Genomic DNA, 72,089 nt, shown 5'->3' with positions numbered 1-72,089 from the left:
TGACTAGGCCGTGCCGAGAGCACCAGGGCGGTGGACGACGGCGAGGCCTAGGAAGGGAATGACACGGAGGTAGGGAAGACTCAGCAGTTGTTTCCCACGCGGAAGGGAGTACGACTGTACGAGGGTTTACTGGTTCGTCTGTCGTCGCTGGAGAATAACAGCAGGTGTGGGTGAGTAGAGGGATGGCTAGGCCAGCGATGGGAGTACGGTGGGGCCGCGAGGCCTGCATAGCAGCATAGCCGGCCACGGGAGGAGGGAGCAGGCAGTCCCGCTGGCGCTTGTTTGAGCAGCTGGAGCATGAAGAGCAGAGATTGAAGAAGCACAACAGCCATTGGATGGACATCCAACAGTCACTGCTCTCGTGTGTTGACTAAGTTGACAGGGCGTTGCATGTGCGTCAACCTTTTTTTATGAAAGCATACGCGTCAACCTGTAGTAGGCGCACAAGTCAGCCTCAAATCTGTGGAAAACAGCATACAACCCATCTGCCATTATTTCTAATAATGTACAGCCCATTTGCTAATTCTTAAGAATTTTTTTGGAGCCCATCTTCTTTTTGTTAGCATTACACCCCATATTGTGGCCACGGTTAAAAAATATACGCAATTTTGCATATTTCGGTGTGGTCAAGTGTTTTTAATCCAGAAATATTGATTCACATTCAAACTATTTTGAAAAATAATTTATATAAATATAAAATCCAAATAATTGTCCACGCATAAAAATCAATGGAATTTAAAATCTTGTAATGAAAAAAAATTGAAACTAATTCCTGGTTTGATGTGTTTTAAAAATGTACAGCCCATTTCTGGGCAAATCGAATGAAACTCTCCTCGTCTTGAAAGATTTGCAGCCCAGCAGGGCCGATAAAGCAAGTAGGCCTTCTTTGGGTATTTCTTTAAAAAAATTAGAACTGGGCTAGCCATTTTCAACAAGAAAAAAACACAACTGGGCTCATGATGTGGTAAACATAAATAAAACCCTGGCTAGATGGGCCACAGCCCCCGCACAGCCCCGTTGTTACCCAGATCCATCGCTAAAACTAGTATAAATAATAACTGCTTGTTCCTAAAAAACGCGCGACCTGTTGGGTCCCTGGTGTCAGCCGCTCATAGTGTAATTCTCTCGTTTATTGACTACGTTGACAATGGCGTGAGCCCCAGATGTCCAACCATTAGGAGTAACCATATTTTTGGGCTTGTAATATAGAGGCACTTGCTTGTGTACTGCCATGACACTGGTGGGTCCCTACTGTCATCCTCTCCACGTACAATCATCTCCTTGTTTCTCTCGGTTGTTGACGACGTTGACAATGCAAGAGGGTGGCGCTCCATGCATGGCAAGCGAACCAAAGCCGCAAGGCGGAGGACGAGGTGAGGCGTCGGACGGAACGGACAGGAGCCATGGAAGATGCGTCGGTCCAGTCGCAGGCAGAGGGGAGTACGAGAGTTGACTGGTTCGGGCGCGGGTGCATGTTGGGGCTGACATCGCCGGAGAATAATAGGACGTGTGGGGGAATAGAGGGAGGGACTGGCCAATGTTGGAGGGTACGTACGGTAGGGCGGTGGAGACGCAACCAGCCATGGGAGGCGGGAGCAGGCGGAGCCGACGGGGTGGTTTGGTTTGGGTGGCTGGAGGAAGAAGAAGACAAGAGATAGAAGATACACGACAGATGTTGGATGTCAATCCAACGACTGGTAGGCAGAATCGTTTGTTGACTGGCTAGTAAGTCGACACCACCTTGGATATGCTATTTCCTCGCGGGTCCCAAATGTCAGAGTCCAAATCTGTCACGATCATGCAGCCTTTCCAATGAAAATTTATCGCCCATTTGATGTGCTAGTTCAAAATAAGTTTGTGGGTGCTGGTGGGGGCTAATCACTTGGCTTTTGTAATGCAATGTGAGCTCAAGCAGCCGGCGAGAGTGATGTTATTTCCCTTGGTTGGGATTTGTTACAATATTTCACTCTAAATTAAACGAATGTCAAGCCATTTGCCTTGTTTCAAAGAAAATATGACAGTCACAACCGAGTTGAAAAGGGCAGGAACATCTAACTCCAGCTTACAAACTGTACAAAAGCACGAGGGTTAATTGTTCATCAGGTTTACAAAAAACAGATTGAAAAGGGCAACAACATCTAACTCCAGCATTGTTTTTGGCAGTCATAGTCAAATGGATCGGTCAGGTCCATAGAATGAACATCCTGGGTCGTAAAATTTACTGGATTATGACCACAATATGTTGTAAATAGAAGCCTGACACGTTCAGAAGCTCTTTTGCCCACCTGAAACTCCTTTTTTTGCTCTTCGACATACCCATCCATCAAAACCATGCTGCTGATAAACTTAAGCCTGATGGACAATAGTAACCTCGCATTCAGCAGGAAGAATGTGATAAATCTAGTGTTTGCACGGTTGGCTACATATCATTCTAGCGTTATTGTCTTTAATCGAATCTCATGAGAAGTGAGAAAATCCCGATGCTTACGAATCCACCGATTGGTTATAACTTTCTTACCCCATCCTGTTGCCTAAATAGACATGAAGATTGAAAACAGTTAAGGTCTAAAAGAAGAGTGTCGAAAGAGCAACAGCTGAATGGTTAATTCTAGTACACTATATGCGGGCTTCCAATGTGCGTGAAATTATCACCTTTATATACAACTTCTCCAGACATGGAAAGCATTGCAGCAAGCCAATAATATTGTTCAGATCAAAACTATTCATTTGGATATATAAGATCTTGACAGAATCCAGCACCATTGATAGGCCATCCATGGAGAAACTCTTTATTGAGCATAGAACATAATATTAGTACAAAATGTGTACTCCAAGATGATATATAACTTATGCACAGAAAATTAAAATGCAGCTTATGGTTACAAGTGTAGATGATAATATAAAGTACCTGAAGAACTGTGGAGTCAAACACCATATTGAAATGAGCACAGAGATCATGTATTACACCCAAGGTCTCCAGTTTAGGCGCAGAGAGGACGGTTATTTGCAACGGTGAATAACTAGAATCAAGGATCAACCTTTGAAGTGAAGAGGCATCTTGGATGATGAGATGCCTTCTGTCAAAAGAAATTCCAATTCTTACAAGGTAAGGAGACTTTATTTGGAGGCAACCGATTCTAACTGTGAAAACAAGCACCAAGCACTCCAGCGCAGGGCAATTGGAGTGGATGATGCTGTGCAATGAGGCCTCTGATATACGAACCCGCACAAGTGAAAGTTTCTTGAGAAATGGGAGTCGAAGGTTTAATACCAGATTGTCTGGTAGGTAGCACAGCACAAAGGTGGCGGTGTGGAGAGAGGAGGAAAACCGCGAGATGGACATCGGTGCTGAGGGCACAATTTCATGGCGTTCGGTATGTGGTATGTGATTTCCAGGGGAATGGTAGAACTCAAGCAGTTGTAGTTCTGTGAATTCAGGGGATTTCAGCCAGGCGTCCACCGTGCAGGACATGGTATGCTTGCTCAGGTAGCATGACGAGATGCAGATGCTTTGAACGGAGCCCTGGTGGGAGGAGATGATGGCTCTGGGGATTTCAAAATCATTGAAGAGAGATAGCTAACAACAGTCGAGATTAAGGGGCACGACGCGCCATGCGCCACCGAATTGAGAGGACTTGGGTGCGGCAGCAATCCTTGGTGGGGAGAAGCGAGATGATCTCTCCAAGGACAGCGTCCAGGAGATCGCTGATGCAGTCCACCCGAGATTCTACGGGTTCCTGGGATCCGGTGGGGGTGGGGTCGCCGCTTCTCCTTGCGCTGCCGGGTGCGGGATCTACAACAGGCGTCGCCGCTGGCGGGAGTCTCATCTTCTTGGCGCTGGGGTCAGCCGTCTCCATTTTTCTCGAGGGTGTCGCGTCGCACTCACGGATTTGAGCAGAGTAATGAATGACGAGCCTAGTTGTAGTGCGAGCGAAGAAGAAGGGGAGCTGGGGGTTTTCTGTAGGAGTGAGGAAGAAGGGGAGCTGGGGCCTGTAGGAGTGAGATGAGGAAATTGGGGGTACGAGTGGAGCGAGCTGACGTGAGGTGGGTGGGAGCGAGGAGGAAGAAGAGCACCCAGGTTTTTTGGGAGGGGCGGTGTGCTGGGTGTGGGTAGCGCCTCTCATTCCGTAAATATATGGGCTTTTGAATTGATTTTACTATTTACTACTACCTCCGTCCGGGTTTATTGGTCCCCATTGTATTTCATGCTAAATTTTGACCATAGATTAAACTAACAAAATGTTCACGCATGTCACCAAACATTATATTTTTGAAAACTATGTTCAAATACGAATCCAATGAGATAATTTTTCTTGACATGCATTAACATTTTGTTAGTTAAATCTTTAGTCAAAATTTGGCACAAACTACAAAGGGGACCTATAAACCAGGACGGAGGTAGTAGTGTGGATGGGCTGTTTTGTCTTGGGCCCAGAGAAACAATTACTACTAGTACAGTGGAGACACTCTACATCTACCTAGAAAAACAATTACTACTAGTACAGTGGAGACACTCTACCGCTTCTGGATCCTCCTAGGTCATTGAAACGTCTCCCTCTACATGCCATTATACTTTTTTTCACCAACATGCGGGCCATGCAGCGCGGGGGCCCAAATGCCATCCACCAAATTAGAAGGTAGTATGCAGGCGGAGAGTCGCCCCGGTCGTAGAGCGGCAGTAACGAGCCGTCGTATCACAAAACCCCACCTCCCCGCAGTCTAAGTTTGACGGACGAAGCAACCATCATTTCACTATTCGCTGAATCCCCTTCTCCCTCACCGTCTTCAAGAAAGGCAACACTCACATCTGCCACTGTTCTTCTCTCCCAATGAAGGGAAGGTAAGCGGATCCATGATGTTGGTATATTTTCGTTCAGAGAAAAAAAGAACTTTTGCAAAGCAGTAACCGGTCCTCACTCTCTTTTTTGTTTCATTGTCATTGTGATTGTGTTTTCCTTTCAGTGGTCTCCTAGTATTCGTCAGTTTCATGATGGACCAAGGAGACCCAGGCAAAGATCTGCCGATATTGGAGCAGACGCGGGAGGCTGATCCCCACGAGACAGAGAGCTCCAAGAAGATGGAGGCAGCCACCGAGCCGACCCCAGATACGCTCACGGCCACTACTGAGATGGTCAATGCCCTATTTGAGGTTACAGCCCCCGTGGCACTGTAGGAGCAGTTTTCCCCCTTCGAGGATGTGCCCCCCCCCTGCTGAGCTGCCCAAGGTGATTTTCTTCTTTGCCGATCTTGATTGTGGTTTTTCATGTAAGTATGTGGTGATTAATAATGCAAAATTTTATTAGCTTCCATGCCATGCTATACATAGTGGTTTAAATAACTTGTGTTTCTTATACTGAAAAGTAATTCAGAATTTGTTTCTGTTTCAGTTAGAGCCCTGATGCAGACAAGGATTGTGTGGTTGTACATGTCACTCGCTATGAGGCGGATGACCTGAATATACTCACTGGGAAAACAAAGTTCTTAGGCTGTTGGATCCTGGAAGCCATTTGCGGTTATACCAATGAAGAGTTGTATTCCAGCCTCACTGTTGTCAGGCATGTTGTCCAGGGTGTACTGAAGCACAAGAAGTTCAAAGCTACTCCTTCGTTTGTGAGGCATATTGTTCTTGTCAAGCTTACGCAGGAAGATGACGTGTCATGCCTCCACAAACATGTTTATCAGTGGCAAGGCCACAAGGTTGTCTTCATGAAGGTTCACAGGATTGAGCTGCTGCGGGACGTCCTCGATGATGTTCATGGCAAGGTCCGTCTTGTGTCCAGCCCAAATTAGATCGAGGCATGAAATAGTTGCCCCAGCTAGTGTTTAATAGTAGTTTGGATTGTGTCTAATTATCCACACCTTGCCTGTTATCGACCCCTCTGGGGCTAGTACTCTGTTTGAATCTTTCTATGGGAACTGCTGCTACTTTTGTGTGCTCGTGAATCATGTGAGAACCATCGTAATTGTTGCCGAAACAGATGCGTCCTCACTAGTTTTTTCATGAATATGGCATGGTAAGACATAAGTTGTCACGGTTTATCATACGAGCAGTGTGTGTTCTGACGAAATAGAGCACTCGTTCGAGAACTGTGCACTGACGTATACATAAGTACTTGTAAACATTGTTGGTGCTACCCAACTTGTAAGCAATTGTGCCAAACATGGCACATTGGCTCAGCTCGCTTCAACACTAGGCTATCGACGAGCTAACAATCAACAATCTGCTGTCTGACATATAAGCAACTATGTATCTTGTTACAGTGGTTCATGTAGTTAACTGAGGCCACAATGTAATAAATTCCAAACGTTCACACGCTAGTCCAGCGCTCATGTGGAATACTCACATTAAACTCGTCTTCATAAAAAAACTTGAAAAGCATAAGTTTAGCAATTTTATACATCTCAATGATTCATAGAACATAACAAACATATACTAGTTCACAGCAAAAGACAAAGTTGTGAGAAGGTTTACAAATCAGGAAAAAACAAGCAAGGCTTCTCTGAGCAAAGGGCCTCCCAGCAGGCTTAAATTTCCTGGCTCTGGTTTTTTCTTGTTGCCACCATCCAGGGCTAGGTTCTCTCATTCCAGAATAACCAATTATAATTATGGTCTCAGCTGGAATGCTGAACTGAACCATGCAGTATATTGACCAGGTGAAATTCTTGTGCATTCCACTAAATTTAAGCACCGCTATTTGCAGAAATAAGCAGACCACAATGCCTCTTCTCCGCACACGTGTCCAAAAAACCGCCGTGCAGCCATGCCAGCTAGTCCTTGGTCCATGGATGAACTGGTAGAAAGTGCATTCCGGACTAGGATGCAGTTGTTTTAGCTCGTCCCTGTACTGCAATCAGGAAGTAAAACGTACGAATCAGCTTCTTTTAGATTGCGTTGGTCATTCTACCTTAGTTACTACCAATGTAGGAATACCTTGAAGACGGGAGGTTAGACGATGGCTACGAGGTATAGCCATCTCATTTTGCGCAGTTGTACTAAAACTGAGGTGTGTGCTTTTGATTGCGCGATAGAAACGATACGAAGACAGACATCCCTGTTTGCGCAAATACGAAATACGGTTATTTAAACAGTGACAGATATTTGCAGTGGCGTATGATTAACAGCAACATCTATTGTGTTATAATTGGCACTAGATTGACAGTATGAAGAGTCCTTAAGTAAGTAGCATCACATCACATCAACAATGCCACTAGATTAACATGCAGAACAATAGCATTAGTATTACTGTCATGAGAGTAGCACATGGTCAGTAAACGTGCAATCAAATTTGTGCAGTTCCACTGGGATGAAGCAATGTTAGCGGTGTGAGATTTAAGTGTAACGGCAAAAACACAATTCATGGGAAATAAAGCAAGACAGAAGCACTTCATAAAATGATGGTGGCATTGCTTCAATTTATCGACGGCACTAGAGCATTACTTATAGTGACATTAGGTGGCATTGCTTAATGCTTCATGTGATTTTACATTAATGGTAGCGATATGGGCGTAGGGACAGTAGGGGCATAAAGTGGTGAGGCGGATGTGGCGGCCGAGAGTGGCAAACACTCAGGAAGCATGTCTGCATTTGTCCCATTTTTTATCTCCTCGGTGACATTTTCCTATGTGAGCACAGGAAATCTAGACCTGCTCATTCTCATTTGCGTTGTCCCCCAACACCCGTCATTTTCTATCCTTTTTCAACCAAGAGATAGGTCCACTTCCCCCCACCCTTCGCCATCCACCATGCTTTCTTTGTCTTTTCAACCAAGAGACCGGTTGGGTGGCCAGTATCTACTACTTTCCCCCGTTTCCTCTTAGAACCAAGTCCTAGATTCATGCTATAGCTTTCCCACTTTCTTCCCTGTTTGAACCAATGCTTAGAGTCGACTGTATGAACTAGCTTTACCTCTAATAATAGTAAAAGTCTAGGTGGCTTTGGAACAATGGACAAAAGTAGAAAAAGATCCACACAAAGGGAGCTGGGGCAGTAGAGCAAGGCAGGTGTTACGTTTCAAAGGAATATATACCTGAGGGTTGACGGCATGTGGCAAAGACGGCGTCGGGAGGCTGCATCTTGGCCACAATACCACAGGGAGGAAGAAGGGGTCGGAGGCCCTCCCGAGCCGGTGCTCTCTCAGAGAGAACGGCACGGCCGTCGATCGGGACGCGCGGGCAGCCGTTGGTCTCCTCCCTCGCCGCCGACGACAGCGTGAACGATGCACCTACACCCCTGCCCCGGTCGAGGGTGTCCGGACGGATTTGTGACCAGCCATGAGCTGAGAGAGAGTGTGGCCACCTATGTCTTACTTAGATCTGAAGAGCATGAGAGAGTGAAGGAGAGGAACCCTAGTAAAGCAAGCGCTAAGGCTCCTGCTTATATATATAGTGGAGTGATTTTGTTGTACCAGCTTCAAAAAAATGCGCTCCTACGTGTACCCGCGAGTGGGTGTGAGAGAACTAATGCGTGCATGCACCACTTCTCTTCGTGAGAGTACAATATACTATGCCCAAAGAATGTTCGCCGCAAGAGTAATAGTATAAGTGTGTGACGTGTGAGCTAAAATAAAATGTGCGCGACGTCTTTTGTTTTTTAGAAGTTCTAAGGGGAGGTGTGAAGAGCACATATGTGCATGACGTCTACCTGCAGATAGACGATGGGTGCGACGTGCGAGTCTGTGAGAGGACTCGGTAGAGTCGTGACTCATGAGGGTGCGTGTGCGTGAGAGAGAGGGGGGCACGTATCAATGCAATGCATGTGTCCGTAAATCATTATCCGACAAATGTTCACCACAAGCCTTTTCCTGACAAACGCCATAAGAGCCGTTAGATCGGCATCCGACAGTGTCTGTTTTGTCATGTCATTTAACAGGACAACCACTCCTCCTACACACAAATCTTCCACGTGAGTTTTAGCAACTGCCGTATGCTCCCTCCGTTCTGAAATCCAGTGCATATAGCTTTATTGAAAATTAGAACCTCGCAAACTTTTACCGAGTTTTCGTGTACCAAATTGCACATGCAGAATACCCTGTATATATCATTTCATTTATCTTCGAGAGGTAACTATAAAGATGGGTGAGGAGTCTACAAAGAAAGACCATCATATCACTCGCAGCAATTTCAACCATCCTTTAGTGTCGAGGAATATCATAGGAACTTTATATGATATGATTTTTATAGGAGTTTTTCCTTTAGAGCCAATTGGTTCATAGGAATAGATTCATATACTCCACATTTCAAAGGAAATAAACATGATATCATTTCGTGTCAAGGAATATTATAGGAACACTATATGATATGATTTTTATAGGATTTTTTCCTTTAGAGCCAATTGGTTCATAGGAATAGATTCATATACTCCACATTTTAAAGGAAATAAACATGATATCATTTCTATAGCTTTAGAGCCACTTGGTTCATATGAATGGATTCCTATACCCCCTTAATTTCAAAGGAAAATAAAAATTAGCGTATATTCAATAGAAAAGTTCCTATGATATGAACCAAATTACATCTCTTTTCTAATCCCTCCTCATAGGAATTCAGATACATGTCATCTCTAGATTCAATAGAAAAGTTCCTATGATGTGAACCAAATGACATCTCTTTTCCAATACCTACTCATAGGAATTGAGATGCTCCATGTCATCTCTTTCCCTACAACTTCCATGTATACATCTTATATTCCTAAATAGATAGTACAACCCACTAGTAGTTTTTTTCCAAAACATGCAACTATGGCACAAGAACTATATAGTGTGCCAATAACTTTGAAAGATGGTCGTTGGATGAAGCTAATCCGACAGTGCAGAGATAGGAAAATCCGAGCACTACTGGCCGTTGGATATCATCAACATTCCACCAGATCTGCCACATGTACAATTTAGAAGACTCCATGGTTGAACTTAAGCATAATGCACAAACCTCAAAACACAAGCACTTCTCCTTTGTTCTAGAATCTTCTGTATCATAATTGATTATTTTTCTAAATCAATTGCCATTATTTGTTTTTTACTTTATGATTTACAATGCACAACCCCATGAATCTTAACATTTTTATAAAACTAATTGATTTTGAATGAGATGAACTATAAGAACTAAACGAACATCTACATCATGCATATATGACTCAAAGCTTTACATGCTATAGTGTCTATTTATTCATAATTTGGTTTCGAAATCTCATGCGTTCAATACATGTGTACCTTACTAGTTTTGAGTAGAGTAGCAAATTTCACGCGGCCCTGGGTATATCAAAATGCAGGGCCCATGCATCATTGCCTTTCGGTCGAACCTACGTCCATAATTTTTTGTACGTACTATATCTCCACTGGTCCCCGAACCCAAAATGATGCCTCGTTCCCGTAAAACCAAGCGGCCCACACATATTTAAGGCGTCGACTCGAACCCGTTTACTATGACGTGACCCCGCATGCTGTAGTACTCCTAAAAACCCTACCGCCACACTCATCATCGGTTTTCTTCAAGAGGACGAGGGAGAAGCCGATTTGTAGTGGAGGCGCTTTTAAAAAAAGGATCTGTAGTGGAGACCCCTACCCTAGGGTGCCCTAGGTAGCTGCCGCACGCATCATTGTTTTCTCTTTTCTTTATGCTCTTGCGCCCTAGAGTGACCTCACAATGCAAAATCAATAAAGCTGAAGGAAATTGGCAAGGCATTGGATGATGGTGGTCCTTCCGAGCAACTGAAACGGAGGTTCTCTATAGATTCTACTCCGCCATCCTCCCAACAAGATTAACAAGACAACGCAAGGCTAGACAGTCAACGTAGCTCTGTAGATGATGAGCACATCTCCCCTACTCCACCATCACAGGTGCTTGCTCTAACTTGGCACTATTATATGTGGTTTCATGTTGCGTATGGTGTCTAGCTTGTATTGCTTCTAACTTTGTTCAATTGCATCTGCTTACTTTACACATAATGCCTGTGAATATGACATGTGTTCCTGTTTCTACATCATACTACTATTCTTGCATATCCCGCATCAGTCACTTATGATAAGGCACCTTTAAGTCGCCACTGTGATATTGGTTGTGTCTTGCATATGATTTCTAGCATGTACTGCTTCTAATTTGTTGAAACGCCATACAGTTTGAACTTGGCAGAGTGATATTGGTTGCATCTTTCATATGGTGTCTGGCTTGCAGTGCTTCTAATTTGTTGAAATGCCTTCTGCTTAGTTACCACATCATAGGTGTGAATATGTCACACCATCCTGTTTTTAATACATATTCCATCCTCGCATCATGTGTTTGCCTTTCATCCGAGTAGTGTTCGTCAGTATCATGCATGAATGAGTTCTGAAGAGCGAATTTTATTCCTTTTTCTTATCGCTTTGCCTTCACAATGCAAAATCATTACAACTGAAGGAAATTAGTCCGGCAGTGGATGATGGCGGTCCTTCGGAGCAACTCAAACAGGGGGTCTCTACAGATTCTACTCCGCCATCCTCCTAACAAGATTCGCAAGACAACACAAGGCTGGACAGTCAACGTAGTTGTGTAGATGATGAGCAAATCTCCCCTACTCCACCATCACAGGTGCTCTAACTTGGCACTATTATATGTGGTTTCATGTTGCGTATGATGTCTAGCTTGTATTGTTTCTAACTTGAATTGCATCTGCTTATTTTACACATAATGCCTGTGAATATGACATGTGTTCCTGTTTCTAGAACATACGTGTACATGATGAGCACATCTCCCCTACTCCACCATCACATGTGCTTGCTCTTACTTGGAACTGTTATATGTGGTTGCGTTTTCTGTATGATGTCTAGTTTGTATTGCTTCTGATTATGTTGAATTGCATCTGCGTAACTTACACCTTATACCTGCAACGATCACTTACCCATAAGACACATTTAACTTGGGACTGTGATGTAGGTTGCATCTTGCATTGTCTTCTAGCTTGTACTGCTTCTAATTTCTTGAAATGGCACTTACGACGAGACACTATTTACCTGATAGAGTGATATTGGTTGCATGTTCATATGGTGCCTAGCTTTTGTTTCTTCTAATTTTGTTGAAATGCCTTCTGCTTACTGTTTTTTCATACATATTCCATCCTCCTATCGTACGTGTGAATATGAAATGTTGTCTTTTTTGTATATATTCCATCCTCCTATCCTGCGCTTGCCTTATATCAAAGTAGTGTTCGTCTGTATCATGCATCAACCAGTTATGTAGAGCTAATTTTATTCATCTTCTTGTGGTTTTGACTTCATAAGGCAATATCAGAAAATAGGAAGGAAAAGAGTAAGTTAGGGGATGTTGGTGGTCCTCCGCACCGACGCAAATAGAGACTCTCTAGATTTGCCACTGCTACTGCTAATGAAGTTGAAGTCCCAAGTCTACATGATGAGTTCATCTCCCATACTCCACCATCGCATGTGCTTGCTCTAAGTTGACAGTGTGATAATTGGTTTCATGTTGCATATGTTGTCTATCCTGTATTTCTTCTATTTTGATTAATTTGCACCTGCTGAGTTTACACGTTATACATGTGCATATGACATGGCTTTATGTGTCTAGAATACACTGCATCTATCTATCATACCATGTTCTTACATCAAAGTACTGCTGTTGTGTATCCCGCATCAGTCACTCGTGATTGGACGCTTTTAACATGGCAGTTTGATAGTGGTTGCATCTTGCATTGATTTCTACGTTGTACTGCTTCTAATTTTTCGAATTGCCACTTATGACAAGACACTTTTAACTTGGCAGAGTAATATTGGTTGCATCTTTCATATGGTGTCTAGCTTGCGTTACTTCTATTTTCTTGAAAATCCTTCTGCTTAGTTTGCACATCGTAGCTATGAATATGTCATGCCGTCCTATTTTTCTTACATATCTCATCCTCATATGGTTGTCTTACATCAAAGTATTGCTTGTCTGTATCATGCATCAATGAGTTCTGAAGAGTGATTTTATTCTTTTGTGTTGTGGGTACAGCTTGACATGGCAAAGTCAAAAAAGAGCAAGGAAAATAATATAGTAGGGAGTGTTGTTACTCGTCGGGTGAAACAGAAAAGGATCTGCCGTCGAGATTCTGCTGGTACTTATAGTGCAGTAGAAGGTCCAAATCCACCGGCTAAATCTACAAGCACAGTATCACCTGCTCCACCAGCTGCAGCATCCGCTTCAACTGTACCAGCATCTCAACCAGTTACTCGTTTGTTTGCTCCGGAACTGGCTAGTTCCCAAGCTGCCTTCACACCTAACACTACTTCCGAAGCACTGCTGACACAACAGGACTTGGCAAGATCAAATGAACCTCATGAGCATCAACACCAAGACGGTACCTGACCGAGTCAAGTTGCAGTTGCGTGCTCCTTTATATGTACTCTCACAATTTGATGTACACTAACACTTTCCATATTCGTTGTTGAACTAGCACCACGGCGCAAGCGGAAATAGACATCAGGGATAATGCTTGACAGATTAACAAAATCTAAAGGAGGAAGAATGGAGGTCCATTTTGAGACAGTTTTAATAAGGCCACGTGATGCTACAGAGTCAGCCAAGTTAGTATCAGAGGTAGCCGTTGCCGTTAGGTGTCATGCATGTATCCTCCCAACGTGGATCTAGTACAGGAATGAGAAAGACAATAACCAGTTTAACACCTTCCTTAACCATTTACCCGTAAGTAATGTTATTCATCGCAATTAGTAATATTGTCTTGCTCTGTCCCATACTTTCTAGCTTCCTCCTAATAAGACTCGCATTATTTTTTCAACAGATGAGGTTCAAGTTGGATCCAAAAGATGATGCAACTAAACAAGCATGCACTTATGTTTTTCAGTCTGCTCTGCGACAGTATCGGTACCACCTTAGAAAATCTCACTTTGAAGGCAAGGCTAACAACGAAATCGCCCAAACATCTCCAGTGGAATATATTACAGATGAAGACTGGACATCCCTCGTTAAACACTGGTCTGATCCAAAGTATCAGGTAGGCTATATGTATTTGATCAGACCACATATTGAACTTGTATTTATGTATGTGCCTTACAAGTGTATCTTCTTCTAGGCTAACTGTTTGAAGAACAAAACCAACTGTTCTAAAGTGAAATTCCAACGGACAACAGGATCTCGTAGCTATATTGCACACTGCGAGGCTCTTGTAAATAGTTGTTGCTTCCTTCTTTTTTTGTGCCATATTATCGTATCTATATTGACTTGTTCCAAATACAGAGGAAAGCTCGTGCGGACCAAAAAGAACCTGAACCGAATGTAGTGCAAATCTTCAAGGATTGCCACACCAGCAAGATGAAGGGCATGAGCACACCAGTTCAAGCCGCTGTTGTAAGTCCTTACTCCTCCTGCCTTGAACTGATTGGTACTGTGATGTGTTCATTTAACTACTTGGTTTGCAGCCAATGTTAGTTACTCTGTTCACTTTTATACCCAGTTGTCTTAACGTATCATTTCACCTTACATGGCCAATGAGAATTTTACATGTGGAAAATCGGCATTGGTCGTGGTTGTTAGCGGGTTATCGGATCCACAAAACGGACCCGATAGGTTAATGGCGGTTAACGGCGTCCCGTTACGGTGGATGCCACGTGTCGGTCACCCTTGACGAAAGCACTTCTATGACGCGCGATCTATCGTCATGGAAGTGGACACTTCCGTGATGATAATTTTGGTAATGTCATGGAACACTTCTATGACATCACAGGTATGACTATCTTGATTCTGTCATAAAATCATCATGGATGTACATGCATGACAGAAAATACAACCTACTATGACAAACACGTATCATCACGGAAGTGTATTTTTTTGTAGTGAACCCTAGACGCACAGTTCAGGACCCCCTACCCGAGATCCACCGGTTTTGACACTGTCATTGGTGCTTTCATTGAGAGTTCCGCTGTGACGTCCAAGACAGGATTGATGGCTCGCCTTGTTGTCAAGAACAATATCACCTCTGGAGGAGCCCTGGCCCCAGGTCAAACCCTCTGACTGGGCGGCTTTACCATGACCGCCCGTTCGGCCGTCAAGCCAACGATGACTTCTCGGGTCATCCAAAAACGCCTCCGTGTTGACTCCAAACACTCCAAATGGATGGATCCGACGGAGTTATTCTCTTTAAACGAACTCCTTGATCGCATCGCCGCCCTGGGGGTCGCTATAGACTATGATCGGATCGGGCTTAAACCCGATCAGAGAGAAATCAAATCTCCACCGATCACCCATCACGTAGCGGTAGTCGAGGAGCGAAACAAAAACTCTCCATCTATGTTGAGGACGAACTATGTTCGGATTTCCGGGCTTGAAGAGCCGGATACCCGTCCACGGAGGAGCACGCCCTGCCCTCTGAACTTAGAATCATACAACGGGCCTGAAAAATCAGTTGATATCCCGGAGCCCGAACTATTAAGTTTGGAAGTTTCTCAAACTTCGGATCCCAAATTGGGTCAGGGTTCGGACTTAAATCCACCCACCCACCTAGATACACGCGAGCTTATGTACATACGACAACAGTCTCAAGAAACAGTCCATCACTTTTGGGCCAGATTCCTCCTTGTCAAAGACAAGATCAAAGATTGCCGCGACGAAGACGCGATCTCATTATTCGGCAACAACTGCATGGACGAGGGAATTCTCAATGCCATTAACCACCGTCGCGTATTACACTTCGCCGACTTGGCAACCATAGTACAGAAGTACTGCGCAATGGAAATCGCCTGGAAAACTCAGCCAGCTCCCTAGGAGCCACCAGTTTCCACTCAACCCCTCATCCGGGCAAAAAGGATGCACCCTCGTGGGTTGCCTGATCCAATAGTAAAGAAATCGAAACCCATTACGGGGCGTGGAACCGTTCTGGAGGGATGGCTCGATAGGCCATGCAAAATACACACAACACCGGATACCATACCAACCCACAGCCTTAGAGCATGTTGGATACTCCAGCAAGTGGCCAAGAGCGGCGAGGATCTCCAAAAATACCGCAGAGCAACACCGCATGGAAGACGACGACCTCAGAGTATTGACGGTCTTCGAGACGTTCGCCTCAAACAATAGGCACAAAAGGCACTCCGCGGCCTCGCTGAAGTCTGCCAAGTCGCAACAATAAACCCCTGGGATGACATGGCCATAACTTTCAATGCCGGTGACGAACCAAAATTCAGGATAGTCCAGGCACCAGCCGCCTTGGTCCTCAGTCCAATCGTGTACGACTTTCGGGTTACGGAAGTGCTCATGGACGGCGGCAGCGGACTAAACCTCATTTACGAGGAAACTCTCAACAAAATCGAAATAGACAGGAGCCACATTAAGCAAAGTAGCACGACCTTCCGAGGACTCATTCCCAGTCGGGAGGTGCGATGCGCGGGAAAAATCACACTCGACGTGGTATTCGGCATGCCGGAGAATTATCGGTCCGAAGAGATAACCTTCCAAGTGGCCCCTTTCAACAGTGGATATCACGCCTTATTAGGGCGAGATGCATTTACATGCTTCCAAGCTATACCTCATTACGGGTACATGAAGCTCAAGATGCCCGGGCCCAATGGTATTATCACTCTTGCCAATGATCTAGACATAGCACTCCGTGCCGAAAACAAAACCGCAGCCTTGGCCCTCGAGGCATTATCTGAAGCCCTCGCAGTCGAAGAGTTAGTCGCACTACACTCCACGGTGGATAGGGACGACGTGATCATGGACAAGCGACCCAAATCCACCTCCTTTAAACCAACAGATGAAATAGTCAAATTTCAAGTCCACCCGACGGACCCCAAGAAGACAGCATCCATCGGGGCACAACTGGACCCAACGGTTGACGCCGTGCTACGAGAGCTCCTGTGCAAGAACTGGGACATATTCGCCTGGCACCCTTCTGATATGCCGGGAATCTCACGCAGGTTGTCTGAACACAGCCTAAACATACTGAAGGGATATAAACCGGTCAAGCAAACATTGCGGCACTTTTCCAAACCCAAACGACAAGCTATGGGGGAGGAGCTAGCCAAGTTAATCGAAGACGGATTCATCAGAGAAATAAAACACCCGGACTGGCTGGCAAACCTGGTGATGGTGCCAAAGAAGGATAAAACCTGGCGCCTATGCGTCGATTTCAAATACCTGAACAAGGCCTGCCCCAAGGATCCATCTCCCCTCCCTCGCATCGATCAGATTATTGATGCTACAGCCGGACACGACTCACTGTGTTTCCTCGACGCATATTCCGGATACCATCAAATCAAAATGAAGGAGTCCGACATAGCCGCAACAACATTCATTACCCCATACAGGCCGTTCTGCTTCAACACTATGCCCTTCAGACTCAAAAACATCGGCGCCACCTACCAACGCATGATTCAAACATGCCTGGAAAAATAGATCGGCAAGACAATTGAAGCATATGTAGATGACGTCGCCATCAAAACTAGGCACGTCGAGTCATTAATAGACGATCTGCGTCTCACATTCGACAACCTCCGTACATATGACATCAAGCTCAATCCGGAAAAGTGTGTTTTCGGCGTTCCCGCTGGAACACTGTTGGGCTTCATCGTTTCCGGCAAACCCAGCTAAAATCTAAGCTTTGTCATAGTTGGCTACTCCAACAGACCTTAACCAAGTCCAAAAACTAGCCAGATGTGTGGCAGTTTTAAGCCGCTTTATCGCCTTCTCCGACACGCCAATCACTTTGAGTGGACGGACGCAGCAACGGCCGGACTGGAAGAAATAAAGGCTCTTCTAGCGAGCAACCCAATCCTGGCCGCACTGAACGTCGCGAACCCATGTTATTATACATATCGGCAACACACAAGGTCATGAGTGCGGTGCTTGTCATCGAACGAAAGGAGGACGGACACAAATTCCTGCGTCAGAAGCCGGTATACTACGTATCCACTGTCCTCACACCATGCAAATCCCGGTACCCTCATTACCAAAAAATAGCATACGTGGTCTTCATGGCATCCCGGAAGCTACAACACTACTTTCAAGAGTGCTCAATCACGGTGGCCTCCGAAGTACCACTCATTGACATAATAAACAACCACGACGCCACAGACCAGATTGACAAGTGGGCCATTGAGCTCCTCCCATTCGACATAACATACAGACCGCACCGGGCCATTAAATCACAAGTACTGGCCGACTTCGTCGCCGAATGGACAGAGGCCAAACTCCCTAAAGAGTACGGCACATATTCCAACTGGTTCATGCACTTCGACGGCTCCAAAATGCTGGCGGGCTTAGGAGCGGGCGTTGTTCTAACATCCCCCGCTAGAGATATAGTTCAGTACGTAGTCCAAATATTATACACAGACTCCAACAATGTAGCTGAATACGAGGACTTATTGCATGGTCTTCAGATGGTTGTCTCCATGTGCATACAACGCCTGGAAGTGCATGGGGATTCAAACCTCGCAATATCTCAAATAAATGGAGATTTCGATTCCAAAGATCCGAAATGGTGGCTTACCATAACGCCTTTCTCAAAATGTCAGCTCGGTTCGAGGAGCTCAATTTTCATCATGTGGCTCGAGAAAGTAATCAAGCGGCGGATGTCCTTGCTCGCATCGGCACCAAGCACGAGCCCATTCCACCTAACACCTTTCTGGAAAAGGCTCTTCAAGCCATCCGTGGTGTGGCAAAGGGAGAGCGGCAACACCAGTCCGGATCTGACTATAACCCCAGATTTCGAACAGACCGATACCATCGGGGGCTCAGCCACCGAAATAACACCATCGACCCACCTATCATGGTAGTCATTGCCCCATGGACTGAACCCTTCTTGGCCTACCTTAATAGGCAAGAACTCCCTGAGGATCAGAATGAGGCGTGTCGCATTGTCCGGCGCTCGAAAGCCTACAAGGTTCATGATGGAGAACTCAACAAGAAAAGCACTATCGGAGTACTTCAAAGATGTATCTCCGAGGAAGAGGGGCGGCAGCTCTTGGCTGAAATTCATGCCGGTCTCGGTGGTCACCATGCCACGGCTTTGGCCCTTGTAAGCAAGGCCTTCCGTACATGTTTCTATTGGCCAACGGCCCGAGCAGATGCACAGGACCTTGTCCAACGTTGCGTCAGATGCCAGCTTTTCACCAACCAAAGCCATATGCCACCCACCGCTCTACAAACAATCCCCATCACTTGGCCTTACGCAGTCTGGGGGCTTGATATGGTCGGACCCCTTAAAGGAGGAAGCCATAAGAAAAAATATTTGTTGGTCATGGTGGATAAATTCACTAAGTTGATAGAGGCCAAACCAGTTAAAACGGCTGAAGCCAAACCAATGATAGACTTCATATCCGGTGTTGTGCACCGTTATGGTGTTCCACATAGCATCATCACCGATAACGACTCCAATTTCACAGCCGATGAGGTGAAAACCTGGTGTGTTAATCTAGGCATTAAGCTTGATTACGCCTCCGTCTACCACCCGCAAACAAACGGTCAAGTCGAACGAGCCAATGGTCTTATTATGAGCGGCATTAAGCCCAGACTAGTGCGGTCTTTGAAAGAATCAGACAAGCACTGGGTCGGGGAGCTCGACTCTGTACTCTAGGGGATGCAGACCATGCCTAATCACACTACCGGATATACACCTTTCTTCATGGTGTACGGCGCAGAGGCTGTGTTACCCTGCGACATTATTCATGACTCACCTCGAGTGCGCATGTATGAAGAGAGAGAGGCCGAGCTTGATCGGCAGGACAGCTTAGATGCCCTGGAGGAGGAGCGCGACATTGCAAAAGCCCGTTCCGCATTTTATCAACAACAGGCCCGCAGATATCAAAGCAGAGAAGTGCGGGCCAAGACTTATAATGTTGGTGAACTCGTTCTACGCTTGCTAGAGAAGAAAAAGGACAAACTCAAGCCCAAGTGGGAGGGTCCCTTCATCATTGACGAAGTTCTCACTGGAGGAGCGTACCGCCTGCGTGATGCATCAGATAACCGCCTAGAGCCGAACCCATGGAACGCGGCCAGACTCCAAAGATTCTATGCCTAGCGCCGGACTCTCTGTTCGTCTCCTTCTCCCTTTTGTTTCCATTATTTTTTTCATCTCCTTTCGCTTTTCCTTTTTTTAGCCTTGAAGCTTTCGTGCGGCTAAACCTTGCACCTACGACGTACACATCCCCAAATATGTACGTCCATTATACCTGGGGGCTTCTTGTATAGAAGCTTATTATTATTATTTTCCGAGCATTAAGCTCATCACATATGTGTCTTTTCCTCGTATGTACCTTTTCTTCGCCATTATATGCATCAATATGACTTAAGTTTTGGCCAAGCTGGGTTGCCTGGCTCCTGTGCTTATGCCCTACGTTCCCGTTAGTTCGGCTAGGGCATAAAGGGAGCACCTCTGCGATTGTTACTGCCGGGTCATCCGAATGTGTACCTCAGACTGGGTGAAGCCGAAAGCTAGCATTCTTAAGGGAATATTCGGTCGGCGGACTAAAGATGTTTCTTGCTCATTACACTATGAACCCCCAGATGTTACGTATGCTGCGATTTTTCAATCACAGTTCGGGCATGCACGTTAACGCATGCTCACCCAGGGAAAGGAACCCTTAACTGAACTATTCTCTCTGGAAGATGTTTCTTACAATCACAATGTAATATAACATAGCTAGCCGGATACAACTTGTCTGTTCAAGCAACTATGACCCCTACGCCTGGTTTCCACGCATACCCCGGTTTATTTCGCCGCTCAGGTATTCGGAAACACTCTGCACCTTCAGGTCCAGAGGTTGAAGCGAAAAGGTCTGTCATGACAATTGTTTTACAATCCGGCTAGGGACAAATATGTCAAGGAAAGTACATAGTCACTTGGACTCAAAAACTTCCTCTTCTATGCCGTCCAACAAGTTGTCTAGCTTACAACCCTATTGAGAATATTTTGCGGCTACTTTTACCTGGTCATATACCAATCTAACGGGAATTTCTTTTCCATCTGACCCTAAAGGTCTGACTCGGGCCATATGATTCGGATCAAGCTTGGTATACCGTGTTTTCACCATGGTCCAGGCCTCTCGCGCACCTTCCCGGCAGGCCGATATCTTCCATAATCAGAAACGCCGCCACGCTCCCTTAAATAGATGTACAAGCTCCTCCATACTTCCTGGAGGGGAAGCGGATGGCCATAAGGCCTTGGCAACACTCCGCATCGGCTGCCGAGCTCGCTCGTGCATTTGCGACGGCTCTTGTAGCAGATCGCCCGAAGATCTGGACATCTCCTCTTCGGGACGGCTAGTCAGCATACCTACAGACATAACTCTGTCAGTTCCTTTCCTCGCCGAATTACATGGAGGTAAGTTTGAACACATACTAAATATGCCGCCTCGCAGCCTCTTATTTTCCTTCACGGAGTCAGCCAGTTGGGCCTGCACATCTTTCAATTCTTCACCCAGCTGGGTGTTGGAATCCTGGAGTTTGTTTTTCTCCTTCCTGACCCGTGTTAATATACATTCACCCGCGGCCCGTTGCCTTTTGGCTTCTTGTTCACCCGCTTATGCGACTTCCAGTGCCTCTCCCGGATGATATGATGATCCTGCCATAAGATATGCAACTGTGTTAGCATTGCTGGTATATAATTCTATTTTTCTTGATGGAGGGACACATTACCAGGCGATGCCTTCTTGGATTTCTCCAGTTTGGCAGTCGCAGAAGCTAGCTGGGTCTGACACTTTTCCAGCTCTTGAGACAACAGGTTGTTCTTCTCTGTAAGCACCTTGTTTTACAATGATCCTTAAATCAGCTAAATCAACTGCTTCAAGTCTCGGGGGCTACTGGTATATAATTATTAGGTTTATACAATGTGAGCTCACCCGCATATCTTTCAAATGTTGGTATGTGGCTCTGGCAAGCCTGTCTCGAGCAGCTCGGATGTATGCATCAGCCAAGCTGAAGGCACTGAATGCCTCTTTTGTAAAGCTGGGGTCGCAAAGAGCGGTCCTCCGGCGCTGATGGTTCATGACGCTCTCCACTTCCGAGTTTGTGACGGACACATCATCCGAATCCTCTACCAAAGAACAATCCGGCGGCACTCTCGTATCAGCCATCGTTGTTACGACAGGGTCTGGAACCTGGTTGTTGGGAGTGTGACTAGCAGGACTCCCGAACATAGTCCGGCAAACGCTCTTCCTGATAAGACACAAACGGATAATGTCACAGTTGGATGTGACTACCAAAGGACATATTTACAAAGCCATACCTCTTTGATGACGGCTCCGATGTGTCTTCGCTTGCCTTCCTCTTCGAAAGCTTGCCCGATGCGGGCACCGCTCTCTTTGGAGTCGCCTCTGGTGCAGGATGGCATGCCGAGCGCCTCCCCTTTGGAGCACGAGATAGTGCAGTGGGTGAGGCAGAATGAGGAAGCTCTTTCGGAGGAGATGTCTCCTAATTACTTACGTGTGAGGCAGGGAGAAGACCGTGATAGTCGGCGGTGATGGCCACTTCTGTGTCGCCATAGCTCGCCTGGTAGAACACCCCATCCTCGAGCGTCACGAATATGTCTGGATCCTCTTCGAATCCGGGGTCAAGGCCCCGGTTGTGGTCCTCTGGCTGGGGGCGGGGCTATGGAGCCCCTTGGTGATCTTCCACCATTCCTGTTACAAATGGACGGATTAAAGTCCATGGAAAGTGACTCGGGGAGTAGATTAAGTAGAGTAGTGGGATTGGAACTCACCCAACTAGGAGGATTGTACATGGAAAATCCATCTTGGCGCTAAATACGAGTGAACTCCCAGTATTTTGGCCAGAGCGGCGGGGGTGTCCAGACCCTTTCGACCGCAGCGAGAGGCGTCATCTTCCCCATTATAGTGCCACATGGGAAGCCTTCTGTGTTGGAGTGGCTGAACCCCTCGTACTATGGAAGTCGCCATTACCTCGACTATTGATAATCCGGACTGGGCGAGCATCTTTATCTTGCTCATCAATTGATGGACTTCCGTGCTATCTTCCTCCTCAAGGCTCCGAGGGCGCCAGTTGTGACGTTTGTTCAACAGAACGCTTGAAAATTCGGGAAGACCCATTCGGACTGGGTCGGGAAGGGCGACGTCCTCGATATAGAACCATTCAGAAGGCCACTCTTTGAATGCCTTCTTCGGCGTGCCGGACAGGTATCTGGTCCCGGCGATGCGCCATACCTCGGCTCCGCCCACTTCAAATATTGATCCCTCTTGGCTACAAGGGACAAGGCAGAATAGTTTCCTCCATAATTCAAAATGGGCCTCGCAACCCAGGAATATCTCACAAAGAGCAATGTAACCCGCGATGTGCAGGATGGAGGCAGGAGTGAAATTGTGCAGTTGGAGGCCATAATACTCCAGGAGCCCTCAGAGGAACTTGTGGATTGGAAATCCAATCCCTCTCAACAAGTAGGGAACAAAGCACACTCATGCCCCCCTGGATGGACAGGGGAAATTCCCCGCCTGAGCCCCACCGTTGAAGGAAGTCAGTCCTGCTTGAACAGGGACTAGATCCGCGGGGGGAAGAAATCCCTGTGTCTGCAGCTTCACTAGATGACAGTGTGATACGGAACATTTCTCCCAATCACCTTTTCCGGGGCCGTGGGGACGGGAGGAAGAGCTGGAAGCGCTAGCCATGTTAGAATGGTTTCTCCTAGCAAGCTCTGAGGATTCCTCGCTTGATGTGGAATGGATCTGAAAATCCCAATCTCTTTAAATAGACGCCTTTCTTACATGGTCAAGGTGATATATGCAAAAATACCCCGACCTCTCATATTCGCTCGACACATGGAAGCTGAAGTCATGAAGGTGTGGAAGCTGATGGGCGCGACATTGAATGGAAAGCCGAATACTACTCTTTAAGTCAGGTACTTTGAAGTAATCGGAGGAGGAACCCGCCTTGCAATGCCGAAGACAATCTGCGCGCCGAACACATCGTCATTGAAAGACTGGTTCGGGGGCTACTGAGGGAGTCCTTGATTAAGGGGTCCTCGGTCGTCCGGCCTATTGACATGGGCCAGACTGATGGGTTGTGAAGATACAAGACCGAAGACTCTCACCTGTGTTCGGATGGGACTCTCCTTGGCGTGGAAGGCAAGCTTGGCGCCGGGATGTGAAGATTCCTTTCTCTGTAACCGACTTTGTACACCCCTAGTCCCCTCCAGTGTCTATATAAACCAGAGGGCTTAGTCCATAGAGGAAATCATAATCATACAGGCTAGACTTCTAGGGTTTTAGTCATTACGATCTCGTGGTAGATCAACTCTTGTAATACTCATATTCGTCAAGATCAATCAAGCAGGAAGTAGGGTATTACCTCCATAGAGAGGGCCCAAACCTAGGTAAACATCGTGTCCCCCGCCTCCTGTTACCATCAACCCTAGATGCATAGTTCGGGACCCCCTAGCCGAGATCCGCTGGTTTTGACACTGACAACCGTGAGCGGCGATGATCTCTTTCATTAGTTTCATGTCCTTAATACGCTGCTCGGAAGCAACCGCGGATTCCTCCACCAACCTTTCGTGCTCGATGCGGAGCATGGCATTCTCGTCCATAAGTTTCTTGACAATGACGCCCATCCTCTTCAACAAGGCAACGACCTCCTCCGCCTGCTCCGCCCTTCCGGCGATCTTCACCCTCAGTAGGTCGCGGTCGGCCCGGAGTTGTTCAAACGAGGCATTCAACTCGTCCTGCAGCTTCATCCGGCCAGAGATCTGATCCATCTAGCTATGGACGATCGCATGCATGCGCCTGTAAGAGTCCTCGCCTGCCCGCGAGAGATTTTGCCAGGCCGCCGCGATGCGGGAGGACATCTCTGCTACATTCACGGAGCGGCATGACATCTCTTCTGCTTCCGCGACGTGACCGGACCAGTCTGTTGCATCGACGGCGCGGCGTTACCTCCGTGTTGCTTCGGCAGCACGGCGAGACCTCCGTGCTGCTTCAGCGGTGTGGCGGGACATGTCGGCTGCTTTCGCAGCTAAGCGGGACATCTCTCATGCTTCCGCTTCCATGCTCGCCTCTCCGTGGTGGTAATCTCTCGACTGAGAACTCAATCTGGCCATGGCAGACGCAAGAGAACGGTGCTGAATGACTTGTTTGCTTTTGTGGAGGAGGAGGTGAGGAAGGAATGTGCAGTCATCTTGGCATAGTACAGTATTTATAACCGAGTACTAATATGCTCCTAAGTGGAAAACGGTTTAGGTTTTGATCAGTGTGAACAGGTTTGCAATTTGGAAGGTTACGGGACGCATGCTCAAAATTTATTGACGGTTCTATAATTTCTAAGTGCGGCACTATTCCTGGACGGCGTAACATGGGCATGCTTTCTCGGCCGCGTACGTGGCATTTGGTGCACCGCAATAGGCAATATCAGCACATGTCTTGTTCCAAGAACCGTGCGCGCTCGTTATTACCATCGCGCACGCTTCTTTTAATTAGAATGTGTGCCCGTCTAGTGCACACACGTTGATCTGTCTAACTGTTTCTGTTTGTTGTGGCTAATCACAAATAGTTCATCTGTGTGAAGTGTATGCCATCAATCACACACACCTTTGACCTGGCTGACCATTTCTGTTCTGTTGCCTAATCGCAAACAATTAATCCTTCTGAACCGTATGCCCTCAATCGCACACACTTTTATCTAGCTGTCCGTTTCTGTTGTTCCGCCTCATCACAAAGAGTTAATGCGAGTGAACCGTATGATGTGTATCGCACCCGCCTTCATCTGGCTGCCCGTTTCTTTTGTTCCTCCTCATCGCAAATAGTTTATTGAACTGAACCGTATGTCGTGCATCGCACACGCAACTAAAATCTGAATCATGTTTGATGCATCCGTCATCGCAAACATTTTGGACATTTTTGACGGTTCTCTGACACCACCGTTTGCGATTATTGCATCACACACAGTTTCTTGAAGGGTCTCTGATTGTAGTGTCGCGTTAGCAGCATCCTGTAGTAGTGTATGATAAGCAAAGCGTTCTTGAGGGTACACGGGAATTTCACCATGTCACTTTAATCATGTGGCTTGATTCGTGTTCGCTACTTTAATAATTTGATATGTGGGTGGACCGGTGCTTAGGTGTTGTTCTTACTTGAACAAACCTCCTACTTATGATTAAGCCCCTCGCAAGCATCTGCAAGTATGAGAAAAGTATTAAGATAAAATCTAACCATAGCATTAAACTTTTGGATCCAAACCGTTCTCTTAGGAAGTAGCGCATAAACTAGGGTTTAAACTTCTGTCATTCTAGCAACCCATCATCTAATAACTATTCCACAATCCATTCCCTTAGGCCCAAATATGGTGAAGTGCTATGTAGTCGACGTTCACATGACACCACCAAGGGAATCAGAACATACATATCATCAAAATATCGAACACATATCAAGTTCATATGATTACTTGCAACATGACTTCTCTCGTGACCTCAAGAACAAAATGAACTACTCACAAATGATAATCATGCTCAAGATCAGAGGGGTACTAAATAGCATAATGGATCTGAACATATAATCTTCCACCAAATAAACCATATAGTAATCAACTACAAGATGTAATCAACACTACTAATCACCCACAGGTACCAATCTGAGGTTCCGGTACAAAGATTGAACACAAGAGATAAAATAGGGTTTTAAAGAAAATGGTGCTGTTGAAGATATTGATGGAGATTGCCTCCCAAAGATGAGAGGGTTGTTGGTGATGACAATGGCTTCGACTTCCCCCTTCGGGAGGGAAGTTCCCCTAGCGGAATCGCTCCCCAAGTTTCGCCTTGAGACGGCGGTGCTTCGTCCCGAAAGCCCTCCCCTGATTTTTTTTCTAGGTCAAAATGACCTATATACCAGAAGATGGGCACCAGAGGTGGGCTAGGCTGAGCACAACCCACTAGGGTGCGCCAGGGGGGCCTGGTGCACCCTGGTGTCTTGTGTTCACCAGGTGACCCCCCTCCGGTAGTTATTTGATCCAATATTTCTTAAATATTCCACAATAATTCTCCGTGAAGTTTCAGCTCATTTGGAGATGTGAGAATAGTTAACTCTGACATAGCTTTTTTAGGTCCTGAATTCCAGCTGCCGGCATTCTCCCTCTTTGTGTGAACCTTGCATATTATGATAGAAAATATATTAGAATTACTCCAAAAAGCATTATTATTCATAAAAACATTATAAATAATAGTACAAAATCATGATGCAACATGGACGTATCAGAAATCCACTACATCCACAATGTGGAAACTTTCTAGGTACAACTTACTCGTTGCAACCAACCGGCGTCCGCTCTGCCTCCACCGTGAGTACTACTTTCGCCTGCCGTCCCGGCACTTGTCTCTGGCGTAGGAAACGGCGGTGAAGCATCAATGCGCGACACCCTCCTCCTTCTCCCATGTTGGGCACCAGCTAACGCCTCCTCCCATGCTCACAAACCTCGACTTTAAGTGACCTTACACTCGTGGGATGGCACGACGAGGCTAGAAGGGAGGAGAAAGGAAGGAATGCTAAGGAGGAGGCTGCACTCCGACAAGGAATTTGGGGGAGGAGACGGCTGGAGTTGAGATTAGGCGCACCTATGCCTCGCTTCAAGCAAGATAGGACATCTCGCTGAAGGCAGCCTCCCAATTGGGCCAGCCCAGCATGGACAGACCTTCAAAGCTTTTTTTCCATTTTTTTTACATTTGCATTCATTTTTGGTTTTGTTTTTTAATCTTTCTTGTATTTTGAAATATTCTGAATATATCTGTTATCAAAATTTACAGAAAATGGTAGGGAAACCCCTAATGTGATTTTTTTTCATTTATAGTTAGAAAATGAGAGGTATTACAATAGTTCAATGGATATGTACAAGCATGTCAGGGTTAAAAATAAAAAAGGTCCTATTACACACTATCAATCCTTGACATCACATTCTCCTTGATACTAGAGTTAGCCCTGATCATTGTGAGGTGAAAACTGTTCCTGAAATCCTGCTTGCATGCATCAATGGGCATTGCTTATTCTCAAATATTCTGCCATTTCTCTACTTCCATATGGACCGACATCCAATAATTAAGATTTCCATGAAGAATTCCTATTGGTATCTGTATCTAGCATCAATGGTCACGGAATATATGTTCCATCAGTGTTCCATTCCATATCAATACTCCACCAGAAGCCTTGACTGAAGCTGAAGAATAAATGCATTCTGTCTTCCACATTGTAGTCATAACAAAGGGCACATTCCACTTAAAAAAAGCAAAGGGCACATTGAATGCTATCAAGTTAAAAATGTTAATCATGCATTTAGAAAATGTTAAATGTGTATAGGAAACTGTTTTTGATATATACAGAAAATGTACAATGAGTATGAAAAAAAGTAGATATAAAAAGGTTTCAATTTTTTTTGAAAAATGACAATTATGCATTCAAAAAGTTAAATGTGTATTGAAAAAATGTTTTTGATGTGTACGAAAAATTTATACGAAATTTTACAATGTGTATGGAAAGAAATAGACATAAAAAATAAGTTTTAATTTTTTTATTCATGTATCTGGACTATGTTAAATGTGTATACAAAAACCGTTCCCGATGTATACAAAAATCTAGAATGTGTATGGCAAAAGTATATATAAAAAATATATGTTTAAGAAAAATGTTAATCATGTATTTGGATTTTTTAAATAAAAATGACAATCATGTATTTCCAAAATATTAAATGTGTATATAAAAAATGTTCCTCGTGTACACAATCTTTTAAAAAAAAAATATGTATAGAAACTTTAGACATAAAAAAATATAAGCTATCAAAAATGTTGGCCATATATTTAGGAAATATTAAATATCTATATAAAAATATTTTAATGTATACGAAAAATGTACAAATGTGTATGAAAAAATAGAATCAAGAAAATGTTCACACAGTTTACAAAAATGTTTATTAAAATAAAGAAATGTTCAGCATGTATTAGAAAATTGTTAACCATTTATTTTAAAAAGTGTTCATAACATGTTTTTTTAAGAAAAAATACACATCGAGTATTTTAGAAATGTAGAACATGCATCCAGAAAATGTTCCACGTGTACACCAGAAATGTACACTGTGTTAGATATGTGTCGAAGAATGAACAAAAATGATGAAAAGCGACGAAGAAACATAAGAAAGCAAAGAAAACAGGGAGAAACACAAGAGAAAAGAGAAGTATAATAGAAAAAAGAGATAAACCGAGGAAGAAACAAAAGAAAACCAAAGAAAACCAAAGAAAACCCATTGGAAAACAGAAAAAAGAAGCAAAAAATAGGAGAAAAAGGAAAAATGAAGAAAAAAGGGAAACTAAAGAAAATAAAGGAAAACAAAGGAAAGAAAAAAAACCCAAGGAAACCAATAAAGAAATGAAAATTTTGATGAAAACAATAAAACTGGAGAAACACAGATAACCAAAAACCATAAAAGAATTAGAGAAAACCAAAATAAAAAAGAAAACAAAGGAAAAGGGAAAAACCGTGCGAACACATCAAACTTGGCGAGTGGATGAACATGCTGGCCCAATACTGTAGGGTGCAGGGAAAAGCTTCAGATGAGATGGTTGATAGGGAGCATCATCGCAACATGTCGAGCACGCATCTATGCGCATTATGTGGCTGTGCTGATTCTTGGAGGCACGCACTTTTGGACTGCACCATGTCCGGGTGCATTTGGCCTATGTCGGAGGAAACTCTAGTTGAACAAATGAGTACAAATACTGATACAAATGCGAGGAATTGGCTCTTTGCGATGCAAGATCAATTACCTCAGAATGAGCTTGTTCTTCTGGCTGTAACTCTATGGTCAGTATGGAAGGCAAGGCGCAAGGCAATATATGAGGGCATTTTCCAGAGTCAACACGCTACACATCAGTATATTCAAGCTTTTCTGAGATATCTTCACACACTGGAAGAGATAGGAAGACAACCACCGGAACAACGAGAAGGTAGGCCAAATCGTTGGATCAAGCCTCCTGAAACAATGTTCAAGATTAATGTGGATGCGGCAGTACCATAGAGTCGGAGACGAGGAGTAAGTAGCAATATGCCGTGATCATGATGGAAACTTTCAAGGTGCATCAGCGATAGTGGTGAAGGGCATTTTTGACCCGCCGACTCTTGAAGCTCTTGCTGTCCGGGAAGCACTGGCACTTGCTGATGATCTAAACATACAGAGCATCCATGTTGCATCAGACTGCAAGACCGTGATAGATGATATCAAACAGAAGAACCCGGCTAGCTACGGGGCGATCTTACATGAAATAATAGACCAAAGCTCTTCTTTTAGTAGATGTAGTTTTGTTCATGAGTTCAAGAGCTCGAATTTCGAGGCTCACAATCTAGCGAAGCATGTTTTAAGTTTAGGGGTGGGCCGTCATGTTTGGTTAGGACACCCTAGTAATCTCTCTTTTGTACCTCTGAACATTGGGTCGGTTTAAATAAAGCTTCGCGTGGATTGTCTCAAAAAAAAGGAGATGGTTGATAGGGAGCTTCTATTTTGCCGCTAACTGCTGCAAATTGTCGAGAGAACGTACAAGCGCATGTGGCTCTCTCGTTCCAGCTAGCGAAGAAAGTACAGCACTCGCTCGCAAAAAAGAATACGCATTCGAACACTAGACCTCCTGCTTAACAAATACTACTCCAACCAATTGAGCTAGCGAACTATTTGTTATAATTCGCAGCACAGATTCTTAAGAACCAAACTAAGTGCGGATATGAACGTTTCCCAAATTTTGAACGCATAATATTATTTAGGAGAAAAAGTGAATATTGTATAAAACCACGAACACTTTTTGAAATTGCGTATATTTGAAAAAAACTCAAACATTTCGGAAAACACAAAAAAATTCAGGAAACTAAAACAATTTTTAAACTCCCCCCAAAAAATTAAGAACATGAACATTTTTTAATGGCAAAACAGTTTTTTCATACGCGAATATTTTTGAAAAATGGGAATTTTATTTAATCTGCCAAACAAATTTTGAAAACACCAGCATTTTTCAAACTCCAAAACAAAAATCGAAGCAAGAACAAATTTTGAAAATTGCGAACAATTTCCTGTTCTAGAAACAAAAAGAATTTTTAAAATCCCCCCAAAAAATTGAAAATACGAACATTTTTAGAAAACTCATAAATTTTTTGAATGGCAAAACAGTTTCTTGATACGTGAACATTTTTTAAAAATGGGAACTTTTTTTGAATCTCCCCAACAAAATTTGAAAACACAAACATTGTTTGACACTCCAGAACAGAATTTGCGTGCAATGAGCGGCGCGCAGGATTTTCCTGGTTGATACTCTCTCCATAAGCGAGGTATAGTTCTCGCGGTTCAGATTAATGCCCTCACACCTCACCGTGTGCTCACTATATATTTCATCGGATGGATGTACGTGGACCAAGCCCACAGAAAATATGACCCAGTCCTCCTCGTGGACGGCCCAGGTTATACAAATTTCGGCCCGCTCCATGTGTACCCATCACGCTCCCGTGAACGGACGGACCCGGCGAAACGCGGCGGCTGCCAAGATCCGCGCCGCGCCGCCTCGCCGCCGCGTTCGCCGCCTCGAGCACGCAAGATCCGCGCCATGCAGCCTCGCCGCCTATCGAGTGTCTTACTCGGAGATGTGCGGGATGCGGGCCAGCGGCGCGGCAGCGTCGTGGGCGGTGGAGCGGACGCGCACCTCTACGACGACCCGGACGGCGCCGCCATCCCGGGTCCCGGCGCTCTTCGACTCCCGCTTCGACGGCGACAAGCTCGACGCCCTCAAGCACCTTCTCGCCCTCATCTCTCCCCGCAGGTCCGGCTAGCGTCCCCCCTCTTCTCGTCGCCTCTCGTCTCGTCTCACGCCATGGATTCAGGCGACGGAATTGCGTCTATGCTTGCTGCGCAGGCGGCCACGAACTGGCAGCTTAGTCGCTTGAGGTGAAGAAGCTCGCCTACCCGCTCCACGACGCCGCCCTCATCTTCATTTCTCTCTACAATGCGACAAATCAGACCCAAATCCCAAGTAGATTTGTTTGCAATTTTGTTTTCCTGCGTGTGATTAGTTGGGACAGATCGGAGCAGTTGCATACTCCGCATAATTTCTCCACTAGCCTATCTGAACGGGATGGTGTTGAGATGATGCATGCCTTTTCTCCTTCCTCTTGACATATTCTCTCTTTTTCTCCGGTGATGTCCTCCCTTTCAATCACAAGTACCGGAGGAAAGCTGTCCCAAGTCATGGCTGATCTTGTGTGGTTGCTTTTCTCCCTCTTCAACCTCCCATGTTGAGGCCTGCTGTGCGGTCTTAGGTCTTGATTCTAGCTGTGAGTAATCCTAGTTGAACAGACATGACACGTTTGCATTCAGGCAAACTATTTTGTGAGGAAGTCTGAAACCTGTACAATGCTTCTCCAGTGAAACTTCTGTCTGCTTCCAGCATAGTGCATGGAGTGAAAAAATCCACAAAATTAAAACATGTCTGTGGGTAATACTAGTCATATTCCAACCTGAACAGACTTGATGTTTTGCACTCGGGAGGTTAGAAATTAGAATGTGATGTTGCAATTCAGTTGTCTGAAAAAGTCTGAACCATATGCATTGTTTCTCTAGTGAAGAAACCACACCTGTCCTAGTATAGTGCAGCGAGTGAAAGCATCGAGCTTTGCTTTGTGCGTGTGCTCGCACGGATGCTGATGGTGTTTTTCCATTAATAGTTTAATACTACTTTTCTAAATTTTGGAGCCATTTGCATGTACTGTCTATTGATTGTGTGCTTTTTTATTTATTTTTCCAGTGAGTAGAAAATGTTGTTTTTTGGAAGATTCAAGGATGTTCGAGGAGTGACCAAAAGCATTGAAGACTTTGCCGAGCGAGGCAAGGAACCTACTCAAATCATGTTGAACCCATATTTGCATTGCACACTCCGAATTATTTTTCATGCATAAAGTATTGTTTTACTAGTATTGCTATGCTAAGTTAGCTAGGGTTAAGCTATGCCTTATTTGCTTGATATTGACATCCCCTTTGACATTCTTAATACCCCTCCTTTCTAACCCTCTTGGGAAATAAAGAAGCCATCAGAGGTAGAAGAAACCTCAATCCCAAGGAAGTAGGAAATAAGACCAAAGACCAGACATAGAAACTATTCACTAAGACGAGTATTCACAAAGGCAATCCACTCAACGTCGTCGCAGTGATGATCATGCATCGACATATAGCATAAGAGTTCGACCATGAGCTAAAGGTGGACATAAAATGCAGGATCGTGAGCACTCGCCGCCGCGATCACCATTAAAAAATGCATTGTTGGAATCAAGCTGAGAGACAGACCAGTGGCGAACAAATATCACACTGAGAAGTGTGCGAAGAGTGGTCATGCGTGCCATAGGAGCAAATGTCTCATCGTAGTCACAACCATGTTCCTGCTGAAAGCCATGGGTCACAAGACGAGCTTTGTAACACTCAAGAGAACCATTTGAGTCTAAACCTTTGTAGACCCACTTACAAGTTACACGTGATGGGATAAGCACCGGGCAGTCAGTTTGGTTGTTCACGGGGGTGGCGGGGGCAACAAGAGTGTAGCAAACACAATCAAACGAACGAAGCGATGAGTAGTCACGGGAACAGCCAGATATACGCTCGAGATGAATGTCATCCTACTAAGCAAGGAAGGCTGAATGTTGATTAATGAACCCAAAAGTGTGGTGGAAGAGAGGCAACAATCCTCAATGTATGAGCCGCCTCAAGAAGGTGACGATGCTTGCTCTCAACAATAATATTCCGAGAATCATGTCCACGCTAAGAGAACCGAGCAAGTGTGCCCTGCTCAGCAAGGAATCCACATAACAAATGGCAGATAAAATCACGAGTAAAATCTGCATGAAAGACACAGATACGAGTCGGTGCGCTCAAGAGCAGCAATCTCCTATGCCATCACATGCCGTCGTTCGGGAAGAACACGACGACTCGATAAGAAGTCGTCTCCTGAAGAGCAGCGTCAGAACACCCATAGCGGACAATAGGCGGAAGCGGGCAACCGCGGAAGCCATAAGCAGGTTGAGCCGAAGGAGGTGGGTTGCCAACAGAAGGAGACATAATAGTCTAGGATGGCACATATGAAGAATCCACGACACGCTGGCGACCAATGTAGTAAAAAGAGCATGAGGGGGAATCACCAAGAAAAGCCGCAGGTGACGACGACGTGGGGTCTATAACAATAGTATGGGAAGACACGGTGGTTTGGGTAGACAAGGGCAATACATGGGTGATAGGTGTATTGGGAAAAAGTTAGGAAATAAATATCCTTGACGGGGGAGGCCGAAGGAGAGGATAAGCATGGATAGAAAGGACGAGACTCATCAAAATTCACATCCCGAAAAATGCGCATCCACCGACCGACAGGATCCCAACACCGATAGCCCTTGTGCTCATCACTGTAACCCAAGAAGACACATTCAACAGACCGAGCAGTCAGTTTGGTGTGTTCACGGGGGTGGGGGTGGGGGGCAACAAGAGTGTAGCAAACACAATCAAACAAACGAAGCGATGAGTAGTCATGGGGACGACTAGAAATACGCTCGAGATGAATGTCATCCTACTAAGCAAGGAAGGTTGAATGTTGATGAGGTAGTTGGAAGTAGAAACAACCTCAACCCAAAAGTGTGGTGGAAGAGAGGCAACGATCTTCAACGTATGAGCCTCCTCAAGAAGGTGACGATGCTTGCTCTCAACAACATTCCGAGCATCTTGTCCACACTAAGAGAACCGAGCAAGTGTGCCCTGCTCAGCAAGGTATCCGCGTAACAAACGATAGATAAAATCACAAGTAAAATCTGCGTGAAAGACACAGATACGAGTGGAAGAAAGGGTATGAAGCATTCCTGCAAACTTCTTACAAATAGATAAGACCTCACTACAAGAACGCATAAAATATATCCATGTGTGTCAAGAGATAATATAGTAGCAATAGCCTGCTTTCAAGGCAAAGCGAGCTTGACCCCAAACATCAAGTGAACAGGATAAAAAGGATTTTGAACTAACACAACTTGTGTTTCCTTTAGTCTAGATGAGACTTAGCAACATAAATCATGATTATTAAAATGGTGGATTATTGGAGCATATGAGATTGGATTAGTAGTAACGAAACAAGGATCTTGGAGTAGCACAACTTGTGTTTCCCTTAGGTTAAATAATATAGCTACTTGGATTCTAGGATGGAGATAACTTTAGCACTCGGATTTATGATGTTTTGCTCTAAGCTTAGTAGCTTGCATGTGCCCCATATGGATATAATCATGAATACGATACATGTGGATCAGAGTTGTTAGACATAGGTGATTTTTGTGTCCCTCCCCAAGAATGTTATGAGTACAAGATCATCATGGGAGGATGGTTTGGATTAATTCGAAGGAAAGGTAACTGAATTTGTTTGCAAAGCCGACAAACTTGATAGTCTAAAGACACACCTCTAGAGACATATGCAAGAAGGCCACATCGAACTAAGGATGACACACGAGAGCCACATGAGTGACCAAGACGATGATGCCACAAAGAGTCGATAGACGAGGAGAGGCAGGGAGACGCGCGACGGTGTCATCAGAGGGAAGGTGAAGCCAGTCAAGCTCATAGAGGGCCTGGTAGTTATAGCGCCGAGGGCCCACAACAAGTAAAGCATTCGTGTGAGGATCCTAATTAGAACAAGAGTTAAAGTCAAGAATGACCATACAACTAGAGTCGACAAACTAACCACCTGAAATGAGTTGCACGGGTCGAGGAACATGGAGGAGAAAGGCAATCATCCACCCTATGCTCGTGCGTCAGCCGCGATGGTGGACGGTTGTGGGCATATCCGATGTCTGCACGTGGATCTACTACTCGGGATGGCATGACATGGTCGTTGCGGAGTGAGGTGCCAAAGCTATTTTGTTGTGTGGATGAGTTTGGAGAGATAGAAGTCGTGTTGCACTCTAGTCTAGGCCTTCAACTGTACCAAGTGCAACTTATTTAGAGTTTCTGCTCTCTCAAGCTTAAGCCTTTCTCTGAACCAAATCTAGTCCAAGACACCCAACCTAGCTATAAAAGTTCTGATAGCATGGACTTACATCGATGTGCTTAACTTGTGGAATTGTAAGAGCACCGCTTAAGCACCAACAACTTTTGCCTAGAATAAAGCCCAACATGAGATTGTGTGAGTTAATCATTTTATATCCTTAAGCCCCAACATGCGCCAAGTTGGGTGGTACCATACGGAAGTTGTTTTGAGGAGCTATGATTGGAGTCTGGTGGTGATGTAGAAGTGATATTCAGGAGATAGTCAAAGATTTTTGGTGGATTATGAGATTTTAGGTCTAGTTGAGCATGGTGATTATTATATTGGTGGATAAACATATATTTAATTAATCTGGGAACAATTTCGATTTAGTTAGCTGATTGTGATCTTGAACCAAATTTCACGATGGATAAATAACTACAATAGTACATATAAGGATCCATAGTCCGTCAATAGAACTTTGTGGTTTATATTGGATTTAGATAACAATGAATTTGGGTTTATTTAAATCATGGTTATGATGTTGGTGGATTGCTTTGTGTTAAATTCACACTTTTGGAGATTGATGAAGTTTGAGAACTTTAGGGTGTAGTATGATAAACCTTGGATATATATCGGATTTATATAGGTTAGATGAGAGTTTGCAGCATCAATGATGATTATAATAATTGGTGGATTATTGGAGCATTGGATTAGCAGTAAGGGAACAAGGATCTTGGAGTAGCACAACTCGTGTTTCCTTTAGGTTAAATGATATAGCTACTTGGATTCTAGGATGGAGATAACTTTGGCACTTGGATTTGTGATGTTTTGATATAAGCTTAATAGCTTGCATGTGCCCCATATGGATATAATCATGAATACGATACATGTGGATCAGAGTTGTTAGACATAGGTGATTTTGGTGTCCCTCCCCAAGAATGTTATGAGTACAAAGATCATCATGGGAGGATGGTTTGGATTAATTTGAAGGAAAAGTAACTGAACATGTTTGCAAAGCCGACAAACCTGATAGTCTAAAGACACACCTCTAGAGACATATGCAAGAAGCCACATCGAACTAAGGATGACAGACGAGAGCCACATGAGTGACCAAGACGATGGATGATGCCACAAAGAGTTGGTAGACGAGGAGAGGCGGAGAGATTGGCGACGGTGTCATCAGAGGGAAGGTGAAGCCAGTCAAGCTCATAGAGGGCCTGGTAGTTATAGCGCCGAGGGCCCACTACAAGTAAAGCATCTGTGTGAGGATCCTAATCAAAACAAGAGCTAAAGTCAAGAATGACCATACAACCAGAGTCGACAAACTAACAACCTGAAATGAGTTGCACGGGTCGAGGAACATGAGCAAAACTAGGAACATGAAAAGACGAAGTGCTAAGAGTGCCTCGACTATCGACTGGGAGGGAAGTTCCTAAGAACATGAACATGAGAATCTGGAGGTCGAATGGTCGATAAACTGGAAGAATCAGACGAAGAAGCACCAGGCGATGAAACTAGAAGTGGGTGTCGAAGTCGTGCAATTTTTGTTCCTCGTCGATCTTTCTTGGCGTCCTTCCCTTGTATGCGGGTTACGTGTCACGGACTTGATGTCGCATCTTACGTTCCCTTGTTGGGGGCCCTTGGCCCCGACGACAGGTAGCGTCGTGCACACATCATGTGGATTAGACATTGCGGTGCCGACAGCCCCTGCTCTTGCTCTGCCGTTAGGTGGTGCTTGAGCGTTCGACTATGGCGGCGCCCAGTAGGGGAAGACGGGTTGTGGGATCGAGGCAGCACACAAAGCAACCCGTAGCCAAGCAAAGGATGCCCAACCGGATTGGCATGGAGCAGAGAGTGCACGAGGGGTGTGGGCGAAGCGGTGAAACTGTCGTTGGGAGTGGACTGCTGCCGCCATCGTCAGATTTTGAACCTAGAGTTGAGCGGTGAGGGGATGATGATAGGGGAAGCGAGGAGGCATGAAGAGGGCACTTGGAGGAGGAAGGCATCATCCACCCTATGCTCGTGCGTCAGCCGCGATTGGTGGACGGTTGTGGGCATATCCGATGTCTGCACGTGGATCTACTACTCGGGATGGCGTGACATGGTTGTTGTGGAGTGAGGTGCCACAGCTATTTTGTTGTGTGGGTGAGGTTGGAGAGATAGAAGTCGTGTTGTGCTCTAGTCTAGGCCTTTAACTGTACCAAGTGCAACTTATTTAGAGTTTCTGCTCTCTCAAGCTTAAGCCTTTCTCTGAACCAAATCTAGCCCAAGAAACCCAACCTAGCTCTAAAAGTTCTGATAGCATGGACTTATATCGATGTGGTTAATGTATGGAATTGTAAGAGCACCGCTTAAGCACCAGCAACTTTTGCCTATAATAAAGCCCAACATGAGATTGTGTGAGTTAATCATTTTACATCCTTAAGCCCCAACATGCGCCAAGTTGGGTGGTGCCATACGCAAGTTGTTTTGAGGAGCTATGATTGGAGTCTGGTGGTGATGTACAAGTGATATTCAGGAGATAGTCAAAGATTTTTGGTGGATTATGAGATTTTAGGTCTAGTTGAGCATGATGATTATTATATTGGTGGATAAACAGATCTTTAATTAATCTGGGAACAATTTGGATTTAGTTAGGTGATTGTGATCTTGAACCAAATTTCACGATGGATAAGTAACTTCAATAGTACACATAAGGATCCATAGTCCGTCAATAGAACTTTGTGGTTTATATTGGATTTAGATAACAATGAATTTGGGGTTTATTTAAATCATGGTTATGATGTTGGTGGATTGCTGTCTGTTAAATTCACACTTTTGGAGATTGATGAAGTTTGAGAACTTTAGGGTGTAGTATGATAAACCTTGGATATATATCGGATTTATATAGGTTAGATGAGAGTTTGCAGCATCAATCTTGATTATGATAATTGGTGGATTATTGGAGCATCTGGGATTGGATTAGTAGTAAGGAAACAAGGATTTTGAAGTAACACAACTTTTGTTTCCTTTAGGCTAGATGAGACTTAGCAACATCAATCATGATTATGGGAATGGTGGATTATTGGAGCATTGGATTAGCAGTAAGGGAACAAGGATCTTGGAGTAGCACAACTCGTGTTTCCTTTAGGTTAAATGATATAGCTACTTGGATTCTAGGATGGAGATAACTTTGGCACTTGGATTTGTGATGTTTTGATCTAAGCTTAGTTGCTTGCATGTGCCCCATATGGATATAATCATGAATACGGTACATGTGGATCAGAGTTGTTAGACATAGGTGATTTTGGTGTCCCTCCCCAAGAATGTTATGAGTACAAAGATCATCATGGGAGGATGGTTTGGATTAATTCGAAGGAAAGGTAACTGAACCTGCTTGCAAAGCCAACAAACCTGATAGTCTAAAGACACACCTCTAGAGACATATGCAAGAAGGCCACATCGAACTAAGGATGACAGACGAGAGCCACATGAGTGACCAAGACGATGGATGATGCCACAAAGAGTTGGTAGACGAGGAGAGGCGGAGAGACTGGCGACGGTGTCATCAGAGGGAAGCTGAAGCCAGTCAAGCTCATAGAGGGCCTGGTAGTTATAGCGCCGAGGGGCCCACAACAAGTAAAGCATCTGTGTGAGGATCCTAATCAAAACAAGAGGTAAAGTCAAGAATGACCATACAACCAGAGTCGACAAACTAACCACCTGAAATGAGTTGCACGGGTCGAGGAACATGAGCAAAACTAGGAACATGAAAAGACGAAGTGCTAAGAGTGCCTCTACTATCGGCTGGGAGGGAAGTTCCTAAGAACATGAACATGAGAATCTGGAGGTCGAATGGCCGACAAACTGGAAGAATCAGACGAAGAAGCACCAGGCGATAAAACTAGAAGTTGGTGTCGAAGTCGTGCAATTTTTGTTCCTCGTCGATCTTGCTTGGCGTCCTTCCCTTATATGCGGGTTACGTGTCACGGACTTGATGTCGCATCCTACGTTCCCTTGTTGGGGGCCCTTGGCCCCGGCGACAGGTAGCGTCGTGCACACATCATGTGGATTAGACATTGCGGTGCCGACAACCCCTGCTCTTGCTCTGCTGTTAGGTGGTGCTTGAGCGTTCGGCTATGGCGGTGCCCAGCAGGGGAAGACGGGTTGTGGGATCGAGGCAGCACACAAAGCAACCTGTAGCCAAGCAAAGGACGCCCAACCGGACTGGCATGGAGCAGAGAGTGCATGAGGGGAGTGGCCGAAGCGGTGAAACTGTCGTTGGGAGTGGACTGCTGCCGCTGTCGTCAGATTTTGAACCTAGAGTTGAGCGGTGAGGGGATGATGATAGGGGAAGCGAGGAGGCATGAAGAGGGCACTTGGAGGAGAAAGGCATCATCCACCCTATGCTCGTGCGTCAGCGCGATTGGTGGACTGTTGTGGGCATATCGGATGTCTGCACGTGGATCTACTACTCGGGATGGCGTGACATGGTCGTTGCGGAGTGAGGTGCCAAAGCTATTTTGTTGTGTGGATGAGTTTGGAGAGATAGCAGTCGTGTTGCACTCTAGTCTAGGCCTTTAACTGTACCAAGTGCAACTTATTTAGAGTTTCTGCTCTCTCAAGCTTAAGCCTTTCTCTGAACCAAATCTAGTCCAAGACACCCAACCTAGCTATAGAAGTTCTGATAGCATGGACTTACATCGATGTGCTTAACTTGTGGAATTGTAAGAGCACCGCTTAAGCACCAACAACTTTTGCCTATAATAAAGCCCAACATGAGATAGTGTGAGTTAATCATTTTACATCCTTAAGCCCCAACATGCGCCAAGTTGGGTGGTGCCATACGCAAGTTGTTTTGAGGAGCTATGATTGGAGTCTGGTGGTGATGTAGAAGTGATATCCAGGAGATAGTCAAAGATTTTTGGTGGATTATGAGATTTTAGGTCTAGTTGAGCATGGTGATTATTATATTGGTGGATAAACAGATCTTTAATTAATCTGGGAACAATTTGGATTTAGTTAGGTGATTGTGATCTTGAACCAAATTTCACGATGGATAAATAACTTCAATAGTACACATAAGGATCCATAGTCCGTCAATAGAACTTTGTGGTTTATATTGGATTTAGATAACAATGAATTTGGGGTTTATTTAAATCATGGTTATGATGTTGGTGGATTGCTTTGTGTTAAATTGACACTTTTGGAGATTGATGAAGTTTGAGAACTTTAGGGTGTAGTATGATAAACCTTGGATATATATCGGCTTTATATAGGTTAGATGAGAGTTTGCAGCATCAATCTTGATTATGATAATTGGTGGATTATTGGAGCATCTGGGATTGGATTAGTAGTAAGGAAACAAGGATTTTGAAGTAACACAACTTTTGTTTCCTTTAGGCTAGATGAGACTTAGCAACATCAATCATGATTATGGGAATGGTGTATTATTGGAGCATTGGATTAGCAGTAAGGGAACAAGGATCTTGGAGTAGCACAACTCGTGTTTCCTTTAGGTTAAATGATATAGCTACTTGGCTTCTAGGATGGAGATAACTTTGGCACTTGGATTTGTGATGTTTTGATCTAAGCTTAGTAGCTTGCATGTGCCCCATATGGATATAATCATGAATACGATACATGTGGATCAGAGTTGTTAGACATAGGTGATTTTGGTGTCCCTCCCCAAGAATGTTATGAGTACAAAGATCATCATGGGAGGATGGTTTGGATTAATTCGAAGGAAAGGTAACTGAACCTGTTTGCAAAGCCGACAAACCTGATAGTCTAAAGACACACCTCTAGAGACATATGCAAGAAGGCCACATCGAACTAAGGATGACAGACGAGAGCCACATGAGTGACCAAGACGATGGATGATGCCACAAAGAGTTGGTAGACGAGGAGAGGTGGAGAGACTGGCGACGGTGTCATCAGAGGGAAGGTGAAGCCAGTCAAGCTCATAGAGGGCCTGGTAGTTATAGCGCCGAGGGGCCCACAACAAGTAAACCATCTGTGTGAGGATCCTAATCAAAACAAGAGGTAAAGTCAAGAATGACCATACAACCAGAGTCGACAAACTAACCACCTGAAATGAGTTGCACGGGTCGAGGAACATGAGCAAAACTAGGAACATGAAAAGACGAAGTGCTAAGAGTGCCTCGACTATCGGCTGGGAGGCAAGTTCCTAAGAACATGAACATGAGAATCTGGAGGTCGAATGGTCGACAAACTGGAAGAATCAGACGAAGAAGCACTAGGCGATGAAACTAAAAGTGGGTGTCGAAGTCGTGCAATTTTTGTTCCTCGTCGATCTTTCTTGGCGTCCTTCCCTTATATGCGGGTTACGTGTCACGAACTTGATGTCGCATCCTACGTTCCCTTGTTGGGGGCCCTTGGCCCCTGCAACAGGTAGCGTCGTGCACACATCATGTGGATTAGACATTGCGGTGCCGACAACCCCTGCTCTTGCTCTGCCGTTAGGTGGTGCTTGAGCGTTCGCCTATGGCGGCGCCCAGCAGGGGAAGACGGGTTGTGGGATCGAGGCAGCACACAAAGCAACCCGTAGCCAAGCAAAGGATGCCCAACCGGACTGGCATGGAGCAGAGAGTGCACGAGGGGTGTGGGCGAAGCGGTGAAACTGTCGTTGGGAATTGACTGCTGCCGCCGTCGTCAAATTTTGAACCTAGAGTTGTGCGGTGAGGGGATGATGATAGGGGAAGCGAGGAGGCATGAAGAGGGCACTTGGAGGAGAAAGGCATCATCCACCCAATGCTCGTGCGTCAGCGCGATTGGTGGATGTTGTGGGCATATCCGTTGTCTGCACGTGGATCTACTACTTGGGATGGCGTGACATGGTCGTTGCGGAGTGAGGTGCCAAAGCTATTTTGTTGTGTGGATGAGTTTGGAGAGATATAAGTTGTGTTGCACTCTAGTCTAGGCCTTCACCTGTACCAAGTGCAACTTATTTAGAGTTTCTGCTCTCTCAAGCTTAAGCCTTTCTCTGAACCAAATCTAGTCCAAGACACCCAACCTAGCTATAGAAGTTCTGATAGCATGGACTTACATCGATGTGCTTAACTTGTGGAATTGTAAGAGCACCGCTTAAGCACCAACAACTTTTGCCTAGAATAAAGCCCAACATGAGATTGTGTGAGTTAATCATTTTACATCCTTAAGCCCCAACATGCGCCAAGTTGGGTGGTGCCATACGGAAGTTGTTTGGAGGAGCTATGATTGGAGTCTAGTGGTGATGTAGAAGTGATATTCAGGAGATAGTCAAAGATTTTTGGTGGATTATGAGATTTTAGGTCTAGTTGAGCATGGTGATTATTATATTGGTGGATAAACAGAGCTTTAATTAATCTGGGAACAATTTGGATTTAGTTAGGTGATCGTGATCTTGAACCAAATTTCACGATGGATAAATAACTTCAGTAGTACACATAAGGATCCATAGTCCGTCAATAGAACTTTGTGGTTTATATTGGATTTAGATAACAATGAATTTGGGGTTTATTTAAATCATGGTTATGATGTTGGTGGATTGCTTTGTGTTAAATTCACACTTTTGGAGATTGATGAAGTTTGAGAACTTTAGGGTGTAGTATGATAAACCTTGGATATATATCGGATTTATATAGGTTAGATGAGAGTTTGCAGCATCAATCATGATTATGATAATTGGTGGATTATTGGAGCATCTAGGATTGGATTAGTAGTAAGGAAACAAGGATTTTGAAGTAACACAACTTTTGTTTCCTTTAGGCTAGATGAGACTTAGCAACATCAATCATGATTATGGAAATGGTGGATTATTGGAGCATTGGATTAGCAGTAAGGGAACAAGGATCTTGGAGTAGCACAACTCGTGTTTCCTTTAGGTTAAATGATATAGCTACTTGGATTCTAGGATGGAGATAACTTTGGCACTTGGATTTGTGATGTTTTGATCTAAGCTTAGTAGCTTGCATGTGCCCCATATGGATATAATCATGAATACGATACATGTGGATCAGAGTTGTTAGACAGGTGATTTTGGTGTCCCTCCCCAAGAATGTTATGAGTACAAAGATCATCATGGGAGGATGGTTTGGACTAATTCGAAGGAAAGGTAACTGAACCTGTTTGCAAAGCCGACAAACCTGATAGTTTAAAGACACTCCTCTAGAGACATATGCTAGAAGGCCACATCGAACTAAGGATGACAGACGAGAGCCACATGAGTGACCAAGACGATGGATGATGCCACAAAGAGTTGGTAGACGAGGAGAGGCGGAGAGACTGGCGACGGTGTCATCAGAGGGAAGGTGAAGCCAGCCAAGCTCATAGAGGGCCTGGTAGTTATAGCGCCGAGGGCCCACAATAAGTAAAGCATCTGTGTGAGGATCCTAATCAAAACAAGAGGTAAAGTCAAGAATGACCATACAACCAGAGTCGACAAACTAACCACCTGAAATGAGTTGCACGGGTCGAGGAACATGAGCAAAACTAGGAACATGAAAAGACGAAGTGCTAAGAGTGCCTCGACTATCGGCTGGGAGGGAAGTTCCTAAGAACATGAACATGAGAATCTGGAGGTCGAATGGTCGACAAACTGGAAGAATCAGACGAAGAAGCACCAGGCGATGAAACTAGAAGTGTGTGTCGAAGTCATGCAATTTTTGTTCCTCGTCGATCTTGCTTGGCGTCCTTCCCTTGTATGCGGGTTACGTGTCACGGACTTGATGTCGCATCCTACGTTCCCTTGTTGGGGGCCCTTCGCCCCGGCGACAGGTAGCGTCGTGCACACATCATGTGGATTAGACATTGCGGTGCCGACTGCCTCTGCTCTTGCTCTGCCGTTAGGTGGTGCTCGAGCGTTCGGCTATGGCGGCGCCCAGCAGGGGAAGGCGGGTTGTGGGATCGAGGCAGCACACAAAGCAACCCGTAGCCAAGCAAAGGATGCCCAACCGGACTGGCATGGAGCAGAGAGTGCACGAGGGGTGTGGGGAAGCGGTGAAATTTTCGTCGGGAGTGGATTGCTGCCGCCGTCGTCAGATTTTGAACCTAGAGTTGAGCGCTGAGGGGATGATGAAGGGGAAGCGAGGAGGCATGAAGAGGGCACTTGGAGGAGAAAGGCATCATCCACCCTTTGCTCGTGCGTCAGCCGCGATTGGTGGACGGTTGTGGGCATATCCGATGTCTGCACGTGGATCTACTACTCGGGATGGCATGACATGGTTGTTGTCGAGTGAGGTGCCACAACTATTTTGTTGTGTGGGTGAGGTTGGAGAGATAGAAGTCGTGTTGCGCTCTAGTCTAGGCCTTTAACTGTACCAAGTGCAACTTATTTAGAGTTTCTGCTCTCTGAAGCTTAAGCCTTTCTCTGAACCAAATCTAGCCCAAGAAACCCAACCTGGCTCTAAAAGTTCTGATAGCATGGACTTATATCGATGTGGTTAATGTATGGAATTGTAAGAGCACCGCTTAAGCACCAACAACTTTTGCCTATAATAAAGCCCAACATGAGATAGTGTGAGTTAATCATTTTACATCCTTAAGCCCCAGCATGCGCCAAGTTGGGTGGTGCCATACGCAAGTTGTTTTGAGGAGCTATGATTGGAGTCTGGTGGTGATGTAGAAGTGATATCCAGGAGATAGTCAAAGATTTTTGGTGGATTATGAGATTTTAGGTCTAGTTGAGCATGGTGATTATTATATTGGTGGATAAACAGATCTTTAATTAATTTGGGAACAATTTGGATTTAGTTAGGTGATTGTGATCTTGAACCAAATTTCACGATGGATAAATAACTTCAATAGTACACATAAGGATCCATAGTCCGTCAATAGAACTTTGTGGTTTATATTGGATTTAGATAACAATGAATTTGGGGTTTATTTAAATCATGGTTATGATGTTGGTGGATTGCTTTGTGTTAAATTGACACTTTTGGAGATTGATGAAGTTTGAGAACTTTAGGGTGTAGTATGATAAACCTTGGATATATATCGGCTTTATATAGGTTAGATGAGAGTTTGCAGCATCAATCTTGATTATGATAATTGGTGGATTATTGGAGCATCTGGGATTGGATTAGTAGTAAGGAAACAAGGATTTTGAAGTAACACAACTTTTGTTTCCTTTAGGCTAGATGAGACTTAGCAACATCAATCATGATTATGGAATGGTGTATTATTGGAGCATTGGATTAGCAGTAAGGGAACAAGGATCTTGGAGTAGCACAACTCGTGTTTCCTTTAGGTTAAATGATATAGCTACTTGGCTTCTAGGATGGAGATAACTTTGGCACTTGGATTTGTGATGTTTTGATCTAAGCTTAGTAGCTTGCATGTGCCCCATATGGATATAATCATGAATACGATACATGTGGATCAGAGTTGTTAGACATAGGTGATTTTGGTGTCCCTCCCCAAGAATGTTATGAGTACAAAGATCATCATGGGAGGATGGTTTGGATTAATTCGAAGGAAAGGTAACTGAACCTGTTTGCAAAGCCGACAAACCTGATAGTCTAAAGACACACCTCTAGAGACATATCCAATAAGGCAACTTCGAGCGAAGGATGACAGACGAGAGCCACATGAGTGACCAAGACAATGATGCCACAAAGAGTCGGTAGATGAGGAGAGACGAGGAGACTGGTGACGGTGTCATTAGAGGGAAGGTGAAGCCAGTCAGCTCCTAGAGGGCCTGGGAGTTACAGCGTCGAGGGCCCACAACAAGTAGATCATCCATGTGAGGATCCTAATCGGAACAAGAGTTAAAGTTAAGAATGACCCTACAACCAGAGTCAACAATCTAACCACCTGAAATGAGCTGCATGGATCGAGGAACATGAAAAGACGAAGTGCTAAGGGTGTCGACTATCGACTGTGAGGGAAGTTCCTAAGAACATGAACATGAGAATCTGGAGGTCGAATGGCCGACAAACTGGAAGAACTAGACGATGAAGCACCAGGTTGTGAACCTAGAAGTGGGTGTTGAAGTCGTGCAATTTTTGTTCCTCGTCGATCTGGCTTGGCGTCCTACCCTTGTATGCGGGTTATGTGTCACGGACTTGATGTCGCATTCTACGTTCCCTTGTTGGGCGCCGTTGGCCCCGGCGACAGGTAGCGTCGTGCACACATCATGTGGGTTAGACATTGCGGTGCCGACTGCCCTTGCTCCTGCTCCGCCGATAGGTGGTGCCCGAGCGTTCGGCTATGGCGGCGCCCAGCAGGGCAAGACGGGTGGTGGGATCGAGGCAGCACACAAAGCAACCTGTAGCCAAGCAAAGGATGCCCAACCGGCCTGGCATGGAGCGGAGAGTGCACAAGGGTGTGGGGTAAGCGGTGAAAATGTCGTCGGGGGAAGACGGCTGTCGCCGTCAGATTTTGACCTGGAGTCGAACGGTGAGGGGATGATGATAGGGAAAGCGAGGAAGGCAGGAAGAGGGCACTTGGAGGAGAAACGCATCATCCACCCTATGCGCGTGCTTCAGCCGCGATGGTGGACGGTTGTGGGGAAATCCGAGGTCTGCACGTGGATCTACTACTCGGGATGGCGTGACATGGTCGTTGCGGAGTGAGGTGCCAAAGCTATTTTGTTGTGTGGATGAGTTTGGAGAGATATAAGTTGTGTTGCACTCTAGTCTAGGCCTTCACCTGTACCAAGTGCAACTTATTTAGAGTTTCTGCTCTCTCAAGCTTAAGCCTTTCTCTGAACCAAATCTAGTCCAAGACACCCAACCTAGCTATAGAAGTTCTGATAGCATGGACTTACATCGATGTGCTTAACTTGTGGAATTGTAAGAGCACCGCTTAAGCACCAACAACTTTTGCCTAGAATAAAGCCCAACATGAGATTGTGTGAGTTAATCATTTTACATCCTTAAGCCCCAACATGCGCCAAGTTGGGTGGTGCCATACGTAAGTTGTTTGGAGGAGCTATGATTGGAGTCTAGTGGTGATGTAGAAGTGATATTCAGGAGATAGTCAAAGATTTTTGGTGGATTATGAGATTTTAGGTCTAGTTGAGCATGGTGATTATTATATTGGTGGATAAACAGAGCTTTAATTAATCTGGGAACAATTTGGATTTAGTTAGGTGATCGTGATCTTGAACCAAATTTCACGATGGATAAATAACTTCAGTAGTACACATAAGGATCCATAGTCCGTCAATAGAACTTTGTGGTTTATATTGGATTTAGATAACAATGAATTTGGGGTTTATTTAAATCATGGTTATGATGTTGGTGGATTGCTTTGTGCTAAATTCACACTTTTGGAGATTGATGAAGTTTGAGAACTTTAGGGTGTAGTATGATAAACCTTGGATATATATCGGATTTATATAGGTTAGATGAGAGTTTGCAGCATCAATCTTGATTATGATAATTGGTGGATTATTGGAGCATCTAGGATTGGATTAGTAGTAAGGAAACAAGGATTTTGAAGTAACACAACTTTTGTTTCCTTTAGGCTAGATGAGACTTAGCAACATCAATCATGATTATGGGAATGGTGGATTATTGGAGCATTGGATTAGCAGTAAGGGAACAAGGATCTTGGAGTAGCACAACTCGTGTTTCCTTTAGGTTAAATGATATAGCTACTTGGATTCTAGGATGGAGATAACTTTGGCACTTGGATTTGTGATGTTTTGATCTAAGCTTAGTAGCTTGCATGTGCCCCATATGGATATAATCATGAATACGATACATGTGGATCAGAGTTGTTAGACAGGTGATTTTGGTGTCCCTCCCCAAGAATGTTATGAGTACAAAGATCATCATGGGAGGATGGTTTGGACTAATTCGAAGGAAAGGTAACTGAACCTGTTTGCAAAGCCGACAAACCTGATAGTTTAAAGACACTCCTCTAGAGACATATGCTAGAAGGCCACATCGAACTAAGGATGACAGACGAGAGCCACATGAGTGACCAAGACGATGGATGATGCCACAAAGAGTTGGTAGACGAGGAGAGGCGGAGAGACTGGCGACGGTGTCATCAGAGGGAAGGTGAAGCCAGCCAAGCTCATAGAGGGCCTGGTAGTTATAGCGCCGAGGGCCCACAATAAGTAAAGCATCTGTGCGAGGATCCTAATCAAAACAAGAGGTAAAGTCAAGAATGACCATACAACCAGAGTCGACAAACTAACCACCTGAAATGAGTTGCACGGGTCGAGGAACATGAGCAAAACTAGGAACATGAAAAGACGAAGTGCTAAGAGTGCCTCGACTATCGGCTGGGAGGGAAGTTCCTAAGAACATGAACATGAGAATCTGGAGGTCGAATGGTCGACAAACTGGAAGAATCAGACGAAGAAGCACCAGGCGATGAAACTAGAAGTGTGTGTCGAAGTCATGCAATTTTTGTTCCTCGTCGATCTTGCTTGGCGTCCTTCCCTTGTATGCGGGTTACGTGTCACGGACTTGATGTCGCATCCTACGTTCCCTTGTTGGGGGCCCTTCGCCCCGGCGACAGGTAGCGTCGTGCACACATCATGTGGATTAGACATTGCGGTGCCGACTGCCTCTGCTCTTGCTCTGCCGTTAGGTGGTGCTCGAGCGTTCGGCTATGGCGGCGCCCAGCAGGGGAAGGCGGGTTGTGGGATCGAGGCAGCACACAAAGCAACCCGTAGCCAAGCAAAGGATGCCCAACCGGACTGGCATGGAGCAGAGAGTGCACGAGGGGTGTGGGGAAGCGGTGAAATTTTCGTCGGGAGTGGATTGCTGCCGCCGTCGTCAGATTTTGAACCTAGAGTTGAGCGCTGAGGGGATGATGAAGGGGAAGCGAGGAGGCATGAAGAGGGCACTTGGAGGAGAAAGGCATCATCCACCCTTTGCTCGTGCGTCAGCCGCGATTGGTGGACGGTTGTGGGCATATCCGATGTCTGCACGTGGATCTACTACTCGGGATGGCATGACATGGTTGTTGTCGAGTGAGGTGCCACAACTATTTTGTTGTGTGGGTGAGGTTGGAGAGATAGAAGTCGTGTTGCGCTCTAGTCTAGGCCTTTAACTGTACCAAGTGCAACTTATTTAGAGTTTCTGCTCTCTGAAGCTTAAGCCTTTCTCTGAACCAAATCTAGCCCAAAAAACCCAACCTGGCTCTAAAAGTTCTGATAGCATGGACTTATATCGATGTGGTTAATGTATGGAATTGTAAGAGCACCGCTTAAGCACCAACAACTTTTGCCTATAATAAAGCCCAACATGAGATAGTGTGAGTTAATCATTTTACATCCTTAAGCCCCAGCATGCGCCAAGTTGGGTGGTGCCATACGCAAGTTGTTTTGAGGAGCTATGATTGGAGTCTGGTGGTGATGTAGAAGTGATATCCAGGAGATAGTCAAAGATTTTTGGTGGATTATGAGATTTTAGGTCTAGTTGAGCATGGTGATTATTATATTGGTGGATAAACAGATCTTTAATTAATTTGGGAACAATTTGGATTTAGTTAGGTGATTGTGATCTTGAACCAAATTTCACGATGGATAAATAACTTCAATAGTACACATAAGGATCCATAGTCCGTCAATAGAACTTTGTGGTTTATATTGGATTTAGATAACAATGAATTTGGGGTTTATTTAAATCATGGTTATGATGTTGGTGGATTGCTTTGTGTTAAATTGACACTTTTGGAGATTGATGAAGTTTGAGAACTTTAGGGTGTAGTATGATAAACCTTGGATATATATCGGCTTTATATAGGTTAGATGAGAGTTTGCAGCATCAATCTTGATTATGATAATTGGTGGATTATTGGAGCATCTGGGATTGGATTAGTAGTAAGGAAACAAGGATTTTGAAGTAACACAACTTTTGTTTCCTTTAGGCTAGATGAGACTTAGCAACATCAATCATGATTATGGGAATGGTGTATTATTGGAGCATTGGATTAGCAGTAAGGGAACAAGGATCTTGGAGTAGCACAACTCGTGTTTCCTTTAGGTTAAATGATATAGCTACTTGGCTTCTAGGATGGAGATAACTTTGGCACTTGGATTTGTGATGTTTTGATCTAAGCTTAGTAGCTTGCATGTGCCCCATATGGATATAATCATGAATACGATACATGTGGATCAGAGTTGTTAGACATAGGTGATTTTGGTGTCCCTCCCCAAGAATGTTATGAGTACAAAGATCATCATGGGAGGATGGTTTGGATTAATTCGAAGGAAAGGTAACTGAACCTGTTTGCAAAGCCGACAAACCTGATAGTCTAAAGACACACCTCTAGAGACATATGCAAGAAGGCCACATCGAACTAAGGATGACAGACGAGAGCCACATGAGTGACCAAGACGATGGATGATGCCACAAAGAGTTGGTAGACGAGGAGAGGTGGAGAGACTGGCGACGGTGTCATCAGAGGGAAGGTGAAGCCAGTCAAGCTCATAGAGGGCCTGGTAGTTATAGCGCCGAGGGGCCCACAACAAGTAAACCATCTGTGTGAGGATCCTAATCAAAACAAGAGGTAAAGTCAAGAATGACCATACAACCAGAGTCGACAAACTAACCACCTGAAATGAGTTGCACGGGTCGAGGAACATGAGCAAAACTAGGAACATGAAAAGACGAAGTGCTAAGAGTGCCTCGACTATCGGCTGGGAGGCAAGTTCCTAAGAACATGAACATGAGAATCTGGAGGTCGAATGGTCGACAAACTGGAAGAATCAGACGAAGAAGCACTAGGCGATGAAACTAAAAGTGGGTGTCGAAGTCGTGCAATTTTTGTTCCTCGTCGATCTTTCTTGGCGTCCTTCCCTTATATGCGGGTTACGTGTCACGAACTTGATGTCGCATCCTACGTTCCCTTGTTGGGGGCCCTTGGCCCCTGCAACAGGTAGCGTCGTGCACACATCATGTGGATTAGACATTGCGGTGCCGACAACCCCTGCTCTTGCTCTGCCGTTAGGTGGTGCTTGAGCGTTCGCCTATGGCGGCGCCCAGCAGGGGAAGACGGGTTGTGGGATCGAGGCAGCACACAAAGCAACCCGTAGCCAAGCAAAGGATGCCCAACCGGACTGGCATGGAGCAGAGAGTGCACGAGGGGTGTGGGTGAAGCGGTGAAACTGTCGTTGGGAATTGACTGCTGCCGCCGTCGTCAAATTTTGAACCTAGAGTTGTGCGGTGAGGGGATGATGATAGGGGAAGCGAGGAGGCATGAAGAGGGCACTTGGAGGAGAAAGGCATCATCCACCCAATGCTCGTGCGTCAACGCGATTGGTGGATGTTGTGGGCATATCCGTTGTCTGCACGTGGATCTACTACTTGGGATGGCGTGACATGGTCGTTGCGGAGTGAGGTGCCAAAGCTATTTTGTTGTGTGGATGAGTTTGGAGAGATATAAGTTGTGTTGCACTCTAGTCTAGGCCTTCACCTGTACCAAGTGCAACTTATTTAGAGTTTCTGCTCTCTCAAGCTTAAGCCTTTCTCTGAACCAAATCTAGTCCAAGACACCCAACCTAGCTATAGAAGTTCTGATAGCATGGACTTACATCGATGTGCTTAACTTGTGGAATTGTAAGAGCACCGCTTAAGCACCAACAACTTTTGCCTAGAATAAAGCCCAACATGAGATTGTGTGAGTTAATCATTTTACATCCTTAAGCCCCAACATGCGCCAAGTTGGGTGGTGCCATACGTAAGTTGTTTGGAGGAGCTATGATTGGAGTCTAGTGGTGATGTAGAAGTGATATTCAGGAGATAGTCAAAGATTTTTGGTGGATTATGAGATTTTAGGTCTAGTTGAGCATGGTGATTATTATATTGGTGGATAAACAGGGCTTTAATTAATCTGGGAACAATTTGGATTTAGTTAGGTGATTGTGATCTTGAACCAAATTTCACGATGGATAAATAACTTCAGTAGTACACATAAGGATCCTTAGTCCGTCAATAGAACTTTGTGGTTTATATTGGATTTAGATAACAATGAATTTGGGGTTTATTTAAATCATGGTTATGATGTTGGTGGATTGCTTTGTGCTAAATTCACACTTTTGGAGATTGATGAAGTTTGAGAACTTTAGGGTGTAGTATGATAAACCTTGGATATATATCGGATTTATATAGGTTAGATGAGAGTTTGCAGCATCAATCTTGATTATGATAATTGGTGGATTATTGGAGCATCTGGGATTGGATTAGTAGTAAGGAAACAAGGATTTTGAAGTAACACAACTTTTGTTTCCTTTAGGCTAGATGAGACTTAGCAACATCAATCATGATTATGGGAATGGTGGATTATTGGAGCATTGGATTAGCAGTAAGGGAACAAGGATCTTGGAGTAGCACAACTCGTGTTTCCTTTAGGTTAAATGATATAGCTACTTGGATTCTAGGATGGAGATAACTTTGGCACTTGGATTTGTGATGTTTTGATCTAAGCTTAGTAGCTTGCATGTGCCCCATATGGATATAATCATGAATATGATACATGTGGATCATAGTTGTTAGACAGGTGATTTTGGTGTCCCTCCCCAAGAATGTTATGAGTACAAAGATCATCATGGGAGGATGGTTTGGACTAATTCGAAGGAAAGGTAACTGAACCTGTTTGCAAAGCCGACAAACCTGATAGTTTAAAGACACTCCTCTAGAGACATATGCTAGAAGGCCACATCGAACTAAGGATGACAGACGAGAGCCACATGAGTGACCAAGACGATGGATGATGCCACAAAGAGTTGGTAGACGAGGAGAGGCGGAGAGACTGGCGACGGTGTCATCAGAGGGAAGGTGAAGCCAGCCAAGCTCATAGAGGGCCTGGTAGTTATAGCGCCGAGGGCCCACAATAAGTAAAGCATCTGTGCGAGGATCCTAATCAAAACAAGAGGTAAAGTCAAGAATGACCATACAACCAGAGTCGACAAACTAACCACCTGAAATGAGTTGCACGGGTCGAGGAACATGAGCAAAACTAGGAACATGATTAGACGAAGTGCTAAGAGTGCCTCGACTATCGGCTGGGAGGGAAGTTCCTAAGAACATGAACATGAGAATCTGGAGGTCGAATGGTCGACAAACTGGAAGAATCAGACGAAGAAGCACCAGGCGATGAAACTAGAAGTGTGTGTCGAAGTCATGCAATTTTTGTTCCTCGTCGATCTTGCTTGGCGTCCTTCCCTTGTATGCGGGTTACGTGTCACGGACTTGATGTCGCATCCTACGTTCCCTTGTTGGGGGCCCTTCGCCCCGGCGACAGGTAGCATCGTGCACACATCATGTGGATTAGACATTGCGGTGCCGACTGCCTCTGCTCTTGCTTTGCCGTTAGGTGGTGCTCGAGCGTTCGGCTATGGCGGCGCCCAGCAGGGGAAGGCGGGTTGTGGGATCGAGGCAGCACACAAAGCAACCCGTAGCCAAGCAAAGGATGCCCAACCGGACTGGCATGGAGCAGAGAGTGCACGAGGGGTGTGGGGAAGCGGTGAAATTTTCGTCGGGAGTGGATTGCTGCCGCCGTCGTCAGATTTTGAACCTAGAGTTGAGCGCTGAGGGGATGATGAAGGGGAAGCGAGGAGGCATGAAGAGGGCACTTGGAGGAGAAAGGCATCATCCACCCTTTGCTCGTGCGTCAGCCGCGATTGGTGGACGGTTGTGGGCATATCCGATGTCTGCACGTGGATCTACTACTCGGGATGGCATGACATGGTTGTTGTGGAGTGAGGTGCCACAACTATTTTGTTGTGTGGGTGAGGTTGGAGAGATAGAAGTCGTGTTGCGCTCTAGTCTAGGCCTTTAACTGTACCAAGTGCAACTTATTTAGAGTTTCTGCTCTCTGAAGCTTAAGCCTTTCTCTGAACCAAATCTAGCCCAAGAAACCCAACCTGGCTCTAAAAGTTCTGATAGCATGGACTTATATCGATGTGGTTAATGTATGGAATTGTAAGAGCACCGCTTAAGCACCAACAACTTTTGCCTATAATAAAGCCCAACATGAGATTGTGTGAGTTAATCATTTTACATCCTTAAGCCCCAACATGCGCCAAGTTGGGTGGTGCCATACGTAAGTTGTTTTGAGGAGCTATGATTGGAGTCTGGTGGTGATGTAAAAGTGATATTCAGGAGATAGTCAAAGATTTTTGGTGGATTATGAGATTTTTGGTCTAGTTGAGCATGGCGATTATCATATTGGTGGATAAACAGGTCTTTAATTAATCTGGGAACAATTTGGATTTAGTTAGGTGATTGTGATCTTGAACCAAATTTCACGATGGATAAATAACTTCAATAGTACATATAAGGATCCATAGTCCGCCAATAGAACTTTGTGGTTTATATTGGATTTAGATAACAATGAATTTTGAGTTTATTTATATCATGGTTACGATGTTGGTGGATTGCTTTGTGTTAAATTCAAACTTTTGGAGATTGTTCAAGTTGGAGAACTTTAGGGTGTAGTATCATCAACCTTGGATATATATCGGATTTATATAGGTTAGATTAGAGTTTGCAGCATCAATCATGATTATGATAATTGGTGGATCTGGTATTCGATTAGTAGTAAGGAAACAAGGATTTTGAAGTAACACAACTTTTATTTCCTTTAGGCTAGATGAGACTTAGCAACATCAATCATGATTATGGAAATGGTGGATTATTGGAGCATCTGGGATTGGATTAGTAGTAAGGGAACAAGGATCTTGGAGTAGAACAACTTTTGTTTCCTTTAGATTAAATGATATAGCTACTTGGATTCTAGGATGGAGATAACATTGGCACTTGGATTTGTGATGTTTTGATCTAAGCTTAGTAGGTTGCATGTGCCCCATATGGATATAATCATGCGATACATGTGGATCAGAGTTGTTAGACATAGGAGATTTTGGTGTCCCTCCCCAAGAATGTTACGAGTACAAGATCATCATGGGTGGATGGTTTGGATTAATTCGAAGAGATGGCAATTTTGATGGTATATGATAACCTGTTGGGAGTTGGTCCGTGTGAGCCTCATAACCGTTGGTATTAGAGAAATGGTGTTCAAGTGTTTCATGGCAACCTTTAGTCTCACCAAGCCATGACTTTGTCGAGCCGTGACATCAGAGCTGGATATGAAGTAAGGATATGGCCCTTGGACTAACCCTTATACTCCACCTATTTGACGAACATCATGACCATGTTTATGAGTTCTTGGACAAGTTTGTGGTTATCATCATTGATGACCTCTTGGTCTATTCTCTCTCTGAGGAAGATCATAAGCAACTCCTGAGAATGATTTTGGATAACTTCAAGAAACCCAGTTATATGCCAAGTTCAAGAAGTATGAAATTTGGCTAAAAGAAGTAGGGTTTCGAGGACATGTTTTCTCCATCGAAGGTTTGTCAATAGAGCCATCAAGGATTAGAATCCGTAACCAACTGGAAGGCCAAACAAATGTGAAGTCAGAAGTTCCATCGGACTCAAGAGTTATTATCGCAAATTTGTGAAGACTTTCAAGCATCACCGATGACTTAACTCTTGAACAAAGATAAGAAGTTTGAATGAAGGCCCAAGTGTGAAGTGAGCTTTTGAAAGTTTAAGAAGAGGTTAACCACTTATCCGTCCATAGCCACCCTAGATATTTATACGAGTTTTGAAGTTATTGTGATGCATCTAATCATGGACTTCGTTCCGTCTTGATGCAAGAAGGAATCTTCGTAGCCTTCAAGGCAACTACGTCCTCATGAATAGAACTGCCCTACCCATGATTTGGAAATAGCGGTAGTAGTGCATGCTTTAAGTATGTCTTCTTCTAGATGGGAAGATTTGATCAACCACTATGACGTTGATATCCATTACCATCCTGATAAGGCCAATGTCGCAGTGGATACCCTCCGCAGGAAGCCGTGTCCCTGTTCTGCCTTGACCATGCAGAGCAACTAGTGCTACATGAAGGCTTCGAGAAGTTTGGTGTAGACTTGATCAACCACTATGACGTTGATATCCACCCTGATAAGGCCAATGTCACAGTGGATACTCTTAGCAGGAAGTCGTGTCCCTGTTCTGCCTTGACCAAGCGAAGCAATTAGTGCTACATGGGCTTCGAGAAGTTTGGTGTAGAGCTAGTCAATAGTGTCTATCTCGCTAACTTCGAGATTAGACCCACTCTTAGGATGAATCAAGAAGTATATAAGAAATCAATTAAATGATCAAGCATGGGAAAGCCTTGCATTCTCAGAAGACAAGCAATGTGTTCTTCAGTTTGGAGGTCGCATCTGCATACCTAAGCAAGAAGTGGAATCTACAAGCAGCTCGGGACACCCCTTTATGCCATCCACCTAGGGAGTACGAAGTTATACCAGGACCTCAAGAAGTTGATGATGGAATGGAATGGAATGGAATTAGATATAGCCGCCCTTTTGTTACCAACGTCTCAGGATGCAAGCGCGGCGGGTTGCAGCTAGCCCGCACTTGCTTAAGTGGGCTCTTCTGGTTTATGCGGGTTGCAGCTAGCCCGCACTTGCACCCTTACCAATGTCAAATTAAGGCCATAACTCTATCAGGGTCATAATTGACCATTACCTAAGCTTGCCATCCTCAACCCATTACTTAACACCAAAAACATTTGCAAGCCAACTAGCAGATAAGACCTCTTCCAGATTTTAAGTCTCCACAAAGTTCCCAAGAAGGTTGTTGCAGATAAAGGTACAATGTTGACCTCCAAACCTGTAAGAGATTCCAAGAAGCTTTTAAAATAAAGTCATCCATCAAACGGGGCCTCTGCAAAGAAAACCACACATCGACCCCCACCCCTAACCAACTTACTGTGAGATCTCAATTCTTGTCCTTGCTAAAGCTATATGTCAGAACTTATGCCATCGAGTGCCTCGATTCAGTGAAGCAATCTCATCGAAGAGCAAGCAACTTGAAGTGAAGACTGTCGCTAAGCGATCTTTCTAAGCAACCTCACCCAGTGTTTTGTATCACATCACTTAAGATAATATAGATCAAAATTTTGGACCCAACTTTTAAAATATCGATCACGGGGGAGCATATACCTCAAGTGGACACTATACTAGCATCGTTCTTAAGGAAAGTTTTGTCCGATTGTTCAAACTGTATACGCCTAACACCAAAATGCATTCAAGATGCAAAGGCCGACAACTTTAACTCTACCAAGTGCAACTTAGTCAAAGTTTCTCCTCACTCAAGCTTAAGCCTTTCTCTAAACCAAACCTAGCCCAAGAAAACTCAGCCTAGCTATCAAGGTTGTGATAGGATAGACTTATATCAATGTGCTTAACTTGCGGAATTGCAAGAGCACCGCTTAAGCACCAACAACTATTGCCTGAAATAAAGCCCAACATGAGATAGTGATTGTATGAGTCAATCATGTTACATCCTTAAGCCCGCAACACACACCTAGTTGGGTGGTGTCATACTTAAGTTGTTTTGAGGAGTTATGATTGGAAAATAAGATAGTTTGTTGGTAATGTAGATGTGATCTTGAGAAGATAGTCAAAGATGTTCGGTGGATTTTGAGATTTTAGGTATAGTAGGTGAGCATGGTGATTATTATATTTGTGAATAACAATATAATTAATTAATCTTGAAACAATTTGGATTTAGTTAGGCGATTGTGAATTTGTGATTTTGAACCAAATTTCATGGTGGATTACGAGATTTTAGCTGGATTTAGTTAGGTGATTGGGATCTCGAGAAGATAGTCAAACTTGTTCTGTGGATTATGAGATATTTGGTCTAATAGGTGATCATGATGAGTATTATATCGGTGGATAAAAAGATCTTGAATTAATCTTTGAACAATTTGGATTTAGTTTGTGAGATTGTGATCTTGGACCAAATTTCATGGAGAATTATGAGATTTTAGGTGGATTTTATTTGGTGATTGTGATCTTCAGAAGATAGTCAAAGATGTTTAGTGGATAATAAAATTTTAGGTCTAGTAGGCAAGGATGATGATTATTATATTAGTGGATAAATAGATCTTCAATTAGTCTTGGACAATTTGGATTTAGTTAGGTGATTATGATTTTGACCCAAATTTCACGTTAGATTACGAGATTTCAGGTGAATTTTAGTTGATATGAATTTTGAGGAGGCAGTCAAAGATGTTTGGTGGATTATGAGATTTTAGGTTTAGTAGGTGAGCATGATGATTATTGCATTGGTGCATAAATAGATCTTTAATTAATCTTGGAACAATTTGGGCTGAGTATGCATGCTTTGAAGATTCATGGGATAGAGACATACCCCGTATCAACACTATTCCAGAAAGACCGCCACACTTTGGCCCATGACTTTAAGCAGTATGAAGTGCTGAAACAGAACCCATTCTGGTGTGACATGATGGAAAGCTATGGAGTCTGAACAACTACAGAACTGACGTCATCCAAGCACTGGGTGGTGTGGAAGGTATCCTGGAACATACCTTATTTAAGGGAACATACTACTGTATTTCCCTACTTGGGAGGGTTTGTTTTGGGAGAAGGCTTCAGGTTTTGAGGAATCAATCAAGTACAAAAAGCTGACAAATGCACAGAGTTCTGGGCTTAATCAAATCCCCAGCAGAAGATTTACCCTCTGGTGGTCGCCAACCATGCATTAATCGTGCACACGTATATGTTGGTTTCCACTTTCCAGGTTAAGCTAGAATATTAACTGGTTCCTTGGCCCGGGTCAAAGCCCCTCCTCCAGCAAGCAATGAACAAGATCATGAAGGTAATAACCATGCTAACTGTAGCAAATCTAGCATTATGGCAATATCTCTATTGTAGTAAAAAAATTCTTATTTAATAAATGACATGCTTGTTTATTTTTTCTTTTGACAGTCAAATCCTGCTCTGTATGTGCTGAGGGAGAGAATAAGAAAGGGTCTTCAGTTGTATTCATCTGAATCCACCGAGCCATATGTGTCTTCACAGAACTACGGAGAGATATTCAGCAATCAAATCATACGGCTTGTGGATGACATAAATGTCTATCGAGATACCATTCACAAAACCTTCGAGGGTAACCTGATGACCAAACCAATCAATGGTGCCATCTTTATTTTCAATCCAAGAACTGGTCAACCAACTATTTCTGAGGGTTTGTTCCCTTTCTTTTGCTTTTAGCTCTAGTTTTCTTGCAATTATGGCATAACTGGGAAGCATCACAACTTGGAAGACTGACTTGAATTAAAATGGTTTATAATCTGCAGGTCATCCACACAAGTGTATGGGCAGGACAAAAGCGTCTAGTTTCTGAGCATAGTAATCGCTCCAGTTTTCCTCGTTCTTAGATTTAACTGAATTTGCATATCCATTCCGCCACAGCATGGAACTCACCGGCCAGATGGTGACTTTGCCAGCGAAGAATCTCCCAGAGCATGAGTTCCTTGCTGACATGAAGCCATGGGGACCCAGTTGAATGAAGCTCCTCAGCTATCACCTCAGGTTTGTCTCTACCATTTTCTATCTTCAAATCCAACCTTGTGATTCTTATCCAAAATAAAAATTATATAAGTTGCTGAATTTCAGTGCACAATTCTGTAATGCCTGATCAAGCAGATTTATGTCTTTCCATGAGCGGCTAACTGTCTCTCCTGGGGAATTCTGAATGTGAATATTGAAATGCATTCTATACAAAATTCAATCTTTCCAACTCACACTGTACTGTATATACAAATTTATTATTACTGTTGCTTCTTTTGTTTCTTGCACATTTTACAAGTGTTTTTTTTTGCCTGGGATAGTTTCAGTGCCGAAACTGATTCTGTTGTTTTTGGCAAATTCTGGTGATTTTTTTTTTGCCTGTGAGCCAGTGTCGCTACTGATGTTTCTTTCTTGCCACATTCTGTTACGGAGTGCTTTTTTTGGGTATGATCCAGAGTCTCATATACTGAACTGTTCGTTCTGTTGTTCCTTTGCAGGATTTGACATGACATGCTAATATTTTGGAGAAAAACAAGCAGTGGGATGGTAAGAAGTGCATCATTTTGACCTGTCGGCGAACATCTTGGGTCAGTGGTTATGTTTGGGAGAAGAAGAAAACCTATCGTGGTCAGTGGTCATTACTTGTCAAACTGAATCGTTAGCGTCAAGTTGATGTTTCGCTTGCTGTTATCATCCTCATCTAGTTGATGCTTTGTGATTTGAGTTTTTATGTTGAAGCTTAATGTGTTATTTCATCTGGTTGCTCTTCTTAAGATTGGATTACTTGCAGATTTCTTTTTAGCTGGATTAAGTTTACTATGTCAGTGTTTGGTTACATATTTCTGTCAGTCAGTTCTGTGCCTGAGACCAAATCAGTTGTTCTGGGACTGGTCAAATCGCTATTGCTTGAGCCAGTTCTGGGATGGTGACGCCTTGAAGAGTGTGGTCAAAGCAAGCCAGTACATCACCCTCACGCCCACCCCCACGCCCATCATTTGATCATCACTGAAACACTGCAGCATCAGCATTAATTTTAACCATCTTGGCACTGACGATGATGCCTCACACCTAGAGAAACCGGGAAATAAGAATTATATCAGTAAGTGTAACTGTCCCTTGAGAACTTGGAATAAGTGATCATACTAAGAATTATACCAGTAAGTGTAACTGTCCTGAAGATGATAAGCGTTGCAGTGCCCCTTAGCTATTGTTTCTGTTTCCGTGGAGCATCGGTCATATAATATTTGGAGACCTGACGTCATCGGCACGTCTCATATGATTGGATATTCTCATGGCCGTGCACCAAGCCTGTGTGTGAACAGAACATCTGTCTGACCATCTCGCTTCGCGTGCTCAGAGACACGGATATTCTCATGGTCATGCAGTCAGGCCACCAACGGCAGCGAGTATGAACATTTGTCTTTAGACCAGTATGAACTACTCGGATAGATGGCTGCATGGTAGCGCTGGATACTCTGGGTACTCTATTGTTCTTGTAAATCTTTAAGAATGCACTGATATATTTAATGTTCTCTAATTACTGTCAGAAATATCTATTTTGTTAGCATGGCAAGAAACAGAAGATAACGAATAAGTAGGAATGTATGATACAAACTTCTGAGCATACATTCTTCGATAGGAATTGTATGATGTGATCTGTATAGGTATCGACTTGGTGTTTCGCCATTTCTAAGTTAAGATATTTGTGTGACATACTGTTAGCAGTACATTTATAATGCTGTTTTGGCCTGAATCATCAATTCTGTTGTACATACTTCGAGTATTTGTGTGGGATTATAATATCTGAAGCTCTGGACATTGCAGAAAAAGGAGGCACCTGCTTGGCGAGAAGCTAGCGCCTATGGCGAAAGTCTACATGCAGAATATATATGACTGGACTACTTGAGGCTTTTGCATAGTTTTTACTGGCAGTAGTTCAACAATTTACAGCTAGCATTTTAAGAAAGAGTATTTGTATGTCTGCATCTTCAGCCCTGTTTCTTCTGTTTTATGTCAATGCAAGATCTTACAATTTAAAATGAGGTAATTGACACATACTTTCAATTTCCTTAAGGAGGTTGAGGTATGTAATATTTGTATCATTATGCCTTTCACTTAGCTGTATTTGTGTCATTATGCTACGTGCTCATTCAGATTCTTTCTCATCAAAGAATTATTCGAACCAAATGCTGAATCTTGATAACGCCTTTCAGTTGTACGATTACTTGTTTGCAGGATTTGTTCATTTACTTGTTGCAGCCAACAACTCTCTAATATCTTGTGTCAGGATCCGTTGATTACTTGTTTCAGGACCTGATCTTCAATTTGCCTGGTGTTACACAGAGCAAAAATCTTCTCGTGGCTGTAATTTGCTCTTATGCATTGCTGTTCTTTTTCTTATCAACGACGTAGCTAGCTGTTGCCTGCGGTGCAAATTTGTTTCCTGTTGTTGACTTGGAACGTTTCATCCAGTGAGGAGGTTCTCAACAGTCATGAGCTCAAGTATCATGTAGCCTGTAGGTGACTTTGGACTCTGGTTTGGCCTAACATTTATATAGTAAACTAAATTATGAGTAAGATGTATGCTGATAATAGTGAAGACAGTCAAACACTTCATGTGCAAAAAGTTGTCGTTTTCAAATTTTGTAGTACTGCAGTACTAGGATGTTTGTTGAACTGGTGGACACATGTGGGTACCTACAGGCTGAGTCTGAGTCTCTGAGCAAGCGAAACGAGATGGTGTCAAGTCAGGCAGGGAACGGGAGCGCCTAGAACTCATTCGAATGAGACATAAAATGGTCTCATTCAGATGACATATGCATGACATCCCCTTTTCTTGTCCCAGCCCGTTTCGTGGCACGCCCGCACTATCCTTATCCTTGGTAAAAAAACACAATAACGGGCCTCTTTGATTCTCACATTTTGGCTTGTCAGTTTTTTTTGTCGTTGTTTGTTTTGGTGGTCATTGTTGGTGTTGGGCCTTTTTGCGTGTCGTGGCTTTTTTTTTTGAAGTTCGTGCCGTGGCTTTCAGTGTTTAGGAAATATACAATCTGGAGTGCAGGGTCGTTTTGCTTCCGTGTTGCTTGGAAAGCCATGAAGCAGATCAGATCAGATTGGCCGTCACTCATCCAAAAAGAGATAGAAGCAGAGCCGCACAACCTGGTGTTATCCGTTGCAAACTTTGGACATCTTGCAGAAAAACCCTCCAAAAAATAATAATACAGTTGAGTTCAAAAATTAGCCTTTATGCTCCTACACAAAAGGTTGTTTGTGTAAAAAAACATACACGAGATCATACCATGTAAGAATATTTGATACAAAAAAATATTTTAATAAAAAATAATTATTATACAATATTGATCATAGTAAAAACCAGGGATTAGATTTTTTTTTACAAAATGCAGTTATATTAAAAACAAAGTAGAAAATCCTTTGTTTTGTTCCATCAAAAAAGGAAAAAATCTATCAAAAAAATGAAAATAGTTGTAAAAAAAAAGTGAGTCGAGCATCGACTTGGAACCGGTTGAAATCGGTCCTCAACAAACACACACAGACACCGACACCTCTCAATCGCGATTTCAGTGGTTGACTTGCAAAAAAATAAGGGTTCATACAGAAACAAAATTTCCCCTCCCCCTCCCCCAAGTTGCAAGTCGATGCTCGGCTAGCAACTGAGGCTTGTACAAACAAACTTCTCCACCTCCTCCTCGATTGCGGCTCGATGGTAGACTCGCAAAAACTAGGGACCTTGACAAACACACAAAATACACCACCTTGTCCCGCTCCTAGTTGCGAGTCGATGGTCGGCTTGCAACTGGGGACCTTCGACAAACACGCACTCTGCTAAACTTGGGACCCCTTAGTTGTGAGTCAATGGTTGAGGGGGACCCCTTGACAAAAAGACACACACACACACACACATCCTTAGTTGCGAGTCGATGAGCGACTTGCAACTGGGGACCCCTTGACAAACACCCACCCCTCCTAGTTGTGAGTCGATGGTCAACTTGCAAACTAGGGCCACGAATAAACACAAACACATCCCTAGTTGCAAGTCTATGGTCAACTTGCAACTGGGGGTCCTCAACAAACACACACACCCCCCTAGTTGCAAGTCCATGGGCAACTTGCAACTGGGGACCCTCAACAAAAAGACACACACACCCCTAGTTGCGAGTTGCTTATCGACATGCAACTAGGGACCCTCAACAAACACACACACACACACACACACATTGTTAGTTGCGAGTTGATGGGCAGCTTGCAACTGGAGGCCATGACAACACACACACACACACACACACACACACACCTAATTACGAGTCTATGGCTAACTTGCAACTAGGGGTCCTTAAGAAACACACACCGCCTACTTGCAAGTTCAAGGTCAACATGTATCTGGGGACCCTTGACAAAAAAGACACACACAAACACACCTAGTTGCGAGTCGGTTATCGACATGCAACTAGGGACCCTCTACAAAAACAAACACACACACAGACACACACATCCTTAGTTGCGAGTCGATGAGTGGCTTGCAACTGGGGGCCACACACACACACACACACACACACACACACACACCTACCTCCCCAGTTATGAGTCGATGGTCAACTTGCAATTGGGTCCTTGACAAATACACACCCTCCATAGTTGCGAGTCGATGGTTGACATGCATATGAGGACCCTTCACACACACACACACACACACAGTTGCGAGTTGATTGTCAACTTGCAAACTGGGGGTCCTCAACAGAACACACACCCCCTAGTTGTGAGACGGTTATCGACATGCAGCTAGGGACCCTTGAAACACACACACACACGCACACACACATCATCCTTAGTTGTGAGTTCGATGAGCGTCTTGCAACTAGGGGCCACGACAAAACACACACACACCCTAGTTGTGAGTCCATGGTTGACAAAAACACACACACAACCCCCTAGTTGCGAGTCGATGGTCAACTTGCAACTGGGGGGGGGGGGGGCTCAACAAACAAACACTCCCTAGTTGCGACTCGATGGTTAACATGCAACTAGGGACCCCTTGACAAAAAGACACACACATCTCTAGTTACGGAGTTGGTTATATAACGACATGCAATTGGGGACCCTTCAACAAACAAACACCCCATAGTTGCGAGTCGATGGTTGACATGCAACTATGGACCCTTGAATTGGGACCCTCGACAAAACACACACACACACACACACACACACACACACACACACACACACACACACACACACTTAGTTGTGAGTCGATGGGCGGCTTGCAACTGGGGACGAGTTGATGCTCTACATGCAACTGGAGGCCACAACACACACACACACACACCCCTAATTATGAGTCGATGGTCAACTTGCAACTAGGGGTCCTCAACAAACACACACCTGCTAGTTGTGAGCCGATGGTTGACATGCAACTGGGGACCCTTGACATACACACACACACATACACACACACACACTAGTTGCGAGTCGGTTATCAGTATGCAACTTGGGACCCTCGACAAAACACACACACACACACACACACGCGCGCGCGCGCGCGCGCGTGCGCGCGCACGCACACACACACACACACACACGTAGTTGCGAGTTGATTGTCAACTTGCAAACTGGGGGTCCTCAACAGAACACACACCCCCTAGTTGTGAGACGGTTATCGACATGCAGCTAGGGACCCTTGACACACACACACACACACACACACACATCATCCTTAGTTGTGAGTTCGATGAGCGGCTTGCAACTAGGGGCCATGACAAAACACACATACACCCTAGTTGCGAGTCCATGGTTGACAAAAACACACACACAACCCCCTAGTTGCGAGTCGATGGTCAACTTGCAACTGGGGGGGGGGGGCTCAACAAACAAACACTCCCTAGTTGCGACTCGATGGTTAATATGCAACTAGGGACCCCTTGACAAAAAGACACACACATCTCTAGTTACGGAGTTGGTTATATAACGACAAGCAATTGGGGACCCTTCAACAAACAAACACCCCATAGTTGCGAGTTGATGGTTGACATGCAACTAGGGACCCTTGAATTGGGACCCTCGACAAAACACACACACACACACACACACACACACACACACACACACTTAGTTGCGAGTCGATGGGCGGCTTGCAACTGGGGACGAGTTGATGCTCTGCATGCAACCGGAGGCCACAACACACACACACACACACACACACACCCCTAATTATGAGTCGATGGTCAACTTGCAACTAGGGGTCCTCAACAAACACACACCTCCTAGTTGTGAGCCGATGGTTGACATGCAACTGGGGACCCTTGACATACACACACACACACATACACACACACACACACGCTAGTTGCGAGTCGGTTATCAGTATGCAACTTGGGACCCTCGACAAAACACACACACACACACACACACACACACACACACACGCACGCGCGCACGCGCACGCACGCACACACACACACACAGTTGCGAGTCGATGGGCGGCTTGCAACCGGGGACGAGTTGATGCGCGACTTGCAACTAGAGGCCACGACAACACACACACACACACACACACACACACACACACACACCTAATTATGAGTCGATGGTCAACTTGCAACTAGGGGTCCTCAACAAACACACACCTCCTAGTTGCGAGTTGATGGTCAACCCTTAGGCAATTAAGGCAATAAAGAAGAGACAAAAAACCAGACCAGTTGCGAGTCCAAGGTCGAGTTGCGAGTCAATGGTAGAGTTGCAACTGGGGCATGCGGGCCCTGACAGTTGCGAGTCGATGGTGGACTCACAACTGGGGCAATTATGGCAAAGAAAAAAGACAAAAAACAGACCAGTTGCGAGTCCAGGGTCGAGTTGCAAGTGGCATCGAGTAAACACCAGCCAGTTGCGAGTCGATGGTGGAGGTGCAACTAGGGCACACGGGCCCTCGTAGTTGCGAGTCAATAGTGTACCTGCAATTGGGGAAATTATGAGACAAAAAATAAAACATACTAGTTGCAAGTCCAGGGTCGAGTTGCAGGTGGCTTCGAGTAAAACACCAGCCAGTTGCAAGTTTGTGCCCCAGTTGCAACTTGGGCATGCAGGCCCACGGTTGCGAGTATTTTCATCGGTGAAAGCAAAGTTGCTTGTATTTCCAAAAGGAAGTAATTGTGAACAACAAAGAACAAAAACCAACAAACAACAAACAAACAACAACAACAACAAATAACACACAAAAAAGATCAGGTGAAGGTCAAGGGTCGAGTTGCAAGTGGCATCGAGTAAACACCCTCCCCCCAAAGTTGCGAGTCGATGGTCGAGTTGCAACTGGGGCATTCGGGCCCTTCACAGTTGCGAGTCGATCGTGGACTTGCAACTGGGGCAATTATGGCGAAAAAAGAAGACAAAAAACGGACCAGTTCCAAGTCCAGGGTCGAGTTGCAAGTGGCATCGAGTAAACACCAGCTAGTTGCGAGTCGATGGTCTACTTGCAAGTGGCATGCGGGCGCCCACAGTTGCGAGTCGATGATGGAATTGCAACTAGGGCAATTGCAAACTACAAAAAAAGCCGAGTTGCAAGTCGATAGTCGAGTTGCAAGTGGCATGCGGGCACCCCACAGTTGCGAGCCAATGGTGGACTTCCAACTAGGGCAATTACAAACTACAAAAAAAACCTGAGTTGCAAGTCAAGTTGCAAGTGGCATCGAGCAAACAACCCTAGCTGTGAGTCGATTTTCTACTTGCAAGTGGCATGCAGGCCCCTACAGTTGTGAGTTGATGGTGGACTTGCAACTAGGGCAATTACAAAAACTAGGAAAAAAATGAGTTGCAAGTCGATGGTCGAGTTGCAAGCGGTATGCGGGCACCCCACGGTTGCAAGCCAATGGTGGACTTGCAACTAGGGCAATTACAAACTACAAAAAAATTCTGAGTTGCAAGTTGATCGTCAAGTTGCAAGTGACATCGAGTAAACAACCCTAGTTGCGAGTTGATGTTGTACTTGCAAGTGGCATGCGGGCCACCACAATTGCGAGTCGATGATGGACTTGCAACTAGGGAAAAATTGCAAACTACAAAAAAATCCAAGTTGCAAATGGCATGAGGGCACCCCACAATTGCGAGTCGATGGTGGACTTGCAACTAGGGAAATTACAAAAACTACAAAAAAACCCGAGTTGTAAGTCGATGGTCGAGTTGCAAGTGGCATCGAGTAAACAACCCTAGTTGTGAGTCGATGGTCTACTTGCAAGTGGCATGCGGGCACCCACAATTGCGATTCAATGGGTGGACTTGCAACTACCCAAAAAAGCTGAGTTGCAAGTCAATGGTCTACTTGCAAAAGTGGCGTGCGGGCACTCATAGTTGCGATTCGATGGTGGACTTGCAACTAGGGAGATTGCAGACTACAAAAAAAGTCGAGTTGCAACTCAACCATCGAGTTGTGATTGGCATGCAGGCACCCACAGTTGCAAGTCGATGATGGACTTGCAACTAGGCAATTTTCGGAGATGCAAGTCGATGGTCGAGTTGCAAGTGGCATCGAGTAAACAACCCTAGTTGCGAGTTGATGGTCTACTTGCAAGTGGCATGCGGCACCCACAATCGCGATTCGATGGGTGGACTTGCAACTAGGGCAATTGCAAACTACAAGAAAAAGCCGAGTTGCGAGTCAGTGGTCTAATTACAAGTGGCATGCGGGCACCCACATTTGTGATTCGATGGTGGACTTGCCAACTAGGGGGATTGCAAACTACAAAAAAAGCCAAGTTACGAGTTGATGGTCGAGTTGCAAGTGGCATGCGGGCACCAACAGTTGCAAGTAGATGGTGGAGTTGCAAGTAGCATCGAGTAAAAACACTCCCAGTTGCAAGTCAATGGCTGAGTTGCAAAAAGAGGCAAGTGGGCCCCACAATTGTGAGTCGGGGGTGGACTTGCAATTGGGACAATTACGAAAAATAATACAACAAAAAAATAGACCATGACGCATTTAATGTTGATGCACTGTGCATTGTATGCTTGAAGTTGAAAACGACAGCATCATCCACCTGGCGGTGGTTCTGGGCTACAAAAACACCCTAATCTTTGTCGAAGACCATCCGTCCATCGCGATCCGTGTGATATCCAAGCTGCATGAAATCTCCTACACCCAAGCAAAGCCCAACAACCCCTTCTGAAGCCAAGTTCAATGGTTGAACTATTTTCTTCAGGATTTTCTATGTGACATTAGCAAATACAAACAAAAAGCAAAAAAGGAAAAAAAGGTGTTAGGATAGAAGAGGGAAAAAGCAAAACATATTTGCAAAAAAGAAAAAATAACAGAAAAGGAACTGAAAGATTGAGAAGATGTACCATAAACTTGCTTGTGATGTTCGTGGGCGTGAGGCGGTGCACAAAATGTGGCCCAATGTATCCATCTTGAATGGTTATTACGACCATGTGCATTAAACTTCAGGCCACTCATCTAGTTGAACCGGTTCCTTGCGGTGCATGGGATGTTCTGCTCATAAAAAAAGAAGAAAAAAAATCAACACATTTAGCAAAAAGAAGAATCCTATCATAAAGGAAAAAGGCATTGAAAAATAATCCAACAAAAGGAGAATAGATTACCGCAAAATCTCCAGACCCGTCGCGAATGAAAATGCCAAAGTTCTGCTCATCATCATTCTGACAGAATGAATGGCAATCTGGACACAACATCCTGCAGAGTATAAACTCACATATAAAAATAATATTCCACAATCGGTTTGCACAAACAAAAAAGACAAAAAAATACGACCGATTATTTAGGAATGATAAACAATACTGTAAAAAAGCGAAGCATAGACTGACAAAACTACACAAATCAAAAAGATAACACCACATTGTTCTCTTTTACATTGTTTAAACTACCGCAATCAAAAAATCAAGATAGCTCCTCATTTTGATCTATTAAAAAAAAAGCAAACAGGGGATATATGTTTTGGAGAACAAGAAAAACCTAGTCTCTTGGTTGATTCAGTTCACAAAACACCCATGCCAAGTAAACCAAACAAACAACAGACCGCAACCATTCAAGAAAAGCCTGTCAAAAATGCATCTCATCACCACGCACCACTCCCACTCCCACTCCCACTCCCAGCAGCTGCAGCAACTGAAGAGAAAGGAAAATGCAGAACCAAAAGCTAAGAAAATTGTGTTTACGCTGGCCATTTACAGTGAAAAACCAGTGTAAAATAGACTACTACCGAATGAAACTACACTAGAAATATCGCTGTAAAAACAATAACCTAAGAAATTACATTTACACTGGCCATTCACTACTACAATCTATAGTAGCCGAGACAAACTTCTACTTGATTACAATGAAAAATCAACTAAAAACACTGTAGTAGTGTAGACCAAAACAAACTAAATACTTAACTAAAGAAATGCAGACCATAATCAAACAAAAACAGGAAAAAAACCCCAGCAAAATCATGCATCAGCATCAAAGAAAAATTACACTAGAAAAAGCAACCACATAAAAAACAGGGCATACCAAATTTATCATCTAAACCACAAAAAATGACAACTATAAACCACGTGTACTGAAAAGGGGTACTTTGAGAACTACATCCCCCCTGCATTCCCCATCAACCTAAAAAACCACATCTCTAACCAAAACATTACATAAAAAACAGATGTGATCAAATATCAGTACGCGCCCCCTGAATTCCCAATCAAATAATAATAATAAAAATCCACCACACGGACAAAAAAAATGTAGGCGCATAGGTGACATGACACTAAGAAAACTACTTTATACCCTTTGGGAATGCCTGAGTACATACATTAAAAAAAATCCGTCGTACTTGGGCTTGTGCGTGGAACATGTGCTGGCCCGGAATGCAAGTTGCCTCCATCAAACAAAAAAGAGAAAAAAACACGTGACAAAAAGAAAAACAGGCTGCGAGCGGGACGGGCCGCGCCTCCCGTTGCTACGGAGCTCTCCACCGGACAAAACACGAATCACTGTGCGGCTTGATCGGACGGGTGAAAAGGTGAATGAGACTAATTAGTTTCTCATTCGAATGAGTTTCAGCACTGTTGTTTCACATTTACAATGGACATAATTAAAATTTGGGGAATATTTAGATTTATAATTTTTCATAATATAAAAATAAAAAAATTCAAATGGAGGAAAAATAACACGTACATTTTTTTAGGCATTGTACATGTGCTTTGCGCGTGGCAGGGAGCAGAGTCACGGACTCCCTCGAGCAATGGGCTGCCTGGCCCATATACAGAAGCGCTGTAGGCAATCCGTCCTTCCAACTGGCTACAAGCGAGCTATAGCCACTACCGGGCTGGCGCGTGTTCATGGAGTCATCTGGGATGGCAATCCACCTAAACAAACCTCAAAAAAAAAAAAAAAACTGGGATGGCAACCCCTATTTCTTGCTCGCAAAATTGCCGACCGATCGCAGAGGCAAAGCGAGTCAACAAGGGTACACGGGCTGGGTCAATCAGGAGGCATCATGTAGCCTACATGGATCCGGTTTTAAAATCTTCTAGAAGGTTCTTATTCGCTCTTTCTCATTTTCTCTTTTCATGTCATTGTCTTTATGGATTTTCATTTTTTATCCATCTTCAAAGTTGTTTAGAATTTTCAAAAGATATTCCTCTTTCCCAATATTTTTTCAAAATTATGTGTAATTTCAAAAAGATTTGTGTTTTTAAAAGTTCTTCAAATTTAAAAAAATAAGTAGAATTTTAAAAAAGGTTTGGATTTTCATTCATAATTTCAAAAAAAGTTCAACGTTTTCAAAAAACATG

At 44.4% G+C, this 72,089-nt stretch overlaps 2 long non-coding RNA genes across 4 annotated transcripts; both read left to right on the top strand.

Moving 5' to 3' along the window:
• The first annotated feature begins 31,390 nt into the window (after positions 1 to 31,390).
• On the top strand, positions 31,391 to 32,808 carry LOC123145225 (uncharacterized). The gene is made up of 2 exons (XR_006472174.1): positions 31,391 to 31,747; positions 32,729 to 32,808. It is a non-coding gene; the product is annotated as an uncharacterized lncRNA (long non-coding RNA).
• Positions 32,809 to 46,635: 13,827 nt separating this feature from the next.
• On the top strand, positions 46,636 to 62,463 carry LOC123145217 (uncharacterized). Of its 3 annotated transcripts, none has more exons than XR_006472173.1 (6): positions 46,636 to 59,610; positions 59,721 to 59,979; positions 60,092 to 60,326; positions 60,803 to 60,932; positions 61,663 to 61,784; positions 62,130 to 62,463. It is a non-coding gene; the product is annotated as an uncharacterized lncRNA (long non-coding RNA). The 3 variants fall into 3 exon arrangements; XR_006472172.1 differs by having other exon boundaries at positions 61,096 to 61,784; XR_006472171.1 differs by lacking the exon at positions 61,663 to 61,784.
• Positions 62,464 to 72,089: the final 9,626 nt, after the last annotated feature.

Source organism: Triticum aestivum, chromosome 1B (genome assembly GCF_018294505.1).
Source record: "Triticum aestivum cultivar Chinese Spring chromosome 1B, IWGSC CS RefSeq v2.1, whole genome shotgun sequence".
Lineage (NCBI taxonomy): Eukaryota > Viridiplantae > Streptophyta > Magnoliopsida > Poales > Poaceae > Triticum > Triticum aestivum.
The sequence above is the reverse complement of the archived record's forward strand: the minus strand, read 5'-3'. Positions and strand labels throughout refer to the sequence as shown.